Below are 58,929 nucleotides of genomic sequence, written 5' to 3'. Positions count from 1 at the left end.
AATGCAGAGGGAGGCTGGCACAGGCGTAGCAGAGGTGGGTGCCAGTTTCTTGTCTGGGTGCGAGTGCCAGAGCACCGGGGCGAAGCACACGGGTGGGAGCTGCCGGAGCAGAGCAGCCAGCTGCCAGAAGTGGATGGCTTCAGGTCTGGTGTGCCTTGGCGGTGGCTTGCGGTCTTGCTGCTGGAAAGTTGTGTGGACGTGCAGGATGACTGCTGGGCAGTGGCACTGCTGCCTCGCAGGGTAAGCAGGACTTAAAATCCAGACTTTCCCTCCGCTGTACCTGGCCACGGGGATTTAACTACTGAGAAAGAAAAAGAAATGTGATCAGAGAAGGAGGAAAACAAGAAGCATGGATATGTGTCACTGAGCTATGCTACAGCGGTTAAATTTGATGCGAAGAAGTATTAAACCTGTTTAGGGTCTTCCTTAACCCTGTGTGAAGGGTGGTGCTGCCACACAGGATTGCCAACAAAACCAAGTTTGCCGTTGTACGGGATGGCGGCAGCAGCAGCACGGGGGAGGGGCAGGGGAGGAGGAGAGGGTAAATCTGCCAGGGAGGCCTGAGACCAGCTGACGGGAAAAAGCAGGAAACCAAAATAATTTCCTGCTACCATAAAATAACATGGAAAAGCTCCGGGGAGGGCATGCTTCCAGCTTCCCTTGGCAGAAACAGCGGGGGACGTTCCCCCCCAGCACCCAGGGAGGGGACATAGCCTCCCTCCCTCCCACCGCGGGCCTTGGGGCCTGGGGCCATCTCTGTGGGGTGACACAGGCAGCACTGCGGGGCTGGTGCAGTGGTGAGACCAAGGGGTGGCTGAGGCCCAGGGGGTGGCCGCGGCCCAGGGGGTGGCCGCAGGAGAGGCAACGAGAGAGGCTGAGGCAGAGACCCAGGTGGGCAGCGAGTGCTGCTGGAGGGGCTCAGGGCCACCATGGTGCCACCGCCCCACGAGGCAACGGCCTCTGCCATCCCACCCAGCCGCCCCCCGCCGTGGATGGGCAAGGAGCATGTGGAGGCAGTGGGCTGCCCGGCGGGGCCGTGCTGGCTCCAGGGAGGCATTGCCGGGGCACCCCAAGGTGTGAAGCTCCGTGCTGGCTGCAAAGTGGTGGCAGCTGTGTGGGGCACGGAGGAGGCCAAGCGCTTGGGCCAGGCCTGGGGCAGCCCCGGGGCTTGGGGCAGTGCAGGGCATGTGCCTCCGGGACTGGAGAGTGAAACATGGCTTTGTCCTTCCGAGGTTCTTGTGGCTCATACGCTTTTTTTCCCCTCTGCCACATTGCTCACCTGAGCCTGAAACACTCTCTGTGGGGTTTTCATGACACTGTGATGCCACCATAGTGGTGGCGGTTGTTGGCGTAGCCAGGTTAAACGGTTGTTCAGTCTTTTGAAAACTCTTTATCAGTGACAATGTTTAGTAGATTTAGTAGTGCATGAGCTCTGTCAACAAGTGTATTTTTTGTGCACGTGAGATGTGTTTGCTTTCCTCAAGGAAAAATGCAGCCATGGATAACCTGTTGCTGGATGAAATAGCAGAAACAGGGTTTCCTTGATCAGTATCCCAGCATACAGCAATGGGAGATGAACCATGACTGGTTTTGTAATGAATTAGATCTGTGGAAATATTTCTTCCTGTTCTGACTCTCCATGAATAATGACAATAAATCAACGTTGCTTCTAGGGAATGGAACTCATGGGTTTTTAGTTAACTTCTTCAAAAGTTAAATCATTCTCTCAGATCACTTATGAAGGTCACTTCATAATTTCTTTATTCACAAAATGTTTGTTTCTCATTAGCAGAATCTTTAGTAATTTATACACATTTTAGAGATGCCCAGTATTAAGAACAACAAAACAAGTCTGATGAATCTCTTCAAACAACTTCTACTTACTCTATACCACAAACTAGTAACGTTAGATACTTTCTTCTGAAATGCAGTCGTTTATGGATTGTGAGAATTACATCAAACGTTCTTGAAAGTTTCTTAAGTTCCCCTTCAAGGTATCACTATTGGGTGGTGTCTATCTTGCTAACACGGGTGTGCAATGTACAATAGAATTCAGGTCACGCTTGACACAATTATACATGTGCTTAATGATCTGCCTTTGTGTTTGCATAGAATCACAGGTAAGTAATCAAATAGGTTGCACAGAAATACAAATGGCAAGGTGTCTGCACCGAGTTTCAGAAAACAAGGTGTTCTGAGCTTACACTGGATATCAGATCTGCAACATTCATTGATTATATTCATTAAAGTTACTGCTAGTACAACGCCTGTTTGTCTAAAAACATATTTGAGACCAGCAATTAGAAATCCAAAGTTTGTCAAAACCACAAAACTCTGCATATAAGGGCATTGTGAAAAAAACTATTTTCAGGCTGCATCATGATGCTGGCTTTAGTGTTTCTAACTTTGAATTTACAGTTCAGTTATATATACCCCATAACAATGCTGCTGTGTTAAAGTGCTTGTTCCAGATGAATGTGATCACTTCCATGAGGGCAATGTATCTCAGATTTAAACATAGAATTTTATGTTTTTCAAACAAGTTAGAATTTATGATGAAAAACTCTAAACTCTGGTTATTTTTAAAATGTTTCCTGCATCTATAGACTTTCCTAGATACCTACGGACAGACAGCTATGCATGTTGTATAATCTTGTAGAAACTAAACAAAGTATTTCCATTTGCCACATTTCCTTGAAGGATTAATTTTCCTCTTTGGTTTGCAAGCGAGCAAACTTTAAAACACTCTGTGTTGCCTGTAACAGGTGAAATGTAATATCAATACTTTTTAGCTCTAAGTAGGTGGAATAGATCTAGGATGCAACGTCTAAAACGTGGGGGGGGACCCCATAACCAAATCCTTCTATGAATTATTAAGCACTTCTCCATTCAATATACTCAAGATGTGTAGAGCTGAAAGCAGTTTGTATAGAGTGTTTAGTGTGATATTGCTTTAATTAATTAGTTGCAGTGGAACACACCTGTCAGCAGTTCAGCAGCTTCTCACCAAGAAGGTTACACAGCACAGGACGACAACTAACAGAACTGGCAGCAGACTGCAGAACTTTGCAAGGCAACCAGTTTGGGGTTTGCAGAGGGCTGCAGCAAAAAAGCTAAGATTTCTCTCGTCATATTGTCCAAAACTTTGGGACTAAAATACAAATCTGTACAGCTGAAAATTCAATAGTGGCTTGTCAGGGAGTAGCTGCAGTCTAGACCAAAGGGTTGGTTTTTTTCCATTCCTGACAGAAAACCCTGACTCCCTCAGGCCTTCTCTCATCACCTCCCAGAGGTCAGGTTGAGAGCTGGTGGGATGCTGCTGCGGACCTCGTGTCTATTAGTCTGCCACAAGTGGTACAGGTGAGAAGTGTCATTCGAAGGAGTGCCAAGCTGCATGCAGATGGTTGGTCATAGTGCTGCTGCAGAGGAGTCCCAGCACAGTGTTTGTTCCTACGTGAACCTTCCTGCTGTCCCAGGGGTGCCCTGAGCTCTGCACTCCAGGTGGGGATATTCTTTTACTGAGACTTTTAAACATCACCATTTTCATGAATGCCAATTTTATATGTACCTGTATTATGTTAGAGACATAGTGTGCTAAGAATGCGAACAAAAAGTTTGTAGGAAGATATCCTTTGTTAGAGTGGTTAGTGTAGCGTAAAAAGTTGGAAATTTTTCTGGCACTTAGTTCTTTCTTCATGTATCCTCAAAAGCACACCTCTTTTCTCCAGCTATGGTAGTTGGTTTTATAGAAGTTATTTCTCCCCACATAAAATCCCCTGTTTGTTGAAACGCAGATTCAACATTTTGGGGTATGTTGTTGAAAGCCAGATTCAGCTCACTGGAGCTAACAGATATACAGATAACAGAAATTTTCTAGAAAAAGACCAAAGAAAAAAAGTAAGTGATAATTGCTGAGAAGTGTTTTCGCATGCACTATATCCCAAATTGGTTTGTTCTTTTTGCAGGACTCTTGCAGAATTCCAGCAGACCTATTGCTAGATTTGAGGTCATCTGAAAATATGTGTAGCTCAACAGAAGTGGACTTTGTTGGTCAAATAAATTAAGTATCCTGTTTTATTTCATATTCCTTGTGCTCATTCTGAAACATGTTTCTGATAGCAAAAGAAAACTGTTTTCCTTACTTTAGCTAACTCAAAATATCAGCAAAGAGTGTTTCATGCCTGGAAGAAGACACATAATGAAGGCAATATTGCTGTGAGCAGGTGAAATAATGTTTTAATAATGATATCAATTTAAATCGAGTAGTTAATGTCATAACCAGCCAGCCAGGCTGAACAGGTGAGAGCAATGCATGCAAAGACATGTTAGCACTCTGTGGAATTAAATCTCAACAGGTAATTATCAGCTTATATAGTTCTAATTGAAGCACTCAAAGGGCTTTTATTAACTAATGTAGATTTATTTTCATTAAAGTTAAGGAAGGGCACCTGGGAGGTAACAAACAGTATTTTCAAGTAAAAGCCTTTTGTCTTCTAGAAGATGTTATTTTGTACCATAGTTACACCCTAAGGATGCTTGTAGATATCTAAGTATACAATTCATTAACTCTATTATTAGCATAATTTCTTCAGTAGATTCTCTGTATACTCTGATGTTTGTTTTCATTATTAAAGGAGTAGTGTACAGCAGAGAAGGAGATTTTTGTTTGGCTATTTTTCTTTTATTGGTACTAGGCTTTCTCTTCCACTTTAATTAAGACCCTAGAACTGTAAGAGCCACTTCAGTAGTTTTGATTACAAACAACATTTCTTATACACCACATGTTCTAATGCATAGGAAATACTTACGCAGATTGAAAACTTCAACCTGAAGCTTGAATAATTCACTTACCTCATTTTCCCTAAATGTATCTGTAAAAAACATGATGGTATCTCCAGTTTGTATCCTTCACAGTAGTATATGTTCACCTTAATCAACCTTTTGTGGTGTGTAGGGTTTCATAATTTTCAGCTGGTAAAACATCTATTGCAGATGCATTTTTTACCTGGCATTTTAGATAAAAGTAGTATAACTAATCTCACAGATATGAAACAAGGAAATCTTTACCTATGGATATGAAGGTTAGTTTAAAAAACTGTAAAAGATTTGCATAGATAAAAATAATTCAGAAATTAAAGTACTTACAGAAATTCCATGCCGTTTCTAACAGCATACCTAAAAGAAGATAAACAATCTGTAAGTTGTGACAAGTTGCATTGTTTGAAGGGATGTTTTTGCTGTCTCACAGCACTGCTAAATATTGTTCTATTTCTTTTTGACATTTAAAGTTATTAGATTTGAGTAATGTTTCAAAACTTTTAAAAGTATCTAAGCAACAAGAGGCAGAAGCTAACTTCTGATCATGTTGTTCCATTAGCTCTGATCTTCTGAATATGTGTGATTTGAATGTGAGAAGAAAGCATTACATTATAAAATAGGTGGCTAACACCAGTTTTAAGATCATCTTGGTGAGTTGGATTGTTCATAATCAACAGGCTGAATTTCAATAAAGAGAAGCACCTTTCCACTTCTACTACTACAGCTGAATTTTCTTTTGACAATTGTACTGATGACTAGATTATCTTCTAGTGATGCTGAAACTAGATACGCCAAGAACTGACATAATTGCTCTAAAATGGTTACCTCAGAACTATTTCAATAGTGATTATCTTATTTTAGCAAAACCTTAAGTATTTTCACTGATTTGCCCATAAAGGGACAATAAATTCTGTCATATGATTCTGCTGACGATACAGAGCTGGGAGGAGCGGCTGATCCACCCGAAGGCTGCGCTGCCATTCAGCGAGGCCTGGGCAGGCCGGAGAGCTGGCGGAGAGGGACCTCATGGGGCTCAGCAAAGGCCAGCGCAGGGTCCTGCCCTGGGGAGGGACAGCCCCGCGCACCAGCACGGGCTGGGGCTGAGGGCTGGGAGGCAGCTCTGCGGGGAAGGACCTGGCAGTGCTGGTGGGCAGCCAGTTGCCCGTGGGCCAGCAGTGTGCCCTGGTGGCCAAGAAGGCCCACGGGACCCTGGGGTGCGTGAGGAGGAGCGTGGCCAGCAGGTCGAGGGAGGTGATCCTGCCCCTCTGCTCGGCCCTGCTGAGGCCGCACCTGGAGCACTGGGTCCAGTGCTGGGCTCCCCAGTTCAGGGGAGACTGGGAACTGCTGGAGAGGGGCCAGCGGAGGGCCACGGCGATGGTGAGGGGGCTAAGTGCTATGCGCAGAGCATAGTGGGGAATTGTCCCAGGTTTTGCTACTCTGTGCTGTAGCTAGCAGAGAGCACACTGGTGTGTGTTTGAATGGTTTCATATGCAAATGCATTTTTCTTGATCCCTTCGGCAGCAGAGTGCAGGCTACAGTTTGCCTTCACTTGGAAGGGCATCCAATACACCTGGAATCGACTGCCCCAGGGGTGGAAACACAGCCCTACCGTCTGCCACGGACTGATCCAAGCTGTGCTGGAACAGGGTGAAGCTCCAGAACATCTGCAATACATTGATGACATCATTGTATGGGGTAATACAGCACAAGTTTTTGAGAAAGGGGAGAAAATAATCCAAATCCTTCTAAAAGCTGGTTTTGCCATTAAAAAAGCCAAAGGATTCACACAGGAGATCCAGTTTTGTGGAATAAAATGTCACGATGGACATTGTGAGATCCCAATGGATGCGATCAACAAAGTAACAGCTTTGTCCCCACCAACTAATGAGAAAACTCTGACTTCCTGAGGACTTTTGGAGAATGCACATTCCAAACCACAGTCACAGTGCCGGAGCCCTGGGACAGGCTGCCCAGAGAGCCTGTGGGGTCTCCTGCTCTGGGGACATTCCAGACCCGCCTGGATGTGACTGTGCAGCCCTAGGAGACCCTGCTTCAGCAGGGGTTGGGTAGATGCTCTCCAGACCTTCCAACCCTGACTGTTCTGTTGATACAGGAAAGAATCCAAAATACATGCAAAACCCCTTCTGTTAAGCACTTCCCAAGCCCTCCACTTCCTTCATATTTTTTTTGTCTCTGAGAATGTGCTCTTCCTTTGTGCTTCTTGGAAAATAAAAGTGACAATAATGGTGTAGAGTGGGGAATTGTCCCAGGTTTTGCTACTCTGTGCTGTAGCTAGCAGAGAGCACACTGGTGTGTGTTTGAATGGTTTTTCATATGCTTTTGTAAGTTTTTTGTAAACTAGGTACTTCAAAAGATTTAGGAAGAATCTCTGTGGGATTACACTTCCTGTTACAGGACATTCCTGTAGCAGTTGTGTCATCTGCTTCTGTAGGAAGTTAGGAAAAAAGTGAAGATATGCTTGATTGTCTCTGCTGGGAGCCAACTGGAAACTGGCTTCTGCCAATCTCTCTTTCCCTACTCCATAAAACCTTGTGGATGGTCAGTGGCTTAAGCAGCGCTCAGTGAAGGCAGTTAATACTTTACTTCTGTAATGGCTAGTAAACCAAGAAATGACTTAAACTTTTAAAAACAGCTTTCACTTGCATTTGGTGTGAAATCAGGTTAAAACAAACCAGTTTCCCTTGTGCCTTTCAAGCTTCATTTTCTTTTACCATTCCTATTGCAGATAAACACACGGATACCACTTTATTTTCTTCTTCTGGACAGTATCTAAATACAAGTATTCACCACATGGGCTTCTCCTGGTTATTGGGACAAAGGAGATTGGAGCTAGAATACTTTTTTAAACCAAACCCAAACTACTCTGTTTTTTGTTATTATTGCCCAGTATCTAGCTGTGTTAAGGCAGTTTTTGGGTAGTTTTCCATTTGTCATGTTGCAACACATACTCTGAACAAGGATGTGCTTTGCCACAGTAGGATTTCTTTCATGGAGGGTCAGCTGGAAAGAAGGAGGGAAGCCTAGAAGGCGGTACATTGGCGTAGTTTGGTACCTATGTTTGGATGTCCTGGTCTGTGCTAGTGTTCGCTTTGTTCTGTAACGGGTCTATTAGAAAAGCAAAAATACATACTGTGTTGTGAAGCCAGTAGGAACAGTACATAAAAGGCCCTTTGCCTCCCCCAGCCTCCCCCTGGCCCGAGGAGCGTAAGGAGCTAAACTGGGGGTGCGCCGCCTTTGGGAGTCGGGAAGAAACTTGCAAGTCTGTTACACAGGATCGGTTTCAGTCTCTGGGGCTGAACACCACTCATGCGGACTACAAGAACGCATGTTCCTTTTGGGAGCGCCCATTTTCATGTAGAAGATAAAGAACACAGGATTACTTTTTTAAAAATAAAAATTCACATTACATTTTTTGACAATAGAATGGATGAGTTGCAAGCTGAATATGTAATACCCTGAAGAGAAAAACAGAAGACAGGGAAGGCAGCATGATGTTCAGCTTTTGATATTTTAATAAAAATAGCAACCTTGCATTTAACCTTGAGTGAAGTGAGTTGGTTTTTAGTTGCTTGTAGGCATTGAAAAACAGTTTGAGCAGTTAGCCCACATTTATTATATGCTTAAATCAAAATAGCAGCAAATTCCAAATGAATCTAGTGGAGTACTGCTTTCCTCCTTGTGACACACACCCTTAGCATACAGAGTATAACGAAGGCCAAGGTCTTTACTGGATTCAGCAGTAAAAAAACCCACTATTGCACTTCTAGTGCATTTTCCTCCTCTAAATGGAATCTCCAGTTTATTTTGGTCTTTTTTTCCTTCCTCGGACACACCCGTAAGCCTCCAGTGGAAACTCCAGCTCACATGATAACTTTTAAACTTCTTTGCTGCTAATCATGCAGTGGGAGGTAACGTGAATGAATATTTAACAGCATCTTACAACAATTTTCAGCAGACACCAATAGTAATCTGCTGGGCAAAAGGAGACTGGGATATTTTTTCGGTACTGGAACTGAAGCTGTTATTTCTGACTTTGAGCCTGCTGCTGAATGCAGTACTGAAGATCCCCTCTCTGTTTCCAAATGTAATTTTGGGTTACTAAATAGTTACACAGAGGACAGACTTTTTATGGAAGAAACTAGTGCATCTGAGAATGAAAAGACAAATGATGGTTTGCCTAAATATTTCAAAGGCATAAAGATAAAGCTATAAGCAATAGAAAACAACCAAGGAACTAATAGCCAGACATGAAAACAAAATATTCCTTTCTCTTCCCTTCCCTGCCATTCATTAGGCTTTACTAAAGGCAGTCTTTTCAAAATAGGATGACCACAAGTTAGGTTTTGCTGTGTCCCTGGAAGGCTCTGATGTGACACTGTTCTCTCATCTTCTAAAATGGAAGGAATGAAGTCCTTGACCACATTCCAGGAGAAGACCAAGACCTCGCAGCTTCTCCCTGATGGTTGTCAGCAATCGACCTATTTCTTCAAAGTCCATGCATCAGTCAGCCAGGGCTATTTCATTCTCCCTGTCTTCAGACGGCTTTTGATCCAGAAAAAAATGCAGCTGCTCTACATGTGAGCAGAGCTGTTCCAAATGTGTTTGCCAGTGCTGTGGGCCAGGCAGGTGCAGAGTGGAACACCCGCCGCTGGGAGTTCAGCTGCGAAGGCAGTTAGAGCATCACGCAATTCTCCAGAGAGCTCTGAGACGCCCACCACGTTAAACTCAAACCATACACCGGTGAGATCTTCCTCTTGCTCTGTTGCTGAACCAAGCTCTCATTCGGCTGTTGTAGCGATTTCAAAGTTCCAGCCACCAAATACAGCTGCCTCCAACCCTTTCTGTATCATTCTGCATGAGTAATACAGGACAAAATGTTCTTCAGAAAGAGCTCAGTAGTGAGTAAACTTTTGCCTCGTCAAAAAGGTAGAATCTCTAGCTTGCTGTGGCAAAACTGAAATATATTAGTACTGAAAAATATTAATTTCTTGGATTCCTACTTGTTGTGAGTGAGTCCTGTTCAGCACTGCTGGTTTAGCACGGTTTATAAATTAAGCCAGCAAGTGTTTTCTTACTGTTCAGAAGTGATGGGTAATACCTCATCAGAATTGAACACAACTGTGTTATTAAAAAAAAATAAAATCAAATTTAATTCATTTTATGTGCCAGAATCTTGAGACACTTTCTAAGACCTGTTTATAATACTGTCTTCCAAAGGGAGGATGCCTCGCTACAACTACAGCTTATTTCAAATATTTGTAAAACAGTAATAAAATGTAGCGTACAGACTGCATGTTAATTACAGATGTATTACTCAAATACATTGAAACAGTGTAAATGTGGTGATACGACTTAGATAGTCTCTGGGCCACATTCCAACTGCCTAAAACTGGTGTGGGCTGAAAGTGTTTCAGACTCCAGTGGAATTAATTACTTGTATTTACCTTGGTATGAATAGAATAATCTGTAAAATAGCTTACTGAGAGCTTGACTGTTGCCCGAGACCAAATAACGGGTGGCCTTGTAAATAAAATACATATGTGAGTTCTGTAAATACATTTACCCCCTCTCAGAATCTAGGACCAGAACATGTTCCTGTGGGCTCCTGGATTTTGGAAAACTATGATAATTATCCCAAGAAAACCACCTTCAACTTTGAAGAGTAAATTGCATACTTTGTTTCATCTTTTTTTGCTATAAAAGAGTTATTGCCATTAAGTATGTGTTTAGACTGCATTCATTTCTCTGTCTGTGTACAGGAGCCTCCCACACATGAATTTTGCTAGTTTTTGTTACTTTACAATTCAGCTGTTTCTTCAGGTTTGCAGATCTTCTTTGAGATGTCTTAAATTGCTCTTAATCACATATATGCAATACTGTGTAATGTACTACATGGAAAGAGAATTTCTGCATTATTTTTAAAGAAGAAAAACCTTAAGAAAGAAGCATGTTGACCTAGGCATTACTTCAGACTCTCATAAACATAGCTGAGTTTTTCACTAAGCCTTTATGAACAGAAATGGATCAATTACGTGCAAATAGGAACGGATTTACTATATTAGATTTAATGAGCTAGCAGAGCAATTTGAGACAGGTTGTGAAATCACCCATTTCCTATCCTGTCAGACTGCCTGGATGTTCTGTAAAAGAGGCAGGGAACTCTGCACCTAGATTTGTCCTGGCAGATTTGTTTAATTTAAGCCTCCTAGGGGAGGAAAACAGATAGGCATTGTGCATGTGCACATTGCAGATTTAAGTTCCTTTAAAACTCCCCCAAGGAGTGGCTAAACTGCCATTTTCCCGTGTGCAGGAGACCGTTCAAAGGAGGAGTGATTGCTGGCACTCCTCTTGCTCAGCCGTGATGAACCATCTTCCTTCAAGAAGCTGAAGGGAACGGTGCCTTTACCTGCTTCAGCCAGCTGGCTTATTTTGTCCGGATATTAAATCCAGACTAAATTTTGTAAAATTGTTTATGGAGTTCTGTGCATTCCCTTTCAGATGTCTAGTAGATACACAAGTAAACAAGGTCATCTTGGTTTTAGTTGAGCAGAACTTTGTTCTTTCCCCTGGCAAGGCTGCAGCCCAAACGTAGAGCTGTTCTACACCGAGTATCTCATCCGGACAATGTTTTTAGGATGAGCTTTATTTTAACATAGGAGATAGATTTGTAGAATGTCAGAGCTCTAGGTGTATTTAGATAAGGTAAAGCTCCTTTTATAGGTAGCATGTGAAGTTCAGCTTCCTCATTTGAGAACAGGGTTTAAGGGCAGAAAGAATACAGATAAATTGAGACTGGTGAATGTGACAGCTCAAAGCCACTGTCAAGAGTATTTGCAGGAGAAAAGTGTTCTTGTCACAAATCACAAACATTAGTTCTGCTGCTCCTGCTTGTAATGCGCTCAGCAGCATAACTGCTCTTTGCTGGAGTCCAGCTCACATTCAATCAACTGCAGGAAGAATATTCTCCCATCTATTCTGAGGTTTTTAAACACTGAGTGAGAATTGTGGTAACAGTGAGGTACAGGACTCATAAAAGGATAAGACTTCAACATTTGTGTTACTTTAGAACCAAAACCTCTGCAATTCATTGCAAGGAACTCAGCATAAAAATCAACGCTGCTAGTAAATAAACCTTTACAAACGACAGAAAAAAAATCCCAAATCATAGCAGTCCTCTCTAAGCTGTAGGTCATTTGGTCTGGCCCCATGCTTGAAATAAGGCCAGCTGCAGAGGGAAATCACATTCCTCGGCACCACACCTTGTTCACTGCTGGCTGCCTCCAGGGACGGAGACTGCAGCCTGCGTAACCTGCTCAATGCGTGCTGCCGGCTTCCCATGACACCACCACAATTTCCAGCAGCCTACCAGGCAGGCTGCTTCCCTGAGTTACCTCCCGATCTGCAGCAGCAGCTGCACCATTTAGACCCTTATACTCCAGTCAGGATGCAAGTAACGAAGTGGCCATGTTTCCAGCTTGTGCAAACTGAAAAATACCCACATGTAGCCAGGGTGGTTCACAAGTGGTAGAGTTAAGAGTGGCCATGGACTGTTAGAAATGTGGACACGCAGAATGTCAACACCAGACAATTACCATTTATTCTGCTTAGACAGCAGATGACTTAAAGTGGTTACCTCTTTCCATCAATGCAGGAATTCACCTGCATCCTCACCTGAAGAAATTGTACTTCTGCCAGATAATCTATCAGATTCTGTGACAAATCTACCTACCCCAAGGAACAGGTCAGCTGCAGCTGTAGGTCTAAAGAGGCCTTCAAAGACTCATAGAACATGGCAGAGACAGTTTTACTATGGAAAGATCCATTTCTGGTAACAATACAGGAATAGTGGTTCTGACACGTTACTGAAATCAGTGTGCTTACTTTTTGGAGGAGGAGGATTGGTTTGCCCCTTGTGAATGCAGCGAGGGCTGGGTATGGGGGTACCACGGGCTCCAGGTGCGGCATTCTGTCCTTGCTCTTAACGGGACCTCTGAGAGAAAGCGGCCCCCAGAAACACCAGGCACCCTGCACACACAGCGGGTGGCAGGGCAGATGAGTCAAGAGTTTTCTTCATTCTGCAGACTGCAGATTCCTGTGCCCAGTATCCTCCTTTACCAGCTCATGCTCGTTTTTAAAGCCATACAGACTTTCTTTGCTTATTATTCTTGATAGCAACTATCAGCCCGATTCTTATAATGGGGTGTATTGTAGTTGTCCCCAGTTACCCTCTCCCGTTTCTGTTTTACAAGAACACAAAAAGCCACATTCGTTGCATTCCCACTTGAAAAGTAACAGTTTTAAGACCGAACCAGGAACAGTTATAGACAGTGACTGTATCAGTATCCACCTTCCAGGTTATGACCTATTTATTTCTTATCTGTAGCTTTACATTATTTCTCACTAACTTAAACCAAACACTTAATCTTTGTAAATATTCTTCCTGTGCTTTCACTATTTTATGAATAATTAGCTCATACCTACTTTATAGAAAGATCTGGGCCACAACCATCAAAATCAGTGTTTATAAGGGAATAATCGAGACAATGAAGAATTCAAAAGGTATAGCATGGAAGGAAGGGCCAAGTTTTTCATTTAGAGAAAGTAATTTAATTTGTTACAAGTTTATATTAAGTTTTAGTTATTTAAGTATTTGGATGAAAAAAACCCTAAGATGTAAAAGCCTAGGAGGTATATTTGGTAGTTTCACTTCCGTACCCACGTCATGAGTACAATGACAATACATACTCCATCCCACTTTACCATGCTGCTTCTCCCATTTGATTAGCCTCGATTTTTTTCTTACAAAGATTAATCTATAAATACACATGGCCTCCCTTCACTGTAATACAATTAAATTCTTTCACCTCCCAACTCATACAGGGTGGCAGTACTTCCCTATAAAATATTTAAAAAAGGCGTGGGAAAATCAAAGTGAAATCCACATGAATTCTTTGGCACTGACAGGGCTTCCAAAAACCAGGAGATGAAGACAACAGCTCCATTCTACACACATTCAGGATGACTTTTCCACAGATTCTGTAGTACCTCTGATACCTACGCAGACAACTCCGTTCAAAGAACTACACTGGTTTTAGTGTATTTAAAAATTGTTCATATATTTAGCAGCTTTCCAGTATGACATTTGTAAACACAACAGAAGACAGGATGCAACTAAGTTTTAAGCATCCTTTATTAATTTCAAACAACTGCCACTTCCCAACACCTTCCACCCGAGTTACAATTTTACACGTACTGTAGAAGATTGCTCTATCTCCAGCAGTGTCACAGACTGGTCTGCCTTCTGTGTACAGGTCAATATACAGATAAAGGTTCTTCAGAGGTTTAAGGCCACTTACCCTATGTATGGAGATAAAGTATTATTAGAAAGGTTTTAAATGAATCATTCTATCAAAAACACTTAAACAGTTTTTAATTTTTAAATTATATCAGTATACACCAAGGTAATAAAAGCACATTCTAACTGCATAGGGCTGGTATCTTGTTTTTTTTCTGAATGCCTAGCAAACTAGGGACGTTAAATGCGAAGCTCCTTGTCACCATGAGGGAGAAGGGAACAGAAATCAGCACAGTAGATTTAGCCAAACTTTCTATTTGTAGGACCTCAGGTGAAGACACAAATTACATCTTCATGTACAGGAGAAAAAGAGCAATTATCCTCCCTCTCAGATCAGCTGAGAAATATTCAACATGAAAACTCTTGTTGCACAGCTCTTCTGTTTGCGCTAAGCTGCAACCATGGGAATTCAGCTGACTGCAGCAGCTCTACTCAGAGCACAGGCTACCGGGACAGGTACTGCCTAAAACTGGAGAGGTTCCTCAAGACTGTCAGTTAAGTCCTTGATTCCAGAGGCTTTTGAAGCCAGAACTAAAGATTTTCTACTATTGTGAACAAGAAGTATCAGCTGAAGCTGATACTGGACGGAGGACTGAAATCCACTTGTTTTGAATAACCCATCAGCTATTCTCTGTATCAACAGTAGTTGGAAAGAATTAAAATAAATAATGAACCTGCTGAAGTTAAAGAAGAAAGTGCATCACCTGTTTCAGTATTTACTAGTTAAAACAGACATATTTTAACCAAATATAATGGGAGATTTTTTTCCTAAATTTCACAGGTTTTGTACTGATCATTCTACCATTTTAAGAAAACTACATTTAAACAGTAATACCTATTTACCTACGTTTAATCACAATAAATAAATAAATAAATAAATCTCTTCAACCAGAAATGAAAAAACCCACATCTACATAGCAAATTCTAATACAGTAAACAGTCTGTTTCAGGAATTATCAGTACTGCAGCAGTGTTAATCAATTCTACATTGGAATGCTGGAAACCAAAAGATTAAGACAGAACTACATGAAGAGTATTTTTCGTATCTTATAGGACAGAAACCTTTGTTCATGTCTTCCGGTAGCCATCATCTTCTTTTGAGCTGCACCTACAACACAAAGAACAAGTAAACGAGCAACTTTATGCTTCTCCAGAATAGCTTAAAACAGTTCTGTAGGCATTAAGGGGCATCTTTTCTACTGCTTTGTTCCTGTATCACCACCTCATTTCATTGTTTTATACTCCTATTTTAAGAATAAGGTACAAAGCAACAGAAAGAATAAGCTACTACTACATCTGTGTAAAACTGCCCTCAGAGGTGCTGCCTACGTTTAAAAGTGCAAGGTACTTTCTGTATTTAGCTAGCAAGCAACTAGTGTTTCATTAAACGTGAAAGCTAATTTTTTTCATTTCCTGTATGAACAAGATACCTTAATATGTTGAAATAAGGAGAGATTATTTTTTATTAAGTATTTTACAATATAAATTGAGAAGAGACAGGCTGAAGGTTCCAAATAGGCATACAAAACCACCCATCTCCTGCTTGTTTTCGTAGTTAGTTCATTACATCTCCTCGGTGGGGTATTCCCCACCAGCAGAATGACTGCTTTGTGTCATTTTTCCATTCTTGAGTGCACTAAGAGTGCATGATTGCTGCCATTATGTACCTAGATGGATACAAAAACCCTTCTTAGTTCAAAGAAGTATAATAAAGTACGTGAAACCAGTGGGGTTTTCACAGCTTGTCAGGATACATTAATAAAAACGAAAAGGTGACTTCTTAACATTGTCAAACAGAACATTAGAACAGCAGTATAGACCTGAAAAGTTGGTTCTGTTTTCCTCACCCTGTATAACCAACTCAAATGTTTCAAGCTCTTTTAATTTGTTGCTAAATGTTTATCTACACATGCTGTCAGAAATAACCTTGTTAGGAAGGTGAAGTTGGTGTCTCAGCAAATCAGACCCATGGAGTAGGCGTTGAGTGGCCTGTGACTCGCTTTCCTTTTTCTCTTTCAGCACCATCAAAAGGAAAAGTGAGAAAAACAGCACAAACATTAGTTAAAGCCTGAATTTAATCCCATGTCCTACAGGAATAATTTCATTACAATGAAAGCAGACAGACAGTATCTGTAGGGCTTTTTGCTTTGTTTTCGTTTAAGCAGTGATAATTATATATCTAATTAACATAGCCTATAGCTCTCCCAAAGATCATAATGTTTAATAATCCCTTTAATTAAATGATTAATAGGAAATGCAGGGGTGGTTCTTACGGATTACCTGATTTACCATCACTGAAGACAGATTCTTTTAAAAATGGCTACAAATGCCTTGTTCACAAAAGACTTTATTATCTAATGATGCATACTGAAAACATACAGAAATCTGCATGGTCCACTTTACATGCAGCAGAACAATCTTCACTTTACAATAAGTAAGTGTCAACTGTTTTATGCAAGAGACAACACTTTAAAGTCACATTTCTTAAAGAAAAGCTTCATTTACAAAAGAAATAAAAGGTAAAGAAGCAATTACCGCTTTTAAAAAGCAGCTGCTTTGTTCAAGAGTGGAAGGTTTATGCCTGTATTGAAAGACAACATGATCACAAATAATGAAAACAATGAACAAATGAAACACTTTTAGCATAAAGCAGTACACTTTCAAAATGACATACAAATAGTTAAAAATTTCCTTATGTTGTCTATCTATCCTTTAGATATAAGGTCTTTCGAATGAGATCCCAACATACGTAATTACTAAATGAAAACTCTTCTGTAAGTATTGGTTCTATGTCATAGTGAACTGTATTTAACAAAATGTATACAAAGTCTATAGCAAGTTGATTAAAAAAATTAAAGTAATAAGAAACAGTACACTGAAGGCGCTCTATCCATCAAGTGCGCACTCTCAAAGTTTTAAATGTGATGAACAGAACAGAAGTTGTAACTATGCCACGGTTGCAATGCCAGAAAATAAAACAAGATCATTTATCAAACATGCAGGGAATTCTGCCACAATGCTATTGTCTCTCATTTGTCAGTTCTTCCAGTAAAATAACAGCTTAAACACCGGTGATGTTGATGGGTTAGCTTACCTTCAGTGTACTGAAAGTTGTACACAACCTGCTTTAAAAGAGGAGACCATCCCTGCGGGCAGGCTCAAGAAGGAACAGACCCCCTTCGGCACTGACTACACCAAGGGCATGCTGCTGTGGCCTGCACACACACACCTAGGAAAATGTGAATATAAACAGCATTTATGCTGGCCATTTTTTAAAGACAAAAATGAAGCCAAGTCTGCTAAAAACAAATCAACCACCCAGTATTACTGCTCTTTTTTTTTTCTTCCTTTTTTTTTTTTATAACAGATGCTTTTTTCTTTTTATAATATATACGAACTGCAACCATATACATTAGCATTGTACTTCTGTGCAGTCTTGGCAATTAAAAGAGTTCTACAGTGAAAATTTTCACGTAAGACACAGAACAGAATTACTCTAACATTTCTAAAAGAAATATCAGCCTTGATGTTAATTCAAATGTATCATCTCTTCCTCAACTTTGCAGGGGAAATATTTATGTTTATATACATTAATAACTGCTGTGAAATTTCTTCAGTCTTTGTATCTTAATTACTCAAACCCTTTGAACTTCTTCATCTGGTTTAAATTTTTTCCTGGATGAAGGCGTGCTGCAGAGCCTGGTTGATGCTAATTCGTTTAGCTGGGTCTAACATTAGAATCTGGTCCAACAAGTCCTTTAGCTGGTGCACTTTTTTACGCTGGTCTTCAGGGAGTCGTTGGCACCCAATCAAGTCTGCTAACAGGTCCTTGGTTGGATTTATGGTGCTCATAACAGTAACTTTCTCCTACAAATACAAAAATGGCAGCCTTGTAGAACAGAAGTAACACACAAAACCCCCTATCCCTGTTACAGAGCTTCAGCAGCAACTTCTCTGCAGGGTTCTCTCAGATCTGATTAGCAATGCCCTTCCTCATCATACGGCCTCATAAATCCCCATGTGGGCAAAGGAAAAGTAGAAATAATACTGTCAGGGGCAGGCCAGGCTGCATCCTTCACCAACAGCCAGTGCATACACAAACCTAACATCCCAGTTAATGGAAAACATCAAAATTTCATGTGGAAAAATCCCCTAATTCTGTGATTCGCAATAAATATACTATGTTAAAATGATACAGAAAGTAATAAGTGATCTTGTGAAATATCTGTGATTATGTGAAATCCCCTAATTCTGTGATTCGCAATAAATATACTATGTTAAAATGATACAGAAAGTAATAGTGATCTTCTACAACATAAGCACATCATACTGGAATGGGACATCCTTCTCCAAAATAAAGGCAGAATTTATTTTATTAGTAATTTAAGGTTAGATTATGTGGAGATACCCTGTGCACCTACCAAGATAAAACTCAGCTTTCTCTTAAACGTGTTTCTAAATAGTGTGTGGGGGGGAAATTAAAAATCTCTGTTGCCAGTTTACAACTACGTATCTTATCCATACCACCACGAAAGGACATTCTAACAGTTTGTAAAAATCTTATCTTTAATTAAGAGGACAAGATACATTTGAAAGGTCATAATAGTAAGAAAGCTTGGAAAAAAGGCATGTTAGTCAACACATTAAGGACTTACCCTCTCTGTCACTTTATCTACTTCTATATACATAAAGTTGAGATTTTGATCAAAGTGCTGATCTTTGAACACACCTTTTCGAATCATCTGGAAAATGAGGGAAAGGCAAGAGTTTCAGGCAAGTTTTCTGTGTTTTACGAATTCCACAATTAGCATTGATGTCTACTAACTTATTGGAACATGAATAATTTGAAACTAATGAAAAATATATCAAAAGGACAGCAAGAAATGTTTAGATTGAATTAAAAAAAAAATACAGTTCAAACAAGTTGAAAAAGACACAGTATCTTACATTGACTTACGTATTTTTTTTCAGGTCAGTGCTTAGAAGTTTTCTGCTTTCGCTTTATACTTAGTCTATGAAAAAGAAGCTGTATACTTTCACTTCATAAGATTTTAAATCAATATAAATTATACAGTCAGAGTGAAGTCTGATATTTACTTGCTGTTAAGAAAAGATGTACACGATAAGAAACAGAATGCAGAGAGAAAAAAGAAAGTATGTTCTACTGTTCATTTTAGCAGTTTCAGATATTAATTAGAAATCATATACTTATTTTCCTTACCTTGTTTGGCATCTTTCCTTTGAGATCCATGGCTAGTTTCAACATATGGTTATTGGTTTTGCCAGGAAAGAGTATTTTTCCTGTATAAAGTTCATATAATGTGCAGCCTACAGACCACATATCTATACCATAGTCATAGATTTTTCCTATAACTGAAACAGAGCAATTCCAGTTAATTCCATAAAGGAGCCTTAAACAGTATAATATCACAAAACCAGACAGATGAACAATTTCCAATTTGTAAATTATATTGGTGCTCCTCCTCTTAGGAATAAGAAGTTACCCTAAAAGGACGCAGACTTAACTTTTATAGTATCCCTATTTTAGAAAGGGAGGTGTTTACCTAACACCCAAACTAATCAGCATGAATTAAGTTAGTAAAAAAACAAGAAGTCAGAACAATACCTCTAAATTAAAACATAACTATAACCAATCAGAATGACTTCTCCCTGTCCTCACTGAGCTGACCACCAACATACATGAAGAGTTACACAAGCATGCTTTCAAAGTCTGAATTTTTGACTGCCATCATATTTCCAGAGTGGTGTTTTGCTAAGACCAAACAGAGAGTAAATTCAAGTCAAATTCTCATTTGCTAGTACTGGTATGGTATATAGCTACGTTAAGTATACTGCTTATGATACATGTAGCCAGTACAAAGGTACTTACTGATTTCTGGAGCGCGATAAAATCTACTAACTAGATACGGTGTGATGTCATTATCTGCGACATGTGAAGCTGATCCAAAATCACAAAGCTTTAATATCGTTTTAGACTCATTCACCTGAAAGTTAAATGTAAATATCCATTAGCACTATTTGTAGACAGAATTGCCAACAGCACTGTGAAAGTGACAATACATAAAGTCTGAGATAAGAAAAGCATTCAGCCTTTAAATTGGAAGTTCCTCCCATATTTCAATCCTTCCTCTCTGTATTCTGAGGAAATTGTGAAACTTTCTTAATTGAAAGTGACAGTTAATGTCTTCAGATCCTACAAAACACAAAAAGGTCAGTTTCACATACTTTTCCTTTACCGAAATATCCTTGGTGGATCCAGATTTCATTCAAGATACTGAAATTGTATCAGTTTAGACTTCCAATTCTAGTATCTGGAGTACCACTCAAAACAGCATATTATTTACATAACCCATGCTTACATAGTACATTTTACTGCTGTGGTGGCAAGAAGAGAACATTTTAAATCAAATAAAAATATGAGTTTGTCACAGGGATGACACCAAGAAAATCAAAGGAAATGTGTTTGATTCCTCTGTTGTAGATCTCACACCCTGCTAACCCGCAGAATGTTTAATGGAAACAGAAGAGGAAAAAGGCATCAAGGACTTTCTGCCATTATCTCATTCACACAAACAAAATCTCCATCCAGACTCAAACCACCTACTTCCATTTTACAGAAAGCAAGAACATTTTTCAACTACTGATGGAAAAAGTCCCAAGATTTCTCCTGAGAAAGAACACTGGAAGGTATGCTTTCTATAAAGAAACGCATGGATGCAGGTTTGTTTGAGAAAGACTGTATTGAATAAAAGATTTTATTTAGATGCTGTATACTTCTTTCTATTTATACCACAATAGCATCTTGTATCAAAACATGAATCCCTAACATTTCCAGATAAAGTGAAATTTGACTTCATCTAAATTAAAAGAATTATATTAATTGTAAATATTTAATTTTCCAATATAGACTCTGCAAAATAAGTTTCAATTATTTATTACTTACCAAAATATTATCTGGTTTAATATCTGCATGTAGGATATTGCATCTTTTAAGAAGTTTTAAAGCCAGGAACAACTGCTGGCTGTAGGAACGCACAGCTTTAATATGGAGGCCAACATCTTTCCCATACTTCTTCAACACCTCTCGTAAATTCATACTATTAAAAGAAAGGAAGAGAGAAAGAACAGAAAAGCTTACCAAAGACAAACATAGTGGCTTCCTGAACTGTAAGACAAACTTCCTATATTGTATAATTACTTACTGGACTGGCTTAATTCACAACACATTCTTAATCAAGATTAATTTGAGTGGATTTATTTGCACATGAACAGCATTTTCTTAATAACTGTAAAGCCTTTGTACTTGCTTTCTTCAGAAATAAATAAGGAAGGAAGTATGCAAAAGATACAAGTTGAGAAGGTGATTTTTTGGTGACTTAAACAGCAGATAAAAAGACCATAATTCCAGGACAAAACAATCACTGGATATAAATAATGTTCAAGTGTGTTATAAAGAGATAGTGCAGCACAAAAATAATTTGTTGTATGGCTTATTAATGAAAATATAATAGCAATTTCATAAAGTTTGCATTGCTTCAGCATACAACTTATCTTCACCTGAAATATGGCAAAAATTAAAATGACATACACAGAAAACTCAGGATAAGAACAACTGATGTCTCTAAGTGGGAATGGAAACTAAGGCAATTAATATATCCGCATCTACCATACAATAGTGTCTGCCATTAACCTGTCATAAGACCTTAATTATTTAAAGGAAAACTGAGCATGCAAAGAAACCACCGTAACAATTTTCTTCCTTAGAGCGTTGTTATATATGTACTCTTCACAGAATATACAGCGCTTGCTGAACTTCTCTGGGAATTAATTATGAAAACTAACAAGAATATTGTGACATACACACAAGCCCCCCTGTGCCCTGCAAACCAAAGAAAAAAAGAGCAGCATTGGTGAGATGCCCCATTTTTAATAATACATTATTTTATTTCAAATATTGTCCAGGCAGAAAATTCACAATGATGCTTTAAGTACATCAGCAATACTTCAGCATTCTGTTCGTCAATTTGTGCCTCCAGATAATATTTTTTTAAAGGTCCATGCGTTTTTGAATCTTGGCAATAGAGCAAGGTATCAAAACAACAGCCAAAATCAAAAAGTAAAGATCACTCAATAGTACTTTACTTTTTACAGAGAAGCCCAAACATTTGTCATCTTACCTGAGTGGCTCAAATACCAGACAGAGATGTTGTTTGTGGTAGAAATGCCTGAACAACCGTAGACAATGAAACTTGTCATCAGGATCTGCATCATTGAGCTTCTTCAAAAATTCCAGTTCTTTTAGGCCAGTTTTTTGCCTGAAAACAGAGAAATATGATTATAAAGGAAAACCAGTGAAATTCTAATACCTTTTTAAAAATCCAGACATTCACTAGTGTGGTTATAATTATCCAGAAATGAGAAGTGTCTTGTCACTACTTAACGCACCACGTCTTGAAAAAAAATCACAACAGTCTTTTGCTGTCAGAGTCGACACATTGGGTAAGCTTGTTTAATTCCCTGATCCTCATTGTGCCTTTGTATTCTGGTTAACCTTTTCCTCCTCCCTCCTGGTTGCATGTAAAGCTAAAATTAAGATTTCCTCCTGTGATATGACATTTTAGTTTCAAACAGCACTCGCTCGAGAAGTTTAGTTTTTTAAAGAAGTACTTAACCACATACATTATTACAAAAAGTTTTCAGCTTAAGACTTTTAAGAGTCAAGTACACACCCAAACTTAATGATACAACACACCAAACTGAAATAGCTTATCACCCCCCTCCTTTTTTAAAACTTTTCCAGATACCTATTCATATAACTCAAAATAACACAGTTATACACACAGCAAGTCAATTTTTAAAACCTCCAAGGTAAAACGCATGGAAAATATTTTTATTTAAGTTGTCTTTAACGGAAGAGAACATAATATACAACTGCAGAAATACAGCAGCAGTTACTTAATACAGCATTATAGGTAAGTCCTCACATAAAGTATGATCTATTAAACTGTGTTATTCTGAAAGATCTCAAAAAATTTTTTTTGCCAACAGAGAGTCCCATTCCTTTTCATATATCTTATATACATGTAAACATATAGACTATACAAAAATAAATAATGTACACAGGTCTTTTTGTAAGTTACAGGTGATCAGTTAGGATCCAACCCATACGTCTGACAAATCGATTTGGTCCATCAAAACAAAGTTTTTTTTACAGTCCACAACTCCCATCTCAATAATTTTAGGGCTGGGCTGGCCTCGTATTGCTACCACTGTTCCCTGCAGTTTTGCTAATGAGAAAGTGCTTGATGAAAATGCAAGTACCCTTCTCCCTGTGATAGCTGTAAAGAAGTGTGGATACATAGTCCTCAAGCGCTTCCCATTATCTGGCTCATATTAGCAGAAAAGGCAGGAAATCACAGCTGTAATCTGTTACTTCACTTGAAACAAAGGGAGATTCAAATCACAACATGAAAATCGTCCAACTGTTACATACACTGTATTATTATCAGTGAACAAAAACATTACTTACATAAGTTCATTGTTCCTGATGATTTTAACCGCTACTTCTTGGTTTGCTCTTGCCATGTCCCTGGCTCGCACTACGTTACTGAAGACTCCCTGACCAGTGTAACCATAGACATTGTAACGTTTATCTAGAACTTCACCTATATTAACACCTGAAGGATAAAATCAAGCAATTTAAAGTTAAGTGACATATATAATGAAATTTTAACACTCTGTAAATTTCAGAAGAAGAGGGTAATGGTATAATCACTTCATTTCATAACGTGCAATGTCTTCTATCACCTAGCTTTACGGAAATTATGGGGAACAAACTGATTCTGGAAGTCTGGAGTCTTTTTGTAAGCGAGGTTAAAACCTGCATCATCATTTCATCCAGTACATTACACAGTCAGTCAGGGCACGCGTGGTACATCTACACTAGAGTAACATTTCAGTACTTTTACATGAGGACCTTTTCCATTCAGCATCCTCATTCTAGCTGTCCCTGCCAATCAACAGATACAACTTACGGTAATAGCCTTCTGCATCAGTCCAGTTATCCCTGAGGTTGGGGTTTTCTTTGAAGTCTTTTCCAAACCCAGCAGCCCTTAGACGAGCACTCTGAAATAAACAGAAAAGTAACAGCTTTGCTTGTATGCTCTATGTTCTTCCTTGATGTTTACTTATCAACCCCCCTTTTTTCCTACTGAAACACTGTTCCTCTCCACAGCACAAACACACTTATCTTGTAGGAGAGAGAAACTACTGAACACAAAATGCTATTTACATACCAGTATCTATAGACTGACACAAGGGAAGATGATGAGGTCCAACCAACAGAACTATTATTAAACATTAATGGGCAAAGTTTCAGTTAGTACTCAGGAGGAATTTACACAAGTCATGTTAGAATGCACATTTTGGACCATCTGAAGAAGATTTTTTACTTTACAGTATGTTTGTAGTAAAGAAGTTTAGCAATTTGCAAGGAAAATGTAACTGTTTAGGCCTTGAATTTCTGTTCATTCAATGCCACTTCACAGATTTCATACTATTACACTTACAATCATAATATTACTAAAATTGCTATTGACATCTCTGAACAAATTTAGCAATAATTATCACAAATTAAAATCTGTAAAGTAATGAAAATCTTCAACTGAACAGCAGTTTCTGGAAGGGGGATTGCATACTTACAAGCCATATATATCTCTACTTGTAACTTTCAAATCTTTAAAATGACACATACACCCTTCACTATCCTTCAAGTATCTATCTTTTTCCAGGTCAAAGTGGTTTTGATTTATTTTATTATTATTACCAGTGTTACTAGAGTGCACCATGGCAGCCTTTTGTCACCAATGCTTCTGCCATAGCAAATAGGTTTTATCTGTCATCACCGAAAAATAACTAGAGAATTTCTAACTTGAGGAAAGTTGTTGTCTTGAGACTGTTGTCTCAAGTGTTGTACATCAGCAACGATGAGGTAGATTTACAAAGAATGGCAAGAAAAGTCTCAAAATTGGTCACTGGACTGCCCATATTCACAGGCCACTTCAGCACATTTAGAGAAAAACTGGTGGAATAGGGCAAAGTAAAACCAGGAAATGTATCTCTTAAAAAACAGCCCCAACCAAAACCAACCAACCAACAAACCCCACCAAACAAATCACCACATTACTCCAACACAGCATCATCAGCAAATTAAGATACCTTACAGACACTTTTTAATTAACCATACATGAATCTCTGAAAAAAAGTACCTATTTAGAACAGTGCAGCATGGTAATATTAACATAAAGCTTAACTTAGAAATAGGTTTATTACTGTTTGCCACTATAGGCCCTATCCAAACAGGTGAATTCCCCAATTGCTTACTCTGGCCAAACTCCCACTAATTTCAGCAGGTTTTCTTTCACTGAAATACTAATTAAGAGCTACTTTGCCTTGGCTGATCAAAAGATTCAGAACATATTATCCACTCAGTTACACATCCTCTTACAAATCAAAGTTCCCACAAACCTCAAGTGACAGTAATTCTCTAATAAAAAATGAAGCAAAAAAGTCATATATTTCATCTCCAAGAATTACCTACATCAAAGTATGCAGCGAACATATCATCTGATTCTGTGAACATATCAGGAGCTAGCAGCTTCTTCTGCGCTGAACCTTAAAAATGAAATCTAGATTACTCAACATGAAAAAGATGACAAACTCTGTTACCAGTATAATTCGTGACTTGGTATCTTTACAATATAATCTTAGGTCAGTATGTTGGCAAACAGGTGGCTCTACTAATGTTTCTAGCAAATACCATTTTACAGTCTAGAAATACAAAGCTCAAGATTGGTTAAGTTCTTCAAAGCACTCAAAAATTTGTATCTCCTTGAAAAATTAAGTACAATAGCTTTCAAATAATTCATGTAGTAGCAAAAGTAGTACATACTTATGTGATCCCTACAGATAATTACTATATCTATATAGTATATATTATAAATATACTCTCTCTATATATCTATTTATATATGTTTATGTATAAAAAGAAACCTAGAATGAATGTCTATGTATAAAAACCAATATAGACATGGTTTCAATATAAAGGTTCAGGCTTTTCTGCTGACAAAGTATTTTACTCAAAAACAAAGCTGTAAAGCCCAAAAGATGCGTCTTTGGAAAATGTTTTCTTCAACCCTGCCAAAAAGGACCTCACGCATAGCTTTTAGTCAAAGACAATGTTTACTCTTACATTTAAGAGAAACATTTTTAACGTGGGCAAGATAATCCCTTTCTCACCTTTTTATCATCTCTAAAGTTCCAAAGACATTTTACTTGGTTGATAAAAGCAGAGAAATATAGATTAAGTACATATTAGTGAAAACAAGTAAACTTCAAACTATCTCGTAACACACATTATGGTAGCATCCCCTCATGACCATGGTAAATCACAGGCACTCCCTCGAGGGTATTAAGCAATGGAGAAAAATAAATGGTTAATCTCAGGTGCTTCAGGTCTCAGGATGTATATAGCCAACCACATGCATACAAAATAACTAGACTGAAATCTTTCAACAGTATCAAAAACTCTCATCCATCACACTGACACAGTTGTTTCAAGGTATAGACCTGTCACCTGACACTATGGGGAGACAGGTTACACCATCATTTCACAGACAGACCCTTCCAGCAACTTCCTCAAATGTCTTTTTTAGTTCCAGTTACTCACACTTGCACTGGGCTACAATGAGTTATTAACTAGTTCTGTAGGAACTTACTATCCTGGCTCTGTATGAGGTCAGGATAGAAATAAAAAATAGCTTGTACAAAGAAAGACGATCCACTGCTTCCATCTGTTATAGCCACCTCCAACCCCGAATCTTACCCATACGTGAAAATTCCCAGATTTTAGAGTAACTGCTCTGTTTTCAAAACCAAACCTTTTTCATATCTTAAAAATATCTACCTAGTTAACAGCTATATTTTCATATGCTTTGGTGGACAAAATTATAAAGCAGTACATGCCTTGACAAAAAAGTAAAAAGACATACAAGAAGACTAAATCTAAATTTGCAGTATGCAAATCAAGAAAAAGTGCGTAAGGTAGTTCCTTTCTACCTCCATTGCAGGAGAACAATCTGAACACACACTGCTCAAGGGTAGACCAGTACAAACTACAGGGCAGTACACTGGTCCCAAAGAGATGCAGTTTTATTACTTCGAAAAGAAGCATCCACTAGAGGATAGCGTATTGAGCCCCCAGGGATACATTTAGTGCATGACATGAAATACAAACCAACCGTCCAACTATTTCCTGAGGGGTTGGGCAGCTTTCACAGCCCTTGTTAAACAGCATGCTGTTGCAATTAAACTGCAAAAAGAAACTGATGTAGGGAAAACAAGCTCAAAGTACGACCACACAGCAACTAGGCACACCTTTGACTACTTTAAGATGTAAAGTAATCCACTCTCAAAAGACAGTGAAAAAAAATAACCAACCCCCCTGATTTTCAGTATTACAAGCTGCACTGCAAGATGCTTTATGTTCCTTTTACCACAGCAGGCACAAGGCCGGTTTTGTATCAAGATGTATTTCATTTCAGTATTGCTGTGTAATAATATACAATGATCACGTGCAGGGAGGAAGAGGAGGAAATGTCCACTTCTCCAAGAAATTATGCCACCAAAATGGACTTACTAGCATTGACTCTCAAAAGCTTTAATCATTCTATAAATGACTACAGACCCACTTACACTTGTCCGACACCGTGGTTTTGACCAAAAAAAAGGGACAAAAGGGGCACAGTTCCCAACCCACCCCGAAGTAAAGACTAGGACTATATTAAGCTTCTACGAAAAGAACATGCATAAGTGAAAAGAAAAATTTGGAAGTTAAAAGGGTAATTCTTAATTATAAAGACAGACATCGTTATTTACTCTTCCAAATGTACAGCACACATTGTATTGTGTTAAGAGTTACCAGAAATACAAAGAACGTGTTCCATTTGCATTCTCCTCCTCCTTACAAGCAAGCTGTATTTTAATGTTGTCAGTATGTAATATTTGTGGAAATTCTCAAATTCTGTCCAAAAAGTCAATCTACTGCCAAGTCCTGAAGTATAGTAAGGAAACTAAGCAAAATGTCTGAGCTTTCATAACCTGCACTATACAGTGAGATTTCAGATTCTTACCGTTGTTCTGTTCAACTGTCATGAGGTTGTGCTTGGCTTTTACTGACGCCTCAAATGTGTCCACGTTTTCTCGTTCATACTCCTTAACATCAGCAGCTACTCTTTCTAGGATGTCATCTGGTGAGTTCGAGCGACTACGCGTACTGCTTTGAGGACTGCTTGGTTCAGATGGTACAGATATATTACTGTCTTCTGTCTGGCCTTTGTATTTCTAAAAAGAAATCTAATTATTAATCTTACCATCACAGCTTATCACAATTTAAACATTTTTACGCTTACCTTTTCAACAGTTTGTGCTAAACCTTAATCTTTGCTTTCATAATCATCTACACCTCTAAAAGCAATGGATTATTTGCAGAATGGGATAGACCTTCTGAAAATTATTCTACCACAACACACCACAGCCCAGAGCATAAAACAAGACTGAAAAATTCATGTGTCTCTATTTCCTTAAGAACTGATTTTTATTGAAGATTAACTATTTTGTTGTTCGTGACAAAATGTCAGTAGAGGTAAAATAAACCATTCTAACATGTGTTGAAGTCTTTAAGGACAAATTAATGATTTTACATCTTTCATCCTAGAATCTTTCCCATTTTTATTAGCGTTATGTTACAGAAAAGTAGTTTTCAGATTCAGGGGGTTTTATTTGAATTGGAAATCCTGTTTATTCATTCATTCTTGTTGAAAAATTTCAGATGCATTAAAAAAGTTCAAGACAACACCTGTACAAATTATTTTTTTTAAACTTTAAGTACTATGAAAGTATACAAATGTCATTTCCTCTCCCAAAACTTAAAAATCAAAATGAATAAATGCTGATACCACTCACTTATCAAGGTCGAACTATTCAATAATACAAACAGAGGTTTCCCATTGTTTTTGCTTCCTGCATGGACCAACAACAGGTGTAACCTGCCTTTAAAAATAATTTACTTTATATGGTTTTGCTCAGTCATAGTTCTGGAAGGATTTTACAATGGGCTTTGCATAGCAGTCAAATCATGAATGCTGTTTTTAGTGCTGCTTAAAATAAGCAGCACATTATAAACAGTGGTTTTATAACTAAATACTAAGTAAATAAGCCACAGCATTTTGCTTACTATGTTGTAGCTGTGAGCCAAATAAAAAAAAGATACCCGATTCATGCTGTAGAATTACATCCCCTTTTGCCACAGCTCCCTTTCAGGGGTCTCAATCACATTATTACCGTCATTACTATTACCTTCTTATCAGGAATACAAAGTTCATGGGAACTCACATGTGTAACTGAATATATCATCTATATTTATGAAGGGGGAACCCATGTTAGTGGCTTTACAAAGTTTTGGAAATGGAGAAGGATAAATTCTACTTGAAACAACTGACCATTTTGCTATATTGACAGAATGATATCAATGATACAGCTATGAAGAAAACCTACAGATTAAAATAACTGAAGAACTTTTTTTAACATCATAGGACTGTCAGAGAATGTCCAACTGTAGCACAAAAATGACTGACAGAAGAGCAGAAGAGCTGCTTCAGTTGTAAAAGCCATGTTGTTGCAATAGAAGTGTAAAGTTTAATGGAGACTAACATTTACAATAAATTAATTGGAAAAAATACAGTAGTAACTAACATAATGTAGTAACGAGCAAAGAGCCTTCCTTTATCACAACATTCTACACTAAAAACATAAAATTACTTTCTGTAGCCCACATGATAATATAACCAGGTACCTGAACAATTGCTTGCCGCTGTAATCTTCTTTGTCTTATCTCGGCTTCTTCATCCTCTTCTTCCAAATCAAAGTCTTCAAGACTATAAAAATACATTTATTTTATAATGTAACATCATAAACATAGAATTATCTACTGAATTTTACCAAATGTCATTCTTCTATGTAGAAAGCACACAATGTATTAAACAATAGCTGTTCAACTGACTCAGAAAGCAAAGGTGTATTAAAGCCCAGTGTGTGTATTTACATCTCCTTACAGAGAAAATTTATCTTCTGGTATCTCATTGGGACTTTGTGTATCTCATTTTTAACTGCAAACAATTAACAGTAACTGTTTTTAAAGAGAAAGAAAAAAACCTTGTTCATTTTCATTCCATCACTCTTCCTTAGTAATTATTTGGTTAAGAATGCATACGCTTGAGCAATTTCATTAAGTAGATATTTAGCAAATATAAAACTGATTTGCAGATAGCAATTAACCCTTTCAGCTATTACCATTTTTCCTCAAGGAATAAGCTTCAGGAAACAGACCAAATATTTTCACAAGGTATTGATCAAGTTGAATTTAGAAACTTAACACCGTATCATCCCCTCAGGTCTGCCCACTAGCCAACAGGTCTTGGTGTTTCTTGCATACTCTATTTTCAGATCATCCCAATAGTAATTTCACAAGATCACAAGTACTAAAACATGATTAAGGTTTTAGATGACAACCACTCAAAAAATATCAATTCATTCGCAGTATCAGTGGATCTGTATTTTCAGATAATCAGTGCAAGTTAGAAATTTATTCTTACTTTTCATCTGATGAAGACTCCTGTTCAGCTTTCATACCCTCAGAAAGACTACCTTTAAATTTGTCTTCTTTAGCTTTGCTTCTGCTCCTTCGTCTGTGGCCACCACGTGACCTGGACCTCCTTCGAAGGCGAGATCTACTTCTTCGGCCTCTATCCCTGGTAACAGTAAGAAGGGTTTGGATTTTGGTTTGGTTTGTTTTTTTGAAGAGAAGGAGAAAAATCTATTCATAAAACACCAAGGTACATAATGACTCCAAGTAATAAGACAAATAAATTCACGGAGAACAAAATTAATTCAACCATGCTAGCATATATAAATGTGGGCAAAAAAATGCATCACCTTTTTGCACAAAAAATAGCCATCTTTAATCTTTTAGTAGTATTTTACAAAATATATTAAAAAATGCAGTGTGTCTTTACCTCCTCCGAGGAGACCTACTCCGCCTTCTTGGAGATCGGCTGCGTCGAAGGGGTGAACGAGACCTCCTTCTAATGGGGGACCGAGACCTTCTTCTGGATGGAGACCATCTACTGGGGGGGCTAACATCTTTTGATCTTTCACGTCTAGATAAAATATCATCTCTGGTCCGCGTTCTTAAAACAGAGGAAGAGAATGGTGGTAAAATCAGGAGCAAGCTGAAAACAAAAATCCCAATTCCCTCTAAAGCTCACTTCAAAATCTTACTGCAAGTGAAAGGCCACTAGAGGGGCTTCTGAGGGAGGGATGGGTAAGTATGCTGCAGAGCTGGCTGCCCTTCTGCACCTCTCCCCCGTACGTACCCTGGGAAATATGTGCCTATACATAGGTCTAGTTGAGGACAACCCTGAAAAAAGAGCTTGTTAATTGCTAACACAATGCTAAGACAGGTTTTAAAACAAAACCTGTGCTTAGGCCTTACATAAATATTGACCTGTTTTTGTGTTTACCAGAAACTGTATTTTAACAATAAATAAAACCCAAAAACTAATTATTGAGAATTTTCTCAGCAACTTTACAATTCGGTATTGAAATTTAGGACCATGCTAATCCACAGCAACGACTTTAATGTCGATTTCAATTTGGGCACTAGAACTGGACAGCTTTAACATTTTGAATATTCTAATAAGGCAGCTGAAAACTAAAATTCTTAATTAACATGTAAACTAATCCTTCTAAAATTAAAAAACAAGTCTGACACTATATACTATTCAAAATTTGCTCATTCCTGTCTATACACATTCACAAGTACACAAGAAAAACTTTGATAGGACAACTACATTAAAAAGCTTAATCGCATTCCACGACAGCAAGTCTTCAACTGCAAACTGTAAAAGGACATAAGTTAAAAATATTTAACTACTATTCTAATGAGGCTGCCACAGAAACTCTTGGAAAATACTTCCACACCATGGTTTAAAGAAAACGTTGCCACTCTATTTCTCCCTCCTGCCCCACCCCCCCCCTTTTTTTTTTTTAAACCAAACTGGGCTAAGTTATTTCAGGTGGTGTATTTCATCAATGAACAAAACCTCTTGGGTCTGAAAGATTAATCCCACCCATTCTGTAATGTTTTTTTGTTTGTTTTGAGACTACTATATCAGGTTTAGTTACCTTAACTACGTATAATGACCAGGCATACAGAACTGATGCAATATACTAAAAGTGGGACAGAAGGAAACTTTATGCATATGCAGAAGTACTGGCAGTTTCTACAAAAAATTACTGTAGACTCAAATGCTGAAGCAGGCCGATGATCCCTCTAGTCCATCTAATTTACATTATGTTCTCATAAACAATCTTGCAAAAAGTCACAGGATGAACTGACAGTTCCAGGTTTCCTGGCTAACGAAGTGGTTGTACTGCCAAAACCCAATCAAACTACCTAAAAAAATTAAATCACTCCAGGAATCACAGGTATGAGATAATAAGTAGAAGCTGATTAAGAATGCCTAGTAACATCATATAACGAGTAAATTCAGTCAAAAGACCTGAGAAGAATCTTACATGATTAGAACTTGCATGCCTTAGAACACTAAGACAACAAACATGAGAAATAAAATTACTGGAAATTTTTTGCTAAAACTTCTAAAGCCCCTGAAATTATCTGGCAGCCTGAGTAATTACAGGTGTTAAAGCTCCAACACAGTGGAGGTAGTTCAGGATGTCCCACAAAGATTATTCCTGCTGATCTGCAAACACTTCTAGCAAAAAAGAAATTAGCAGTCCCCCATTCACATGCTGCTCACCACAGTGTTACAACATAAATTTGATAGCAAAATTCTAGACACAAGCACCACTTGAAATAGCATCTAAACAACTAATTCAAACTGGCTGCCATGCAAGCTGTCATCGGAAATGAAAACTGAAAGATACAAAATGCTATGGAAGAAAAGTCAAATAGTATGTCAAAGAAATATAGTGGTTGTGCCAATAAATTCCTGATTCACCAGAAAGCAGACAGATAAAACTGCTAGCATTTACAATACTTGCTTAACCTGGTTAACACCACTGGGGACACCCTCCAAAATATTACTTAGGAGCAGTACAGACAAATAAGCTGATAATGTGCCTGTAGAAGACACCCCATACCTGAAACCAGAGTAACCTTCAGCTGTACAGGCAGAGAGACTTTCACATTTATTAGGCACTTATTTACCAAGCTAGTCTTTGTGGTTCTAATCCACTGTTTTAAATTAATATTTCTTTGTTCTTAATTCTCAAGAGTGGGTGAAGCTAAACCCCGTAGTGAAAAGTTTTAAATTATTCATTATCCAGAAGTAATGCTGAACTCTTCTGCCGGTTGAGCTTCCTACATTTAATGAATTAACTTCCAAAAATGTATACACTTATATTGTTCTCTGCTTGGGAACTTAGCATCCAGGCTTTACAGCTTCAGAGTAATTATTAGTAATTATTGTCTCATGGTTTATATTAAATTTCAAGGTAACAGCTTTCATAGGCTAAAATGTCTCCTTTTAGAAAATCCCAGACTAAAAATAAATGAAAAATATTTCAGCCTTTTTCCTTTAAGTGTATGCAAAACATGGTAAGGATATATACAGACCAACAATGAAGCAACACTACTATATCCGTAGCAAATGAAAAATAAGTATTTTTAACAAAAAAAGTGACTGTGAGGAGGACATCTTGATAAAGATTTGCTTACATTCACACATATTGCCCATTATTAGGGTTGTTGGGGTTTTTTGTTGTTTGTTTTTTTTTTGTGGGGAAAAAGAGGTTAATTACCCACTTTTAGCCAACACCAATATGTAAGAGAGGAGGCAACTCTCAGTCCACAAAAATTCCTGAAAGCAACAGGACTAAGAAACAAAATAGAAGTCAGACTCTGAATCCAACCAAGTGACAAAAAGACAACTCTGAGCTAGAAAACTTGTTCCCAGTAATGGTGTGAGCAGCAGATAACTCAGCACTTTAACAACCAAAGCTGAATTTGCATGTTTAACAGCTGTGGGGAGTATTTTTTTAAAACCAAACACATACAAAGTACGATCCTAACACAATGCACAATCTGATTGTCTTTTTTAATAGCTATTTTCAGAATAAAATAAACACTGAGCTAGGAGACAGTTCATCCTGTAACACATTTTTGCGATGGTTCATGACATCTTTTAAGTTACCTGGGCGAAGACAGACGCCTCCTTTCCGATTCTCTTCTTTTCCTTTCGGCAGATCTACTCCTCACTCTTCTAACTGGAGAACGGGTTCGAGAGGGGGATTTACTCTGTTTAGATCTACGATCATTAAAGAGAGGGGATCTGCTTCTTCTTGACTTTTCTCGTTGTTTGGGAGACAAGCTTCTTCCTTTTGGGCTACGGCCAGGTCGTCTAGGGGACCTGTTTTCTTTCCCTGAAGAAGCATCTTTAGAAGGAGATTTAAGTGGCTTTTTTTCTTTGTCAGTCTCTGATCTCCTAGGTTTTCTATCTTTGGACCGTGATCTTCTATCTTTGGATTTGCTTCTTAGTTCTGTTGGGGATTTAGATTTTCTGCCACGATCTCTGCTTTTGTTTTCATTTACAACTGGAGACTTCCTGCGATCTCTTGACTTACTTTTATCATCAGCTTTATTTCTATCCTCTTGGGGAGATTTAGACTTTCTGTTTTTCTCCTGTGATCGCCTTTTAAGCATTGGAGACCTAGATTTCCTTGTCTGATCTTGAGACTTACTCCTCTTATAAGGGCTTTTGGATTTCCTCCTTTCTTTTGACTTGCTTCTAGTTGTCTTCTCTTTGATTCCATCAACTCCTACCTTGCCTTTCTTTTTGTCAGATCTGTGCCTAGTCCTTTCTTTTGATTCACTCTTACTTCCTTTCTTGGAACTAGTTTTGTTGTCCACAGGTTCCAATTTCCCCTTAGTGTTTGACTTCACTGTAGGTCTCGTTCCATTTCGCACCTTTTCATTAATCTCCCCCTCTTCTTCAGATCCTGACTCATAACCTTGTAATATTAATCCCATCCCAGACTGGACTTTTCCTTCCATTAACTCATTTTCAAGTTCAGCTTTTAATAATGCTCTTTGTTTCTCCAGGTCTTCCAGAGGAGCTAAAAAATCAATTTTAGTTCTTTTGGCTGGTCCATCTTCTTTGTCAGAGGTATCAGCTACCTCTTTCCATTTATGTTTCTTATGTTTGTGTCTGTGTTTATGTTTTTTGTCCTTATCTTCTTCTGAAGAATGTTTATGTTTCTTGTGTTTACTTCGGTGTTTGTGTTTCTTTTTTTTATGTCGGCTGTGCTTGTTCTGAGGTTGGTCTGCCTCTGATACTTCCCCATTTTCTTCATTTACACTTTTCTCAGATGCTTCAGCATCCTCAACCCTGCAAAAAATAAAAACTACACATCAGTACTATCAACTCACTGCAGTCCTTAATCTTGCATTGACAGCCTTTTTAATGATAAGATACTAACTGGTATCTAATTACCTACCTTTGGGAGAATTAAAAATGTACAACTAACGTAACCAAGTTATAACAGCAGATACACTTCCTCAGGAACAGACAGCTATGACCGCAAAAAGCAACACTACGGAAGGAAGATACAGTAAATGCACTAACAAAACAAAATGTGTGGATGAAATCAATGCTTGTGCTTTTAGATTTAATACTGACAATATCTGTTAATAGTACACAGCAGTGCTGCAATTTTATGCACCCTGTCAGTCCACCATCTACCTTATTTACTGCCCCATTCCAATGCCTAACCCAAGTTAAGCCTTTTTAAAGTATTTTCAAATGGCAGAACACAGCTGACTCCAAACAAAACCTATTTCAAGGGATGATGCTGATCACCCAATGAAACCGTCTTGCAAAATCTCACAGAGTCAACCGATTCTCTTAACTGCAATTTCTTTCTGTAAGTATATATATCTGTTAGAAAAATCAAGAACTCTTGTTATCATGTGTTTATTATTTATGCAATACAGGGAACACTTGATAAATTAAAGAAGCCTAATTTAAAAAAAACATTCTGTTAGTATACAGCAGACTACCACTTTTTTCTTGGGAAGCTGATAATCTTCAGACCTGTAAAGTGGCAATGGCTGAAAAAGCAGAAAATAAGTCTACAGCAAAATAATAATTTAGTGTTCCTTCTAAAGAAAAAACCAAACCCACTCCCATTAGCTAGTCACAGCAACAAGCAATTTAAATAGTATACTTCAAAAATGATAAAATTCAGTCTTGATGTTAATGCATTCACTTACATTATCTTCCTCAGATGCTAAAACTGGCTTACCAATAGGGGTTTTTTTATGGTGTTTAGCAAACACCTCCTGATCTCCTTCAGAACATCAATTAAGTTACTGCCTGTGGCAAGATGGACATTTGCTTTTTGAAATCTGTCACCCAATATCATAGGTGTCAAGAGTTCACCTTTCTACTAACTCATCCCATCTAAACTACAGTTTTGAAATGTACTAGTTTAACATTTTAATAACTTAAATGTAGCTCTTTCTGTATTCCAAGCTTCATTCAGAAGAATGAGAAAATTAATTGAAAAGAAATTCTCTAAACATGACAGTCGGGGGGGTGGGGGTGGGGCAGAGGGGATGTACACAGAAATGTAGAGTAACTTTTGAACTCTACTAGTTTCATACGACTGTTGTTTCTGAAGAATAATATGATCAATGATCCAATAGAATAAATGTATCAGAGGTACTCTAAGCCAGGCCTAAAGGATGGCACTTCACTATAAATCAGATTAGTGTCTTCCTAATTAAGGACAGGATCTTCAAAGAGTGTACAGTTACTGACTCTCTCATGCTTCAGTTAATGCAAATTCTAGTACTAGTAAATAATCCAGGCTTTTCTGCAACATAGACTAAAATTATTTCCTAATACTATTAACACTACAGTGGTCTGAAATGTGAAATTCCCTAAGGGAACAGACTGATTTAAAAATATGCAACATTCAGAGACCTAGCTCAGAATGCTGTATGCTTTTTCTTTTACATCTTTTACTTCTGCTTACTCAAAGCATACAGAAAGAAGAGTGTTTTTCTTAATTACTTCCTCCTGACACTCCACACCATTATGACAACAGAATGTCAGAAAGAAAGAGGACAAACATAGAGCTTGCTCTATGCTGCAATTTGCATAAAAAGACATGAAAAAAAGGAAAAAATATTAAATGTGTAACTTTTTAAACTTGGACTTGCAATCCAGAGCAAGTATGTCAGTGACATAAGTTGACTAAAGAGCAGTGAAATATCACAAGGAGAATTTTTAAGGGAACTATGCATCTTTCAAGGTTTTAGTCTCATACAGAATACTGCATATGTCCCCAATTAACACATTAATGGTACTTCAACACATTATAAAAATATTACAGAACAACAAAAATCACATCCATTCAAGCTGCTCCAGATAAGTCTTCCTTCTCTTAATAGTAGTAAGAGGCACTGAAATCTATAGGCAAGTTATCTTGTTATCGTATGTGTTTTAATGTTATGTAATAACCTCACCTTACACTCCATAAAAGCAGGCTGATAGCAGAGGCACCAGATGAGAAACATCACCGCAGTTGCATCTCAGACCACTACAGACCACTACCACAACTGCCAGCTTTCTTTGCATCCGTGCCTCAGCTAGAAAATTGCTATTAACTTCATTAATATCCATGACATATTTCAGAGTTTCTTCATGCACAGGATTCTGTTTATTTCAGCTAATTCCATCAAAACATGGATAAACTTTTACTTCATTTAAATGCTTCAGAATTGTAATGACAGGGATGAGAAACCTTTCAAGAAGATTGCAGGTGATGAAGCAGATACCCATCTACACGTTTAGGTGCTTTCAATAGAGAGAACTGTGACATGATCTTGTTATAGCTTTTTTGTTCTCCCCTCCTTATTTTTGAATTCAAGAAGAATGATAGGAAGTTCATGAAGGTTTGCAAAAAGATTTCACCTGTCTTTTTCTACATTCAGGCTTCCTATCATCAGTTTTTACCTTATCACCCTCAGTTACATTTCTTTATACAGTACTGAGCTCTCTTTTCCATGGGCTGATGTGTTTCACATAGTTCACATGTACATCCACTGACTGCTTCTCCTCATCCGTTTTCTATTCCCAGGAGTAACAAACAGAACCCAGAGCCTCAAGTCGCACCTTTTTAAGGTGGAAAAAATACAGGAAGCCGTTCATACGGGTAAAACACAGGGAAGAGGAGCGGCAGGTAAGCATTAGGCTGTCAACACTGGGCAAAAGTTACAGGGAGGAAAGCGCCCGCCAGCCCCAGCACCTCAGCCAGCCCCCCCGGCTCACGGCGCTCAGCGGGCCGCCCGCAAAGCGCTCCCCGCAGCCCCGGGCCGGCGGGGAGGCGGCAGCTCGGTCTTCGCTTCCCAACGGGAGCCGGGAGTTGCCAGTCACTTCGAGGGCTGGAAGGAGGGGCTGGCGGCAACAAATCGCTTTCTGCTTCCACCAGTGCAGGCAGTTTTTATACCGCGAGAGAGCCCGGGACTCGGGGGAGGTGGGCTCGCCGCAGGGCGGGAGCGGCTCGGCGGAGGGGCAACCCCGCGGCACCCGCCGCTCGCCCGGGGAGGCCTCGCCCGGACAGGGCCCCGCGGCGGGGCGGGACCAGACCCCGGCCCGGCCTCGCCCCGGGGATGCCCGAGCTCTGCGCGCCGCCGGGCCGCCGCCCGGCCCGGGAGGGCAGCGGCCTCGCAGCCACGCGGAGGATGAGGGACCCCCCCACCCCTCCCCCCGCCGCGGCAAACCCGCCTCCCGGGGCGGCGGAGCGGGGAGGGCCGCGCCGGGCCGGAGCCCCCCCGAGGCGGGAAGGCGCACGCGGAACTGAGGACACGCGCCCGCAGGTCCCGGCTCCGCTTCCCCTCCCCCCGCCCCCAGCGGGCCGGCTCGCGCTCTCCCGGCCTCCCCACCCCCACCCCCCCGCCACGGGCCTTCCCGGCTCCCACGTCCCGGCCCCGCCGGGCAGCCTCGCGGCGGGGCGAGCGGCTCCTATAGCAACCCCTGTCCCCCGGAGCGGCCGCCTTCCCCCGCCTCCCTCCCCCTCGCTCGCCACCTCCACCCGGGCCGCTTCCCGCCCTCTCCCCTTCCCCTCGCCCGTGCTTCTCCCCCCGCCTCCCTCCTCCCCGGGGCGCCATCGCGAGGAGCCTCCTAGCTGATCTCTTACTCGGGCGCTCGCAGCTCGGGCTCCGCCGCGGCGGCCATTTTGAACTTCCAAACTCCTTCGCTGCCGCTGGGGAGACGCGGGGCCGGGGCGCACGCGCGCGGAGGCGCCGGGGGGGGGGGGGGGGGGCGGGCTGAAGCAGGGGGGGGGCAGCCGGGCGCCGGAAGTGAACCGCGTCCCGGGCTGGGAGCGGGCCGGAAGCCCCGCCCCCTCCTCGCTCGGCGGCGGCTGAGGGGAGGCGGCGACTTGTAAGCGGCGGGAGCGGCCTGGTGGGCGGCACGGCCGGCGCTCCCGCTGTCGGCTGCGGGGGGGTGAAGGGAAGGTGGAGCGAAGGTCGGGAGGGCTTTGGAGGATGCGCGGTCCCGACGCCCGTGTTCGTAGCGGCGCCTCCTCATCTCCCGGAGTGGCTGGGCCGCGGCTCCGGGCGTCTCCTCAGGGAACCTGACGGGGACCTGACGGGGACGAGGGTGCCGCTTCCAGCCCTTCGAGTGCGAAGCGGGGTAGGCGACGGGCGGGTGCTGCCGGACGTTTCGGTACGGGCTCTCCAGAGGTTCAGCGCAGTTTGCTTTTCCAGACCCCGTCTGACTGTACCGAGCTGCGCGGAGCGGTTGGCGGGCCTTCAGCGGCGCGGTGCTGGGCTGTGTTTGGGGTGCGCTTGTAAACGGCGGTTGGGCCAGAGGCCTCCGGGCGTTAGCGGGGCGGTTTTCTCCTTAATTTAAGATTAATACAGCCCGTCTCTTAGCAGGAGCCGTTACAAACTTCATACAAAAACGCTGTAATATTATTAATCTCTAGTTCATATTTAATTTCAACAAGGGGTTTGAGTAGTCATTTATGGCATCATTTTTCTCACAGCAAAACCCTCACTTCTTTCAGTCTTAAAATCCCTAGGACTGGAATATGAATCTGGATTTCTTTGTGGCCTAGAGTTTTGATAAATGACGCTTGAAATCATAAAGTGGGTTTTAACTGTTTTATTGTCTCTTGTAGATTTGCCAACGAGCAACTACAGAAAATGAATGAATTTAAATACAAATACCAATGTGCTCTGTCAATGAACCTGCGTTGCCCTGAGGAAATCACAACATCCCAGTTGTATGGAGTTCAGATGGCCAGGCTGGTGGAAATGTTTTTGGTGGAGGTATACAGGTGCAAGCTGTGCCAGTTCACAAGCAGCATCAAAAGCAAGATTAGGACACACCTGGCTTATACGTATGAAACAGATACGGCACATCAGATTTCAGGCTGTCCTGAAATGGGCTGAGACAAAAATTATTTGTGTAGCATAGGAGATGAAGCTAATCAAGAAAATAAAGAAAACTAAGACAGTCTTGTAAAAAACGTCTGTCATATTTTGAAGCATCTGAAACACAGGTAATGAGTCCTGACTGTTGTGACGTGAGCCCAAGCAGTCAGAGCAATAATCCTTATGTCTCTCAGTCCTGTGAAGTGAACAACTTGTTTGGAGAAGCAGCAACTCATTTGCAGCTTGAGGATCCCTGTTCTGCAGTGCTCACTTCTCTTTCATATTCCAGGAGCAGAGATGAAGAACACCTATCTGTGCATCTTTGCCTCTGTCGTGTTTCCAGTGTTAGAACTTGGACCTTAGCTAGGAAGATAAAAACCCTAAGAAAGCTAGATGGGACAGTAAAGGGCTAGCTCATCCTGTGAAAGATGCTTGTGCCTTAAAGCTGGGTTCAGAGAGAAAGCAGCATTCCTGCAACGCTTGTAATGTAGCACTGCAGTCAAAAGATGCTCATAAAATCCATGAAAAGGGTCATGATGTGGATTGTGGCTTTAAATGTGTTTACTGTTGCATGACTGAGTGGGACTTAATCGGAAATTATTTAAAACCACAGAAGTGGATAAAAGAAACCTACCAGTACCTCATCTGTGAAAGTCTTTTTATGTCACAAAGTGCCTGGGAAGTGCACAGAAACAGCCATCGGAGGAAACATCATCTCTTTTTGTGGACAATATATTCATCATCCCTTGAAAATGAGTGGATAAGAAATCTTCATGTAGCTTGTCATTCTCAGGATATATTTGAATGTCCACACAGTGATTTTACCAGTAAGTCAAATTTTATTCTTTTGTTCTCGTGCAGGTGCCTCGGCTATGAACTTTTCTGTGCGCATAGCTTTATTTGGTCAGTGCAGAATTTATTAGTGCGTTCTAGTGTGACTTGTAAATGCTATCATGAGAAGCTACAGTAAAACATCTTCATGCTACTTTAAACACAGAAAACACAATAATTGCAAAAATTCTAAAGGTCGTGTAAATGTTCACTTCTTGATGATGTTCCTTCATTCTGCAAAATCCCGTCTCATATTGTGGACTCTGAATACTTCTAGGAGTAGTTGACATCGTATTCCAATAATTTCAAAATTATTAGCTTTTTAATGGCTTTGTAACGTTAGTGTAACGGTACTTCTATAAAGGTTAATGCTTGTTATCTCTTTAAGTTTTGTGACACTACTAATAGCTAAATATTCTCTCCATTTATAAATGGAGGATGTTGGCAGAGTGACATGATCTCTGCCTCTTAAATCACAAAAGCACATAATTCCAGTGTTCTAATGCTGTTCTCATTTGTATTGACTACAAAAGTTGCTTTTGTACCAATTGTAATTTATGTAAGTAAGCAGGGAAAAATGTACAAATGTTTCTGTCACTAATGGCAAGTGTTTTGGCCCAATAAAGCCATGCATTTAGTGCTTACCTTCAAGTCTGTAGGTAGAATCTTGAAAGATTTGTGTGCAAAGTAGTCTGGTCATTTTTGTTTCACTATTAGGTGTTGCAGGTGATTGCAGTGATTGATTTTACCAAGATTTCAATGGCTGCTGCTGCTAATAATATAGAGCAAATCCTTGCTGTCTGGGTTGAACTACTGGTTTGGTTCTGATTGCTCAATAGGGCCAGGTAATTATCAAAACCAGGTGATTTATGTGAAATAAGATGATGGCTTATAGGAGTGGTCTGTAGTTTGAGGGGGTGGTCAGGTGAGAAAACAGGCAACGTTAGAAACATTGTGGAATAGCAGGGCTTCCTGTGATTGTAGCCAGGCTGGGCATTGTGTCTGTTGCCGTGTAGGTTTTGAAGAGTTTAGATTAGATTGTGTTGTGCAGTCTAATTTTGAAGTAGTCTTTGTTTTTGGGATAGGATGGGTTGTTCTGAGGTTTTACTGTTTGAAAGGGCAAGAGAGAATTTTCATAGAAAGTTATTGCAGAATTTTTGCGTGGAAAAGTAACTAAAAAAGGCGTCCTCTTTAGAACTAAAAGCAAAGTGAGTATCTTGGTTCATAGCAACGTCCAGTGTCTCCCCCTAATTGTACATGACTGTAAGCCAACAACAAGGCTGCAGTCTGGTCTAACTTTTTCTCGAAGAGGTTGGGAAGGAGAGCACGTAGGAAGCTGAAATTCAGTACTTCAAAACAGACATGACTACAACAGTGAAAAGATTTATTGGTGCTTTTACAAACAATGTTTTCTTAAGTGAAAGGTGAAGTGGTTTTGTATTGACAAATTATAAATTGTCTCTTAAGTGAGTCATTTCCTTCTGGGGGGTGTGTGTGTGCGCGCATGTAAAAAATAAAATATCTCCCTTTCCTTCATGTTTGGGAGCAATGAATTTTGAAGATTATAACTTACCACTTACTGTTGTGTTAACATAGGCAGAAAGCTTACTTAATTTTAACTTTCTGTTGAAAAATTTAGTAGGTTAAATACTTACAACTTGTTAAGCTATTGGTAGTATTAGAGAATTGTAAATATTTTACGTTTATTTTGAATATTGTTTGCATTTTTGTGATAAACGTGAGCAGAGGAAGCCTTTCTAAATATCTATTTAACATTAAAAATATTTAATTTCTATACATTTTTGAGGTGGAGAAGAAACATTAAATTGTGAGAAGCTTGCTAGTATTTTTCAGATGTTTCACTCCATTAAATGAAGTTTTATTGTAACATTACAAAGAACTGTCTGCCAATTTGTTAGGCTTGCGAAGCTGATTCAATAAGTATTGGAGCCTTCCTGCTTGCGGTGGGGATAGTTTGTGAAGTAAGTTTTAATTGTATCTTCTTATCACCAAGTGTGTGTTTAACTTGGCGTCAAGGTTTAGCTGTAATTGCTAACGGTATTTGCTACAGTATACTTGTTAATAGCTTCTAACATACATGAAAGCCTAACTGGTTGGGGTTGGCAGAAAAAGATGTACAAATTGCTGAAATACTTTAGTGGAGTATACTGAATTTTCTTCTTAATTTCTTATTTAGGACAAAGTTATCAATTTTTCATGCTGAGAGATTCTTTAAGGTGATTAGGCAATGTTATTTGTTCATCACTTGTCTAAATTAAGAGTTGTCAATATTTGTAGAGGCTGTATGGTGATAGTTTACCATCTGCATCAGGGATAAAGGGTCAAAAGACCTGAAAGACCAATTGTGCTACCTGTCATGATTTTTGGTCTTTGAATCTTAAAACTTAGAGTCCAGAAGTTGCCACAAAGTTAAGTGATTTAATATTAAAACCTTTACCAAAAGGGGTTAGTGATCTTGATTACATTTCCCATTAAACAGTGATCCTCTATGCAAAACCCACAACCTCCAACCAGTACATTCTCCAAACCAAATTTAGACTGTAAGCAGATGTTTAGAAGAAAATGGACAAGTAAAGTATATTGTATCTTGCCACTAAAAACAATCCTTTGAAGCTTGGGTATTTCAATGCTTCCTAAGTATCTGTTCCTTCAGTATTTTTCATATGCTCCATAATTCACATCGAAATAACTCCACTGCAAACATATATTTTTGAAATATATGTTTTGCTAACTCATTTTAAATTGTGGCTTGAAAATTTCGAGAACTGCTTGTTACCCTGTTTCTTTTTTTTTTTTTTCTGTTTTGACACTGGGGGAGAAGAGTACATTGAGCATCCTTAAAGCTGAGCTAGCCTTGGTTTTGCTGCCAGAGCCCATATGGTTGAATTGTGTCTTCATAATAAATAATTGTTGTTTCTTCTGAAATACTGTGTCTCAGCCAAATTCAGCTTCATATTGCTTAAATAAGCACAAAACACTTTAAAACTACATAGGAGTTAAGCTGAACTTTTATGTTAATAGTTGTTTGATATGGAAAAAATGTGTTTTCTATTTTAAATGTATTTAATCTGTTTTTAACCTATTAAACTTAGGTTTTTATTACAGCTAAGGAATGGATGAAGGTCTACAAAGGTGCACAAACCACGGTTACAATTTCAGACTGCATCCTTGTACTGAATGTGAGATGAGAGGTTTTTTCCAAAGGTAGGTGGATTTTTTGTTGTTTTATTTTTATTCCCCATTCCCTCCCTTCAACAGGTCTCTTTCTTTTACTTTTTTAAACTGCTTAGTTTATAAAGTGCAATGAATGCTTTGTAAATACTATGAACATGTACTGCATTTCTGATTACATGTTTTAGTCTTGTCTCTTTTATAGAGTGGACGTGAATTTCTCAGTGCTGAATGTTTGCTCTGTGCAAGTGCATGTACAGGCACATTCGTTTTAATTGGTGGAAGAAGGCTTTAAAATTCATTAAGCTAGATTGAAACTGGTTTGAAGATGGGGGAAAGAGTACTAGGGAGTTCTTCTTATTAGTTTTCTTGAAGGTACTAAGTAAGGATCCCCATCTTCAAAGGCCAGTGGGTGGCGGTGGGATGTAACAGCTGTATTGAGCTTGCAGCTAGGCAGCTATTCAGTAGGTAGAGGAGAAAAGACAACAATGATGCTCAGTGCAGGGCATCTGGATGCAGGACGTGATGAGATGCTTGGGTTTTGGATACTTTCTGTGTTGAGTTTCTGGTAGGCTTATTTGGCAATTGATAATTGCTTGGTTGGATAATCACTTGTGTGTTAGTTTAAAAGGAAATTCTTCAAGTTAGTAGCAGCAAGTTTTGTCTTCCTTCATCAGTCTTACTCCATGTATACTCAGTGAGAGCTTTATTTCCATCTACAGTAGGTAGAGATCCTTGCTTAATACAAGGAAGACTATATTACCTCACAATTTTTTTTTTTGTTTTGTTGTTAAACTAGGCCCTTCACCTTGGGGGGGGGGGAAGGGTGTCTGTGTAATACTGTACTGCTTAAAATGTCAAAGCTGTGAAGGATGCTTCATGTCTGAAGCTTTTCTGACTTTAGCTTTGTGTCAATGTGACTGGAGTAACATCAGGATTGTAATACTTTGAATGACAGTCAGCCAGTTTCAATCTGCAATTTAGGTCTTTTTTTGACCAGGAGTTTGGTTTCTTTCTCTTTGTTTTTGGACATTTAATGATGTCAGGTGTGCATGTTGCACTTCATGCTGTTAGCAGTTCCAGTTCCTCAGACCTTGACCCACAAAGTCCTAGAGCTGTGGTTAGAACAGAGCTATGTGGAAAACTTGTCCCTGCATCCCTGATTTCTGACTTTGTTTAATCTCATTAACTGAAGCAGGGTGTATCTGATGAGAAAATGTATAGCAGCCTATAAATTGATATCTATTTCCTTTAGTTCCATCAAAAGAGCAATAATTAGGGCTAACCTCAAAGCTTCTTAAATCCTAACGCAACTTTCAAAGGATTCTGTCCAGCTTTGTCTCTTCCAGGATGAACAAAAGCCGGAGGGACCTGTGCATTTTTACACTTTCAAATTTGATTTTGTAATTTATATTTTATAATAGTTGTAGAGGCTATACATCTCTAGCAGCAGTTCTTCTATGTTAAAGAAACTCCCTTCCTCTAATTAATTTAATTTTTGTTTTCAGGACATATGCCTGCATCTCTCACATTTCTTCTGTATTTTAACTGCATACTTCATATTTAGTGTTATAAAACCGTACTGCATTTTTTTTACTACTCCAGATGCTCTGCTTTGTTACCAGGGGTGGTGTTTGCCTAAAAATTACTGTTTTCACCTGCTCTCCTGCCTTGCTTTTTTGTTTGTTCAAACTGTTGGCTGAAATTTCTCATGTTGTTCTTTGCCTCCAACTGATAATTTTCTTTTAAAAACAGACCAACCAAAAGGATTAAACTAATTTTCTAGAATGCGTAGGGGGGAAAACTTTCTCTGTTCGTAATGTTTTCAAGTGGAACCAGTAGGACTGTGGGTACCTTTTATTTGTAAAGCCCTAATAGTCCACGGCTTGCAGGAAAGATGTAAGCATTTTTCAAATTATATCTTTCGTTAGAATAGATGAAAGGCACACTCCTGATGCAAAAGTCTTTCAAAACTTGGCCTCTTCACTGCCTCTGAAAAATGCAGTGCAGATACCTTTACTGCAGGAAGCTGATTGTGAAAGACTGTTTTAGGGAGACAGGGACAGGAACTAAGAAAACTTGACAGCCCTCTTTGGTACCTGGCTGCAAAGGTTTTTAATTCTTTCATAGAGAGTGTATAAAAAAAGCTGGATGCTAAAGACCAGCGGGGCTGGAAAACTTGTGAGAAGTTGCTAGAGGTCATGATGAGATGAGAACAGGAACTCAAGCAGAATTTGACATGTTAGGAAAACTGCTACTGGGACAGGGTGTAGTAGGCAGAGAATGACATAGTTGGGTATCTCAGAGAATGAAAATAACCTTAGCAAGAGGGTGGCTTGAGGTGGACTTAGTCTCAGACTTACTAATGAGCATTAAAATAACAGGGTACACAATCACTTCTATTTACTGTTGCTGTCATTCAAACTGTAGTTAGTTCAAGTGTCAGAGGTTTCTGGTATATCTAAGGGTTTCAGCAATGCCAGTCAACCTAAATTTAATTCCTCGTTGTGAGATCTGGAATTTGTTTTAACTTCTAAGGTACTTTGTTTCAAAAAATAAAGCCTAAAACTTGTTAAATGTTTTTAAAAACCCACAAAAAGTTCAAGAAAACTCGCAATAAAGGTTGGAAAGTCAAACACTCTTATGTGTGAGTGGGGTACACTTGTAAAATCTTCAATTGCCTGACTTGACTGTATAGAAATCCACCCATCCACCCACCCCCAATCCTTCCAAAATTCAGTGTGTGGAATGGGTAGTGCTTTGTTAGCCTTGGTTTATTGTTAAGAGTATATACACAAAAAAACCCAATTAAATTAAGGTTACCAAGGCAACTTTAATTGTGGAAATTCCTGATTTTTATTTCTTGTCTTCAACCTTAGTGAGCTGAGCTTTTGTTTGTGTTTTAGTATAGGATTTATTATGTGTTGTGGGAGATAGCTGGCAGTCTACCTTAACATACTAAAATATGTTTTAAAAAATGCCATTATCTTTAGCAGTATGTGCTGTATGCTCTTAGTTACTAGGCTGTGAGATTGTGCAGTACATTACTAGATAAAAGTTCACATATTTCTTACTTAGGTCCTGTGACATCTAGACCCTTCAGTGTTACTTGTTTCAGCTCCATTATGACATCGTAACACACATTGTGTGGTGGTCATGTATTGACCACTGAACCACAACTGGAGAAGCTGGTGTACACTGAATGGAGGGTCACAGAAGTGTTTATTCATTATGCTGTCTTGAATATACCATCTCAAAAATATTTAAAAAATTTTTTTTAATCTGTAAATGGTCATAAAATCGGCAATTTGTCCTCCCTTCTCCCCCAGTCACTACAAGCTCCATAATCCAGCAGCATTTGTAATCTGGTGCTTGCTGTGCCATCACATTAAAAGGAATTGGCAATTTAATAAATAAGGCTGAACGACACTGGGTGAGGAAAAAAAATTTTTTTTTTTCCTTCCTGTAAACAGCAGTGGGCTGAAGTGTCCTACATTACAAAGTTCTTGTGGGGAACATTTGATACATGCTGCTTAAGTTGATGGATTTTACAAGTCACCTTCAGAGTTGGTGCAACTATTTTGAGAGTGATTCATATATAACAAATAACATCAGGTTTTTTTCTCATTTGTAGGCTTTGGGGAGAGAGAGTTGAGATTCATTCATACTTGGTTGCTAAAATAATTAACTCATACAAAAGCGGTAATACGCAAACTGTCAGGACCAAAAATATTGAGTCAAATTAAGTGATTCTGTGCCAAATTATATTTTCTATGGATGAAAGTATTCCACTATACTCTGAGACAAATTCTGGCTATGTTCTCAATCATCTAACAGGCTTATTTATTTATTTTTTTCCCTTATCTTACAAAATATGTTATATTTTTAAAAGTGTATGCAGCGCTGTGTTATACAGCTTATATTTTGAAGGTTGGAAATGGCTGGCATTTCACTGATCTTGATATTAGTCTTAATGTAATTAGAATTTTATGCTAGTTTAACAACACTACAAGAAAGGAAACTTAATATTTGGTTATTCCTGACTTAATAAAAATAAATCAATTCCTTGCAAGATGATAACTATGTTATGTAAATAAGTTGCTTGTTCTGTATAATGATCATTGGAAGTTTAGCTGAGGAAACTTGGACAACTATTTAAAATGTGTATTGTTAGAAAAAGCTTTTGTATGATAAATACATTGTAATCTGGTAAACCCAATGGATTCAGGTCAAATGAGATACCTGAAAATCATTTTCCTTCCTGCTTTGTCACTTCAAAAAACCCAAACCAACAGGGTTAGCTTTTGTGGTGGCAAGTGTGAGAAACACAGTAGTGACTTTCCAAACGCTGTCATTTTGATCATTATAATTTGTATTTATCAAATTTTGGTTTTCTCTTTCTTTGTGCTGAGCAGCACTGTGGCAATTTTATAGTGAAAGTGTGGATCCAAGAATGATAATCTGTACTTCTAGGGGGCGTATGACTGGCAGTTAAACATTGCTGTAAGTAGTCTGCCTGCCTGCTTGTGTTTACAATAAATGCAGAAGTAAAATAGAGCAGTTCTTTTCTTCAGCATTACCTATATGTAACAACTTGGATCAAATTCTGCCCTACAGTTGAAAAAACAACCAACACAAAACAAACAAAAAAAGCCAACACAAACAAATGGCTTATCTAGCTTTTTTGAGAAGCTGTTTTTTTCCCTTTGTGTGTGTTTCACAAACATAACACAGAACAATCAGCAAGGGTTTTTTTTTCCTCTGTTGGTGGACTGAATTATGAGGGTTACACTATTTCAAAAGTCCTTCTACAACTTTTACCTGAAAGTGTCTTAACTCAGATTCTGGAGTCTTTCAGTCATTGATGGCAATGTAAAATATTGGTTGATACTGTATTTTAGATTTCTTTTTTAATTAGTTTACTTAACATTTCTTAATTGGCAATCCAGGGAAGAGCTGAAAGAGCATATGGAAAGTCACAAAACTTCTGCAGCCCTTCTGTCTTCATTTTGAGATCAAATATTCAAAACCAGATGTCAGATGAACAGACATCAAACAAATCCATCAGAAAACAAACAAAACAAACCAACCAAAAAAAAAACCCAAATGAAAGAGGAAGAAAGCAGGCTGAAGATAATCCTTTGTGCTCCAACATAAAAGCAAATAGAAGGATTCAAGTTAATTTACATGTGGTACCTACAGCAGGTATGACCTGTGTTATAGCAAAGCTTGCCATTTTCTTTGTTACGCTTCAAGTACTTCTGTAGACCTTCACTGCAGAACAATTGATAATGTGGCACATTTATTTTAATAAGATAGTTACCCACAGATAGTCTAAATAAAAATAAGGTACCTTATTCACATAGCTGTCTTCTAATTGGTTTGTGATAGTACTGGTCTATTCCATAAAGTAAACAGGTGCTGATCAAAAGGTGCTTCTAAAGATTTTTCTCGTACATTTTGTTATAAGCAATAACAAAGGGGAGTCACTGAGATGTGCTCTTTGAAGAGCCAAGAGGTGTACTGTGAGACTCCTTGGAATTCTGTGTGTAAACTAAATACAAAAAACTGTGACGATGTACAGCTTCTTTTGCAGCCATGGCTGCATTTCTAAGAGGGACGTTTATAGAAGCACCAATTTTATCAGTTAATGCAAAATTCCACTTATCTGCAGTTTTAAGAGTTAACACTAAGACTTTGTCTGACCTCGGGTATATCCTCTTTTCCAAAGAGAACTTGAGAAGGCATTTGATGCTTTCCTGTTATTCAGAAAAGATCTTTTTTTTTCTTTGATAGAGAAGATGGTAATCTCTGGTAGCCACTAGTCTGTGAGCTGACATCACACAATATTCTACTGATAGCTTTTCTGGAATTTAGGTAGAGAAGTTAGTGTACATTTTGTTTCTCTAGGTTTCTTCTAACTATGTGAGTTTGGTTTTGGGGATTTTTTGTTGTTGTTGTTTATGGCCATACATCTGTATGTTACATTACTAGAAAATTTTCACAATGGGTACCTTCAGTTTAACTAAAGAACTTCCTGGCTTTTGAATTAATTAATTAACTACAACACACAACTGTAAACTGTCAAAGTTTTTTCCCTAAATGGTTTCTTTATCTCGCTGTTTTCTAGGACTGATAATTGTCTGTACCAGATCTGGATTTCCTGGTTTGATGTTGCTATTGCTCACATGGAGAGAAATAAATACATGGTTTAGTAGCTTGTTGAAATTGGTGTAATAGAAAGAAAGAAATTTGGGGTTGGATAGTTAAAGGCCTGGTTACTTGTAGTGAACTAGCAGCTTTGCTAGTAGGTAGGGAATGGACCAACGTGGTGGTGATGTTATCTTTCACATAGGCATTGTTGGGATTTTTTTACGTGGTGTTTTTTTTTTTTAAAGTAAATAGCAAGCCTTGTCATACTCAAAGCGCAGTTAAGTCATTACAAATTCACAAAGTAGGTAGACAAGCTGCATCCATGTTCATAGTGAGATATTTTGAAATAACTTGTCTCAGCTTTAAAGAAGTTGGAGAAACATAAGGTTAAGCACTTAACTCTTGTAATGATATCATGATTTAATGTTTGAACCAGTGGAGTATGGCAATGCAAATTTAGTCTGAGGTTGTATATGAAATGTGTGATTATCAGATGAAAACATTACCTCTCTGTTTCTGAAGTAAGAAGCAGCATTTACAGACTGGGTCTCTGGAGCTCTCCCTGAACGATGCATGTGATCGCTGCCGACTTTAAGAATTGAACTTTTCATACCTAGTTCTGACTTGAGTTTTGCTGTGCTATCTGTACAGCAAAACAAACTTTGTGTTAATACTGTTCCTTTCTTACAGCCTCTTTGAAGGGCAAACTAATTACAATAGCAATTAGCTATTGTACAATTACAATGTTGTACAATACAAGCCTTGGCTGTCTCTTACTTCTTTTCACTGAAGGCCCTGACCCTGTGGCAGAACAGACTGCTGCAAATTGCAGCCATTTCAGTGCTGTGTCCTGCAGCTTAGGCTGAATAGCTGATGGTAGGATGGCATAAAGATAATGCTGCTGTGCTGACTGTGACTCTGAGTGCGCAGTTTGTGCTGTTAGGCAGAACTCTAGAATGCCAGAGCAAGTAGCCTCATTTTCTCTTGTTCCTGGAATTATCTCTCATTAGCCTAGATTAACAGGCTCATTTGGGAAATATATTTTAGAGTCTATTGATACTTTAACATTAAACACTTTTAAAAATGCCTTTAAACTGGAAAACATCTGCTGTGATAAGGCTGAATTATCAGGGGAGTGTAGGTAACTATGCAGGGAACAGCTATTTTCCTGGCCATCTTGTGGTGCTTTTTTGGTTTTGTTTTTCCCCAGAAGAGGGCAGCAAATGAACAACATCACACTGGCTTTTACTTTTCAAATGCCTTTTCAGTGTTCCTCTTGGCCTATAATCCTCAGTGTAGGTTACCTACTGATGTTAAGCATTTAAAATGATGACTTCTACCTAATTTATTTGCTGTAAGGATAGCTGGGATGTATGAATTGGAAGTCTGAATTCTTTTCAGTATTAGGCAGTAGGACTTGTTTAGTAAAATTTGCAAGTTTATAAAGAAGGCAGTTATATCTAAAGGTTTAAGATGTTTATGACTGCGGCATTAGGTGTATGTATATTTTAAAGGATAAAATAGCCAAACAACCACACCCCAGGACATTATTAGTTAATGTCACCTAAGTCTTGTTTAACATTTTTCAAATATTTCTTTTCTATATTTCAAGTTAAATTATTGTAACATTGCAATTGAAAATAATGTTCTCGTAGCCATTTTTCTCCCATCAGAACATAAACCTGAGAATACACTAAATGTAGTGATGCTTTTAAATCACATATGATTCATGTGTTCATGTACAAGTATGGCTTGTGCATTCTTCTAACAGTGCATGTGAGCCGAAGGCCTCAATTCAGAGGGAGTACTAATCATACTAAACAATATAACCAGTTTTTATCGTCTTATTTCAGCAACAAAGCTCAGTTTTATAGTCTAAAACTTTATGGAGGTGTACTGTATTGCTGATAAGGAGTATAGTTTTTTTTGATGACTGTATGGGAAAATGCTGATTAATACCTACCGTTGTAAATTTCTTGAATGTGTGTGACCATAGATCTGTTTAAGTTACAGATCAAGTAGTTAGTAAGAAGCCACAGAGAGAGGGCAGTCTAACCTTTTCAGTTGCTGAGTCCTACCCAATAGGTATGTAAAGAAGGGAGAATCTGGGAGAATCATAGTGGCATCTGTATCAGCTGCCTATAATCAGTGTTCAGAAGCTAACTGGGAAGAAGGAAACTGACACCTAACAAGACTGATTTGTTGATGACCTTGCCTGACTTTTTCATTAAAATCATGTTGTAATGCATGTGGGACCTTTATGAAGCCTAAAACTTGATCAAGAGTACTGGAGACCCTTTGGTCTTAATGGGTCAGAATTTCACGCTGTCTCAAATACACCTTATTTATATTTGAAGGATGAAAGGTTAAGTCATCCGTATTAGAATTCCAGGTTGCTTTGGACTTTCTTTTGCTTCTTAACCTTAGAAGATTGAACCAACTGTCTTAGTAACACAGTATTCTTTCTTATTAAAGAAAAAAGGGCACATCAGTATTTGTGGAGAGTTTGCACCACATGCACTACATAAGGTAGGCACTGCCAGCAACATTATGAAAATTCTGGAATCTGCGTTTAAAGCTATTAAGTATGTGGGAAATAGGCAGCTATGCCTACACTTTTCTTAAGGAGTAATTAAAATAGTTAGAAAATCGAAATGGCTCTACTTTTCTACAAAGTAATCTCTCAACAAAAGAAGGTTGTTATGTTATGTCATTGTGAAAGAAGTGTTGTTTAAATGCATAAAAAATACAGTTTTATTTCTGATTTCAATGAGTAGAAATGGTAACAAAACATTTTCCTAGTCTGTGAATTGGCATGTTATACCTTTGAACTACTGTACTTGTGTTGGATTCAAAAAGATATTACAGAAATTAGCCACTGCATTTTTGGTCCCTGCTTCATAGCTCTAAATTTCTCTCTGTCCTGTAGGAGTTCAGAATCTAGATCTTAAACAATTCTTTTGTGTGATGGTTTTTCCTCTTGAAAGATCATAAATGTTTAGGGAAGAGGGGAAAAGTTATTACAAATTGTTATTCAGAGTGGCGCAGCTTGCCTTTTAGAGTTGGCTTTCATCTTGAAGCTCACTGTCTAAATTCCAGATTTTTCTGTATAGCCCCTTGGTTCTACTAAGATCACTGGTTTAGCTTTCACACCTTCTATGCATCAAACGCTTCAACATCTCCCCTGTGTATTTAAGCTTCCTCATGCAAGTTAAGGGATTTTATTCTTTGAGCAGTGTCAGCTTTATTTCTCTGGTGCAAGAAAGTGTTAATCCACACAAATAACTGAGGAGTAATTCTCCTTTTGCATCTGTCTTGTTTTGAATACTGTTGCAAAATATAACAGCTGTATAGAATCATAGAGTCATTTAGGCTGGAAAAGACCTTTGAGATCATGATTCACTCTTAATTTAGAATTACCTGGAATACTTTTACCAGTAGAAGTCTTAAGTATAATATAAACTATTCATTGTTTTCTAAAATACTTTGTTTTCAAAATAGCAGGACTTTAATTACCTTCACAAATGTACCATGAACGTAGGCATGTTTTTGTTAGAATGTTTAAAGAATGAGTAATCCTGTTTATTACATCTAACGTGAATGTAGTGCATGTATTTGGAAATAGTATTTACTTAGTAATTAATTATTTACAGGTAAGATTTGAAAAGACGTATCCTTTTGCTGAGTTCTGATCAATAATCTGGATAGAGATGTAAGCATCTTTTAAACCTGCTGTAGCTGACTTCCACAGGACAAGGATTTTAAACAACTTCTATGCTTTTATTTCTCCCTTTGAAATTACTGTGTGTTGAAGATGTGACTTCACAGCATTATAAACTTGTGTTTGAATTTTTGAACAGCCAGTGCTTCCTCTGTTGTTGCTGAGTTTTGAGGAACTTTAAGTGCTTGAGACAGAGTTACATGGTTTTGAGGTATTCTCAGCATGGGGCAGGGAAGAATCTGGAAAAATTGAAGAATCTGGAACAGCAGATCTGTGATCTGTATAAGCCTTTTTCAAATGTTTTATGATTTTGTTTCCTAGGAATCTTCTCTTTGTATATAAGTGCACATATAATTCTCATACACATTATTTTCCCTTTTAAATAAAATCCACTTACAGGCCTGAAGGAGTAGCAGGTGGAATCTGTCTTTTCTGTCCAGACAAAAAAATTTCTAGAAAACTTACGTGGACCATTCAAACATCAAAATAAACAATACTATATAACCATTTGCATTATGCAGTATTGGCTGGTAGTAAATTACTTTAACACAGCAAAGTATATAATTCTGGGAATATAAATAAATAATTGGAAGATAGTAAAATAACTGAAGTATTTGATTATAGACAGGTCTGATAGGAATCTTTGTGCTCTCATCTCTCCCGCAGCGATATCTGTCTTTCCTGACTGATAGCCTTAAAGGCTCATGATAAAAGGCATTAAAAGCCTGAACTAACACAGTAATTGAGAAATGTCATCACTTTGGACCATTTACACAGGAAGAATAGCTGATGATTTTCCAGATGTGACAAGGTTAGTTTCCTTTCTGACAGAAAGTGTTTGTATAGTTAGCTTTGCAGAAAGACATGGGAACATGTGCTGGCATCAAAGCTTTTCCACTGCCAGCACCATGAGTATGAGACAAAGCTCAAAGCCTCTCTGATACAGAAGGGGCAAATGCATACAGGTGGATTATACACGTATGTCGTCTTTATGTTACCACTTAGCTAAACTGCTTGGGGAGAGGGGAAAAAAAAAAAGTATGGTACAGTTGAATATTGAATGCTGTGTAGGAGTGATGCCTTTGTGACATGAAAAGGATTTCTAGAGAAAAGGGATCTTTTTACCTATTGGTTGGTCTTCCTCTTACGCTGAATATACAAAACACAAACATTGTGATCCTGATGTAACAAAATAGGCAAATCTGTAATGGAAATGTTTTTTATTGTAGTTACAGATATTGATCTTTAAGGTTGTGTCTGATCCTTGTTTAGGATTTATATTCAGAATACACCTATGTAAAGATGTAGATACTGCAAAGGCAAGGACAGCTTATGTCCCTGACTTGTTAACTGTAAAGGATGTGTTTGCTAGTTCAGGGGGATGTGGACTTCAATCAGTTCATAAATTTAGGGTTTTTCTGTACTGGTACTCCATGGCCAAGAAAGAATAGGAATGTCTTCTCAAAACTTTCTTAATCAACTTGCACGTGTTGGCATATTTCAAGATTTTTAGTATAATGGATTGTTGTTTGTCTACCTTGGCTATATTCCCTTTCTTTTTCTGGAAAGCTTCCTGCTTCAGTTTTCTGTTTTGAAGCTTCATGCTGAACATCTATCAAAGGCCCAGCCTCTCTGTGACCGATGCTCTGGGGCTCTTTCTGTGTTCATCAAGTGATTTGTTTACATAGACTTTGTGTTGCCATGGTTCTGTTAAGTCCCTCGTTCTGCCAAAATAAGGCACAAAAAAGGCATTAGAATTTCTGATCTATGCAGAAGAATGTACTTTGTAGCACTGTCTGCTTGGACTGTTGGATCTGCTCCATCTTGTTGGTATTTAAAAAGTGAAGCCTTTCTACTTTCTTCTAAACTGGTGTTTTGCAGGATTAGAAAATAAGTTTAACTGAACGAATAGGTTGGGAACGTGCTATGTTGTGTTAATGGCCTTCTGAAACCTGCTACTTGATGCGTGCAGTGAGTGGGCGGACAGGACAGTGGGGAGCCAATTAGATGCTTTTGACAATATTTAAATAAATCGGCATGTGGAGAAGTTGTCCTGTAGGACCTGGCAGCTTAGTGAATAGGGATTTTCCACCTTTGTCCACACTGGCAAAATTAACTTTTCATGAAGTTGAAATTAAATACCTTGCACTGGCTTGGCAGGAGTGTGGTGCTCTGACACTGGAGTGACGTGGGTGGTGCTTCATCCTGCAGCGTTGGAGCCATGGCATCACACACGGTGGCAGATGTCTGGCAGGAAACATAGGTGTGAAGGAGGCTGATAGACATCTTATGCTACTGGGACAGATGGCTCTCAATCTCTGTGGTAGCAAGTATGCCATGTCTTCAAAGACAGACGTTTGCTTTATTAAATATTCTTAGCTTATGTAGAAGGCAATTGACAGAGCTTCAAAAAGTACAGGGAAAGGAGAGTGATAGCCAAAGAAGAGATAACTGACTTCTCCTAGTAGACTGACTAGGCAGTGTGGCCAGGAACTGTTAATGATATTCAAGTGTGTATTGTAGGCAGGTGACCAAAACAATGCAGAATAAAAACTTTTGCAAAAACTGAAGATATTGTCAGTCACTGTCTAGAAGAAGGATTGCAAATCTGGAATTCTCTCCTGCTCCTTGTTCTGCTGCTGACCTGCTATGTAACCTACAAGCGAACACTTAATGAGTTTTAGGAAGCTGCTTATTACCTATGGAAATGTAATTTGTTTTCTAGATATCAAGACAGGTGCTCCTGAAAATGTCATCAGCCTCTTCCTGTTTGCTTCCCATTGACAACTGGGAGTAAACATAAAAAATGCTTTGATTTCCACATCATGCTGACTATGCAATGGTCATGCAATGTGATATCCCCTGCATTAATTCTCTAAAAATACCAGTAATAAAACTGGAGCTGGAGAGTTACTTGTAATAACGTTGGTGTGAAGTGCTGTCTTGAGGAGAATTACTGCTATACCAGGGTTGGTGTCAGGGCTTAGATTCTTAAAATAAGTTAATTTTTCATTGTTTTTTAACTTAAATATACTTGTTTGGTTTGTGTTTTTACTTTTGGCTGGAAAAATGAAAATAAGTTTGCCTGTTTGGGAGTTGGACCAAATGACCTCCAGAGGTGCCATTCAATCTTGACTATTTTGTGATTCTTTTGCTTTATTTTTTCTTTTTTTCAGTCCGTGGTTTCTTTCTGTTCGGGTTCGTTTCAGGTTCTCCACTGTAAGGCTAGTATTTCAGAATTTTCATACATCAGAGAGGTATGAAGATAAATACTGTAAATTAGAAACTGTTAGTGGGAATGTAGATGAAGGGGGAGGCTAGTCCTTTAAGAACATACCTCTCAATGTTTTTGTTATTGAAGTCATTGTTTTCCTTTCTACTTGTGACCTAAATGTTGTCCTTACTGTCTTTACAGAAAACTCTTTGTGTGTTTTCTTTATTAAATTAAAATTACATACCCTTGATGTCATATCCTATTGCTTCTTGAAGATTTCCTGTTATGCTACATTTTCCCTTTCTGGGGGATTTTTTTGCTTGTTTTAGCATACTCTATGTCACCAATTAAAAAGCTTGCCCTCTGAACTTTGATTCAGAAAAAAAGATCAAAACTAAATCTGGAAATGCTTCTGGCTGGTTTTTCTTGATAGACTTAGGGTAGAAGCCAAATTTAGATGCAGTAGGTCTCCTACTAGTAAAACAGGCTATAACCTTTAACTGCCTAGGCCATTATCTAAGATCGTGGTTCATTAGCAACAAGATCGTGTGAAAGGTGAGGTGTGGCTTTGAGGATGTTCTGTAAATGCTAATCCACTGATACTTTTGAATTTCACACACACGCTTTTTGTTCCCGTAGAAGATATTAGGTCCTTCATATTTGCTTTCCATTTGCTGGTAGGTGAGAGAAGCCGTTCAAATGTGAGATCTGCTCTTACACCTCCATTGATGTAAGCTCTCTGCAGCGACATTTCTGAACATGCACTAGTGAGAGGACCTACAAATGTTGACTCTGTTCATATAGTCGGTAAGTGTAAATAGTTGTGGTGTTGGACAAATTCTGTAAATCTGTTGTGTTGTTTTTGTTTAAAAAAAACAACAAAACCCCACACTTCAAGGTATGCACTCCTGCCAAAGTCAAGCATTTAGATATATTCTTGTTTGGAGCTAGGCTCTATGAAGGTTTTTTCATTTAAGGAGATTGCTTTCTGTCCCGTCTTTACAACTCTTTCTCTATAT

At 38.8% G+C, this 58,929-nt stretch overlaps 1 protein-coding gene and 1 long non-coding RNA gene across 9 annotated transcripts; one reads left to right on the top strand and one right to left on the bottom strand.

Annotated features, from left to right (window-relative positions):
- Window positions 1–14,011: 14,011 nt before the first annotated feature.
- PRP4K (pre-mRNA processing factor kinase PRP4K) lies at window positions 14,012–40,080 on the bottom strand. 6 transcript variants are annotated; one of them, XR_013926889.1, is made up of 19 exons: window positions 39,557–40,080; window positions 34,546–35,739; window positions 31,345–31,518; window positions 30,925–31,080; window positions 30,126–30,207; window positions 28,405–28,615; window positions 25,815–25,888; window positions 24,250–24,340; window positions 23,745–23,892; window positions 22,393–22,530; window positions 21,159–21,312; window positions 20,085–20,199; window positions 19,416–19,567; window positions 18,850–18,936; window positions 17,289–18,061; window positions 16,730–16,775; window positions 16,121–16,206; window positions 15,257–15,302; window positions 14,012–14,196 (listed from the first exon to the last, which is right to left on the bottom strand). XR_013926889.1 is itself a non-coding variant. In XM_080379912.1 (15 exons), exons 1-15 carry the CDS (start codon window positions 39,946–39,948, stop codon window positions 17,858–17,860), a joined length of 3,372 nt encoding a protein of 1,123 aa, XP_080236038.1. In that variant the 5' UTR covers window positions 39,949–40,080; the 3' UTR covers window positions 16,524–17,857. The 6 variants fall into 6 exon arrangements, 1 of the variants encoding a protein (XP_080236038.1); XR_013926887.1 differs by having other exon boundaries at window positions 16,730–18,061; XR_013926888.1 differs by having other exon boundaries at window positions 14,012–15,302; window positions 16,121–16,204; window positions 16,730–18,061.
- LOC308060802 lies at window positions 39,952–58,585 on the top strand. Of its 3 annotated transcripts, none has more exons than XR_013926892.1 (4): window positions 39,952–40,086; window positions 40,544–41,626; window positions 44,757–44,855; window positions 55,363–58,585. It is a non-coding gene; the product is annotated as an uncharacterized lncRNA (long non-coding RNA). The 3 variants fall into 3 exon arrangements; XR_013926893.1 differs by lacking the exon at window positions 55,363–58,585 and adding an exon at window positions 49,772–50,027; XR_013926894.1 differs by lacking the exon at window positions 55,363–58,585 and adding an exon at window positions 45,028–48,866.
- Window positions 58,586–58,929: the final 344 nt, after the last annotated feature.

This window comes from Falco punctatus (genome assembly GCF_963210335.1).
Source record: "Falco punctatus genome assembly, chromosome: 3".
Taxonomy (NCBI): domain Eukaryota; kingdom Metazoa; phylum Chordata; class Aves; order Falconiformes; family Falconidae; genus Falco; species Falco punctatus.
The sequence above is the reverse complement of the archived record's forward strand: the minus strand, read 5'-3'. Positions and strand labels throughout refer to the sequence as shown.

Excerpts from the sequence above, each read along its gene's own strand:
- PRP4K (XM_080379912.1), bottom strand. The coding sequence starts at position 39,948 with ATGAGGAGGCGCCGCTACGAACACGGGCGTCGGGACCGCGCATCCTCC. Across the intron at positions 31,519-34,545 it reads AGGCGTCTGTCTTCGCCCAG|AACGCGGACCAGAGATGATA; the intron begins GTAACTTAAAAG and ends CTCTGTTTTAAG. Across the intron at positions 31,081-31,344 it reads AGTAGGTCTCCTCGGAGGAG|GGATAGAGGCCGAAGAAGTA; the intron begins GTAAAGACACAC and ends TACTGTTACCAG.